The 72,089-nt window shown below is 47.3% G+C and overlaps 1 protein-coding gene across 1 annotated transcript; it reads left to right on the top strand.

The window, feature by feature from the left end:
- Positions 1 to 30,771: 30,771 nt before the first annotated feature.
- RND3 (Rho family GTPase 3) lies at positions 30,772 to 62,613 on the top strand. The gene is made up of 5 exons (XM_066575198.1): positions 30,772 to 31,075; positions 31,468 to 31,555; positions 54,946 to 55,055; positions 58,766 to 58,900; positions 60,802 to 62,613. Exons 1-5 carry the CDS (start codon positions 30,803 to 30,805, stop codon positions 61,051 to 61,053), a joined length of 858 nt encoding a protein of 285 aa, XP_066431295.1. The 5' UTR covers positions 30,772 to 30,802; the 3' UTR covers positions 61,054 to 62,613.
- The last annotated feature ends 9,476 nt before the right edge of the window (positions 62,614 to 72,089 follow it).

Raw genomic sequence — 72,089 nt, 5'->3', positions numbered from 1 at the left:
ACGTAAACTTGTGATTTTTTGATCGCTTATACAGTATACTGCAGTACTATAGTATTTCATTATACTGTATGCTATTAAAGGAGTTGTCAGTCCTTTTTTTCTTTTTGCTGGTAAGGCGTCCGTGTGATTGTTTGGCTACGGCACTTCCTACTTCTCTGCCGGTCAGGATGTCACATTCAGTTCTGACCAGGAGAGGAGCAGAAAGTGGAATATTGCAGAGTGGCACTTCCATGGATTTCAATGGGAGTGAAGCCTGCGCCCACACTTCCTCCAATGTCTGCTGATGTCAACATCTGGATCACTGCATTGGATAGCAGGCCGGACGATCAGCTAGTGGATGGGGGTCCTGAGCAGCGGACCACCCTCCATCAACTACTGATGACCCATCCAGAAGATAGGTCAACAATAAAAAAGGCAGACAACCCCTGTAAAGACGCGCCACAGGCCATAGGCACATCTTTAATAGGAAAACCATAGGGCTGTCATGACACCCAGATAGCAACCCCGCAATCTTATCATGGGGGTCTGTTCGGGACATTTAAAACCCTGACAGCAGAATTTTAAGAGTTAACACCCGTGATCAGAGCTATCTCAGATTACAGGTGTTATGGATGGGTGTTGGCTGTCAAAGACAGCCAATACCCACCTTGTATGGACTGAGTTCGGCTCCCAAGCCCACTCCATGCACAGCATGTGTTGTATATGACTATTTATGCCCCAACTGCACAAGGTAAGTGCAATTAGGATGTAAATGGCCGTATGTTTGTAACAAAGGGGTTAAATTTTGATTTGCACAATCAGGAAATTGTATTTGTTTTTATTTGGTATTTCAGGAAGCGGGGATGGAGGGTGTTGGGAGAATACTCCGGTCTGCCACCTGCGCGGCAGCTGTTACGCCGCTGATTAATTCATTAGAAGATCACCACCTCAAATACCAGCTGGACTGATGAATGAGCGCAGGTCTACAGGAAGCCAGCTGAATTCTATTACCATACGTAATGAAAGGTGCTGCTCGCTGGAGATCTCTTGGCAAACGCTGGAGATGCCGGCTGCTTGGCACATCGTATGAAGAATTTTTTGAATGTGGTTTAAAGCGCTTCCCGTAAGCCCGGGTGGCAAACGGCACTGGCAGTAATTAAAATGAGGTTATCACTGATTAAAATGACTACTTCACGGGTTTATGAGGCCAAACATTTACATAGAAGACGGTCAGCGGCGTTCTGGGGATGGCGCATAATTTACTTTTTGGAAAATGTGGTTTGGAATTCTTAAAGGAAACCTGTCAACAAGATGGATGATGCCCAGATAACGAGGAACTAGAGGGCAAAACACGACTAGAGGGCAAAACACGACCCATTTAACAGCTTCCTGCAGTGCTGATCGAGTAATGGAAAACAGTTTGCTACAAACAGTTGTTTAGGACAGAAGTATTAACCCCCCCCCCCCCCCCCCAGACAGGGAATCCCTATACAGGGTGTAGTCAAAAAGAGGGATCTCATACTGGTGTCCTACAGTGAAATAATAATAGGTACTTGAATAGGAAGGCTTGGATACATAATGGTATGGAGCACGGGCCCCTGGGACATGGATTCCAATTTTATGTTGTGGCCCCTGGAATAAATAGAGTAAAACCCAATGAGCAGCATGTGACAAGCAGAAATCTCCTTTCGGTGCCTTTCTAAGGCCGACTTCACATGGGTGAGAAAATTGAAGCCGTGATGGAGGTTTCCTGAATCCCCAAATTGATGGAGGCTGATTTCACATAAAACCGCCTCGCATCTGCGGGGAATTCTAATGGATGGCGAGCGCGATATGGGGGCGGGATTCACGGCAGCATATCGCAGTCGCCTGTGTGAAGTTAGCCGAATACTGTCGTGAAATGTAACCAGTGTGCTTTCATTTAAGGACAGAATGTCTTTGTCTGGATTGTAGAAGAGTTTCCTTTTGGATATCGGCTTGAGTTTCATTCTCGCACATGTGAAGCTAGCCTTGGAGAGATGCGGGAAGCGGATTTCTGCTTCTCACATGCTATTCATTGGGTTTTTCTCTCTTACAGGGGCCACAACACAACATTGAAATCCATGTTCTGGGCCCCCGGGGGTCCATTCACCATACCATCATGTATCCATGTCTTCCTATTCAAGTACGCTATTGATATTTCCATATAGGCCACCAGTAGTGAGATGTAGCGCCGGATCTGGGTTTTTCCCTACACCCTGTATATTTAATTAGCCTGTTACATTGGTTTTCTGGTTATTTAAAGGGATCCTGTCATCAACTCTGATAACCAAAGTAATGGTGCTTATAGTTTGGGTGACGGGGAGTCCAGGGAGTCCAGAGCAAAGGAGCTCTAAGGGACCTGTGGTGCACCGGGGGTTAATACACCAGGCTAGCAGGGGTTGTAGTTCTTATTTCACATAGCAGAGTGGCTTCACTCACCTGAGGGTCCACACTATACCTTTTGTCAAGGGAGCTGCTCCAGTTATATGGAGTGCAGGATGGACTTCTGACATTGAGATTTCATGAAGCAGCATTAAGGCTGGGTTCACACTGGGCGGATTTGCCGCGGTTTTGCCGCGCGGAATTTCGCCGCGGGAAATCCGCCAGGATTCTCAGAAATCTCGTCCACACGGGACGGCTAATCCGCTGCGGTAAGTCCGGCTGGAACCACGGCTGCGGCGGCTGCAGCCGCGGTTTCAGAATATGCAGCATGTCCATTCTTTTTTTCATTCCGCTGCGGCCGCGCTCTCCTCTATGGGAGCGCCGGCCGCAGCGAAAGAGCGAGCGGCCGGGCCGCTTCAAAGCCGCCACGGCTTCTTCCGCGGCGGTCTTCCCGGCGGAAATCTCGCGGTTTTTGCTGAGGCCAAACCGCGAGATTTCCGACGGGAATCCGCCCCGTGTGAACCCAGGCTAAACTTTACTGCGACTGGTTATGCACATTCCAGGTTAAGAACAGTCAATCAAAGCATAACATGAGGTATTACATCGCAGCAGTAGATAAATGATCATTTGGTTATCGTGCCTTTAAAGGTGGCTGCTTTAGCAGAGTTACTGAAGATACAGCCTATAATGCTTTTGGGAATGTCTTTTACTTGGTTGGTAACAGGAATATCTTTGCTAACAGTTATTGACTCGATTATTAACATGCACAGTCCAGTTTAGATTAACCTCTGGTTTGGGGCTCCACTCAAATTGCATTACAATATCCACTTGTTACTCACAATTCAGTTATGTCATGCGGTACCTGAAAGGACCATGCAGGGACAATTCACCAACGTGGTAGCTGACTAGCACTGTTTCCATCGGAGGTTAGAAAGCACAGAGTACGCAGAGGGTCATTGTACAACTTATCTTCTCTGTCTGTAGCTTCAGCTCTGTTCCTTTTCCCCAGAGCTCATGACACAGTAATTCCCTTCACAGTGTGCACTGGCACAAAAATCAGCATTGCACAAATGGCAGGGTGGGTGAAGACTCCAGGGGCTCTTCCTCATGGCTTTTCACTGAGCTGACAGGCTGCACTCTTTCTCTCTAACTCTACATCCCAAAAACTGAACTCTGTCTGGCTCCTCCCACATTCTCAGGGATTGACCTGGAAAACTGATACAATTTGGTTTTGCAAAAACTGATGCAACTCTGCAAAATTTGTTGAGGGATGTGTCTGATAACCAACATCACATTTCCCCTATATCTCTGCATAGTCTGAACTTATGCAAGTTAGGTTTTGCAAATATAAGACACGGTGCAAGGTACAAACAACGTATATTACTATGCATTTGGAAAATATGCTTTATGCAACAACATGACAACTTTGCACTGGGGTGTCACTGGGGCTCTGGTTCTCGGACACTACAGACCATTCACACGGACTGATAAATCCTTCGGATTCTTGCATCCAGCGGGATGGCCGTGTAAACGGGCAGAATCACTTATGAATGGCGGCCTGTATACTGTGAATGGAGGCCGACGGCTGGAACGATCCCCGACCCGCTTCGCCTCTATTCAGTGAGAGATGATCATTCCTGTGTAAAAGCATCAGAACAATCATCACCAGGACGACCGGTTGGGCATCCGTTACCCGCAGATTGTCCCGTGTGAAAGGGTCTTTATAACATCTTATAGAGAATAAGAAATAATGTAAATCCCAGCAAAATCTCTACTTACACAATGATAAATATATAGATTCCAGTGGGTGCAAACAGGGAGACCCCCGACCGGTCACTGACTGCTTCTTCCTTTTCCTGTTCCTTACTCACATATCTATATTATCACTGACGTAGCGCATTAGTCCTCTATTTGTTATTTCGGACATGGAAAAAACAATATACAGCACCAGAATTGCGCATTTTTAGTCACCCTGACTCAAAGAAAAAATTGAATAAAAAGCGATCAAAAAGTCATATGTAACCAAATTAATATCGGCACCATGCATGTGTGACCGCCACTCCATTCAATCACCTCCTCAATGCAATGGGTGCAGCAAGCCCACAGCGATGAGAGGAAGGGAACAGAGGACCCCCAATCAGTGGGGGTCTCAGCAGTGAGTACCTCCCCGGTGAGGCTTATATCACCTATCCCATGGATAGTTAACCTTAAAGGGAATGTGTCACCTATACCCTTTTAATTTAAAGCAGGCAGTGAAGCATTTTTCCTTTTTTCTAATCCTTTTTTTTTATTGTAGATTTTTTAATTCTGTTGTCTGTACACGTCTACGGGGGAGACCATCCTGACTAGGCTGTCAGGAACAGAATTTAGAGATATACTTCACAGCACAATGGAGAGGTGGGGACTCATTGACCTCTCTGGGAGAGTGTTGTGGGCATGCTCGGTGACCTGTGCAGGGAGGGAGAGGAGGTGAGCTGTGACATTGCCTATTGTGAATGGTGGGTCCTGTATTCTCTATATATAGGTGTCACCTCTCAGGGTAATCCTGCCTGTGATGATAATGAGATGATGGCTGAGACGTTTTCTCTACAGAACAGAAGTGTCAGACTATTATTAGGCCTAGTGGTCAGTGTGCAGGGAGGGGGAGGAAGTGAGCTGTGAAACAGGAGTCTTAACACAGGAAGAAAAATATAGTATCATACGCATCACAGAAACTTGGTGGAATGATACACATGATTGGAACACAAGGCTTGAAGGATACAACTTATTTATAAGACACAGATCTAATAAAAGGGGAGGAGGCATTGTGTTGTATGTTAGGAAAACATTCATCTCCACAGAGATTCAAGCTTCAGAGCTGGGAGTTCTGTAGAAACTGTTTGGGTAAGAATACAAGGAGAGAACAACAGAAAGGACACCATTGTAGGCATTTACTACAGGCCGCCTGGACAAGCAGAAGCTATGGAGGAACTCTTTCTACATCCGATGGCCAAACTCACAAAAGAAGCCCAACATAGTGATCATGGGAGATTTTACCGATCCAGACATTTGTTGGGAATCTCAGGTAAAAGTAATGGATCCAACAAATTGTTATCCGCTCTCGCTGACAACTTTATCTTCCAAGAGGTAGAAGATAAAACAAGGGGATCTGCTATCTTGGACCTAATTCTTACCGACAGGGAGGGAATGGTTGCGGAAGTAAGGGTGGCCGGGACATTAGGAGGCAGTAATCATGATTTCCTTGGATGTTGGATAAAAAGGGGAGGAAGACCTGAGAAGACTCAGACCTCAAGGTTGGATTTTAATAAACTCAGAAAGAAGATAGAAAGAATCCAATGGCTGGATGTTCTTAAGGACCGAAATATCCAAGAAGGTTGGGAAATATTATGAAATGAGATTCTCAAAGCACAATCGTTACCAAGAATGGGAAGCATTTAAAGAGACCGGGATGGATGAACACAGAACTTGCACACATGGTAAAAAGGACAGCTAACACAGAATTTTCAATTCAAATCCAGTAGTGTGAGACCAGCCTAAATGCAACATCAGCTGATCTCCCCTGCGCTATTATGGAATAAATGATTGCAGGCTATCTATAAGCAGAGAGTTGGTGAGGGCAAAAACATATGGGGTATGTGGTAATATGCTTGCTGCTATGGCAAGTCCTATCTGTTCTTGCTCATAGTAATAATGCGCTGGAATCACAATAGGGAAAATGAAACGTAATAATGCGGCATAACAGGGCTGAAACACACCCATCTGTTTAAGCCCTTACTTAAATGAATTCAAGTCTCCAGGTTCAGATGAATTACATCCTAGGATACTAAAGGAGCAGCAGAGGTAATTGCTGAACCAGAAGATGGACCCAGGAAACTACAGTCTTGTGAGTCTGACTTCCATACCAGGAAAGATCTTCAAACAAACTTAAACAGCATGCATGCAAGTACTTGGATGAGAATGGAGGAATTAACCAGAGCCGACATGAGTTTGTTACAAACAAGTCTTAATAAAGTAATCTAATTTTCTTCTATGACAGAATCACGGACTGGGTTGATCAGGGAAATGCGGTAGATATAGTATATCTTGGCTTGGTGTCAAGTGGGATACCACAAGGCTCTCTCCTGGGCCCAGTGTTGTTCAACATTTTTATAGATGATCTGTAGGAGAGAATTGAGGGGAAACTGATTAAAATTTGCCAACAACACAAAGCTAGCAGGGATAGCTAACACTAGAGAACAGAGAGAGAGAGAGAGAGACTAACAGAATGGTATTTAACAAGCAGAAATGCATATCCTACATCTGGGCAAGAAAAATGTAAAAAAGCATGTACAGAATGGGAGGAATTGGGCTAAGCAGCAGCACGTGTGAAAAAGACTTGGGTATACTGATAGATCATAGACTGAACATGAGTAAACAATGTGATGCAGCAGCCAAAAAGGCAAACACAGTTCTGGTGTGTATTAAGAGAAGCATAGAGTCTAGATCATTTGAGGTAATTATCCTCCTCTACTCTTCCTTAGTCAGACCTCATCTGGAATACTGGGTCCAGTTCTGGGCACCCAAATTTAAAAAACACATCGACAAACTGGAACAAGTTCAGAGAAGAGTTACCAAGATGGTGAGCGGTCTGCAAATCATGTCCTATGAGGAACGGTTAAAGGATCTGGGAATGTTTAGCTTGCAGAAGAGAAGGCTGAGAGGAGACTTAATAGCTGCCTACAAATATCTGAAGGGCTGTCACAGTGCAGAGGGATCAGCCCTATTCTCATCTGCACAAGGAAAGACTAGAAGCAATAGGATGAAACTGAGAGGGAGGAGACACAGATTAGATATTAGACAGTGAGGGGGATCAATGAGTGGAACAGGTTACCAGGGGAGGTGGGGAGTTCTCCTTTAATATATGTGTTCAAACAAAGGCTGGACAAATATCTGTCTGGGGTGATTTAGTGAATCCTGCACTGAGCAGGGGGCTAGACCAAATGACCCAAATGGTAGAGTGGGAGGTCCCTTCCAACTCTACCATTCTATGACATCATCTATTGTGAATGGTCAATCCTGTGTTACCTATTTATAGGTGCTATCAGTGTAATCCTGCCAGTGATGATAAGAAGATGACTGCTGAGAAGTCTTATCGACAGAACAGGATGTATCAGACTATTTATGTAGTTGTATAAATCTGCACATGCTAAACCTAATTCTTCGTTGATGCACCCTTTGACTTTATGAGAGCATTTAGTCTCTTTGGGTCGGTGTCTATCAGCATGGCACATCTTGGCAATCTTTGCCTACTCTTCTTTGCAAAAACTCTCCAAATCTATCAGATTGCGAGGACATCTCGTGTAGCGCCCTCTACAGGTCACCCACAGATCCTCAATGGAATTTAGATCTGGGCTTTGGCTGGGTCATTCCAAAACTTTTCCTGGTGAAGCAATTCTTTTGCTGATTTGGGTCTCTGTCGTCCTTAAAGGTGAAATTCCTCTTCATCTTCTGCTTTTAACATGTCTTCTGCCAAAGTGGGCTGATATTTGGAACTGTTCATAATCTCCTCCCTATTGACTAAAGTCCCAGCTCCAGCAGCAGAACAGCCCCCCACATAATGCTGCCCCCACCATCATCACTGCGGTCTGGGGGTCTTCTGGTGATGGCAGTGTTGGCTTTACACCAAACATCCCTTCTGGAATTCTGGCCAACAAGTTTCCCCTCGGTCTCCTCAGACAGAACACGTTCCCCACAGACTCCTGGAAGACAGGATGGAGGATTTGGTAAGACACAGTCTGGCTTGGATGGTTTTCTTTGTTAAATAAGTTTTCAATCCCCACCTCCCCCACAGCCCAGACATATGAAGAACACAGAAGATGGTTGTCACATGACTACACAACCAGGGCTGGCCAGAAACTCCTGCAGCTCCTTTAACCCCTTCACGACCAAAGACGTAAGGGTACGTCGTGGAGCGTCGGGGTATATATGAAGAGAGGTCGCGGGGTGACCTCTCTTCATACAGTGTGGGCGTCAGCTGTTTATTACCTTAAATGCTGCTGTCAATTCTGACAGCGGCATTTAAATCATCCGAAAGATGTCCGGGGGTCTCATACAGCCCCCCGTCCGCGGGGAGATTGGGGGGAGCCGTGCTGGTGTCATGGCAGCCAGGGGCCTTCTGAAAGGCCACAGGGCTGCCTTACCAGACTGCCTATCAAGCCATCCCCGTGGGGTGGCTTGATAGACTGCCTGTCAAATGGCAGTATGACGTAATGCTATAGCCAGGGGGGCTTAAAAGAAAAGTAAAAATAAGATCAATAAACTTTTATTAATTGTAAAAAAAAAAAGTTATAAAAGTTCACTCCACTTAGAATTTTTTTAAAAGTTTTTCAGTACATTATACGGTACAGTAAATGGTACCATTTAAAAATACAACTCGTCCCGCAAAAAACAACAAGCCTTCATACAGCGAAGTTGATGGATAAATGAAGGAGTTACGATTTTTTTGAAGAGGGGAAGAAAACAACGAAAATGGAAAAAGAAAAAAGGTCTGCGTCATAAATTGGTCGGCCTCCTAGACCAATTTACTTCTGGACTTTTCATCAAGTTTTGAGGGACGTCCTCTTCTTGGTGATGTCACTGTTGTACCATATTTGATCCCCTTCTTGCTGACTGTCTCCCCTGTGCACCATGGTACATGTAATGCCTTGGACATGTTTTGCCCCCCTTCTCCTGACTGGCACCTTCCAACAATCAGACCCCTATCGATGGGCTGTAAGATCTTTACCGACCAACTAAGAAAATGTCAGGAAAATCCTCCTAGAAGAGCCGAACATTATATGGGGGGGAACCACAATCCCTGTAAGTACTGGCAGCGGAGCGCTGACTACTAGTTACCAGGAGCTTAAATGTGATTGGCTAATTCTGAACACAACCACACCCCCAAATATAACAGGATGTGAAGACTTATGCAACTACAGTGTTTTAGTTTTGTTATTTTTATTTTTCCACCATGCATGACTTCAGTTTGTTTTCAGTGGATTATACAGACAACGGGTCACATGGAAGGGGAAAGAAATCCGAAATGATTCAAAAACCTGGCATTCTAGGGTGTGTAGGCTTATTATATCCACTGTAGGTGTCATCCTGCCTCTGATGCTAGTAAGATGACAGTTGAGAAGCTTTCTATATGGAACAGGATATGTCAGACTATTATTAGGAACATAGTGTGCAGGGTAGGGGAGGAGGTGAGCTGTGACATCATCTATTGTAAATGGTGAATCCTGTGTTAACTATATAGACGTCACCTCTCAGTGTAATCCTGCCTGTGATGATAATGAGATGACAGCTGAGAAGTTTTTCTATAGAACAGGAAGTGTCATACTACTATTAAGCCTAGTGGTCAGTGTGTGAAGTGCAGCATTTTAGGATTTTTTAAAACTACAGTTCATGGCATGGAAAATTGATGAAAAAAATTTCCAAGAATTACCAAAAACTAAACTTAATTTATACATTATCCAATGACACATTCCCTGTCTAGTCAAGGTTTGCACTGGTTAACTATTGAACAGGTTTAGTAGATCTGCCCCGCTATCTACAATTGTCCCGTTTTTTTTTTTTAAAGCTGGGTTTGCGCCACACCTTACAATAAATAGCGCATAATAGACTCTGCCTGCTGAATGGCAGTAGATAAGATGGGTTTTGGGTTGTGCGTTCCTTTCAGTTGCGCCTTCACTGCAGTCAGTGGAGATTGTTTGCCTTGGCAATGTACAAATGGAAGTAAACCCTAAGAAGTGATGTTCACTATCATACAAGATAACACACTTGATTAGAGATTGTTCTGCACAATACAAGGAGCAGCCGGGCGCTTCTATCCACAGCCGGCCAGGTAGTGTTATGGAGAAGTCTGTGTCCACAGTCCTGGGCGGGGCTAACAACCAGGAGGATTTGCAGGGTTTGATACTTGGTTAGGTTTTTAAATAGTTTAGCTTTAGAGGATTCAACTTTATCCCCCCTTCAACTTTATCCCCCCATGCAGGCTGGGTCGAGTCCACTGCGAGAATAAACCAATGCAATCCTATGGCAGCACGGGCGGAAATATCGCCACCAAATTTCCGCTCGTGTGCATTTACCCTCTGTCTATATTCACTGCCCCATCCTATCAGAACAGACCATGCTACCAAAAGTAGTTGGTCATCTGAGCAAGAATCACATGTAGTATTTATGATAATACTTAGTGGGGCTCCTTGGGCCCTAAGGACATCAGATACTCTCCATGGCATACTTTTTATTAATTTCTGATACACTTCAGCTGGTATTTCCCTCCACTCATCCTACAAATGTCTGGCAGTTTTTTTTTTTAAAGAAAATCCATTGGCCCATCTACAATGGTGCAAGCAGCATTGTTATTGGACAATTGAGCAATGGAAGAACATTCTATGGAGTGATGAATCACACTACTTCATCTTCACATCAGATGGATATACCTGGGAGTGGAGGACACTGAGGGACACCTTTTACCACAGTGTGTTGTGCCAACAGGTTACTACAGCGGTGGTTCCGTTACGGTCTGGGGATGTTGTACGTGTTATGGTCTCGGTCCGTTAGTTGTAGTGACAAGAATCATGAACACGCACGGAGGTGATCCTGACCTTGTAGACAATAATGTGCTGCTGACAATGTAGCAATACTCTGGGAAAGGTCGGCCATACTTCCAACAAGACAACGCGCCTTGTCACACATCCAACTCTAGTTTGAGGATATGGATGTTCCACGATTGGACTGGCTGCACAGAGACCCCACTGGAACCCTACTGAACATCTTTGGAACGTTGGGTCAGGAAATATGAACAGCGTCCTTCTTTGAGAGAATTCACCAGATGTTTGCAGTATGAATGGAGGGAAATTCCAGCTGAAGTGTATGAGACGTTAGTAGAAAGTATGAAGAGTATCCAATGTCATTAGGGCCAAAAGAGCCCCAATAGGATTACCGTATGGAAATAAATACTACCTGTGATTCTTGCTCTGGTGTCCAATGGCTTTTGGTAGGATGGTGTAGAGCTGGAGGGTGAAGTCTTGTAGCTCCTAATTTTTTATTTAGTTTTTAAAACATGGCTGTTCTGAACAGTAACATCCAAAATGTAGAAGTGATAGACCCAGCTGGATGAAGTTGATGGACACGAGACAATTTGTAGTACCACCGATAGAACTATCGCCATGCTTTTGAATAGTCTTTCCCCAAAAGACTCTCTATTAAAAAGCCCAACTTCAAACAGATTTTTTGTCTGTTTTTATTTCGTCCACTCCCGCTCCTCAGAGGTGATCCTATAATTGCTTCCCATTTAATGGAAAGCCAAACAAAAGTTCTCAGAAATGCCTGTGGGCATCAGGCGTGGAAAATAGGGATTGCCTAATTTTTCATGCTTCACGGCACACTGTGAGAAAAAAATGACAACAAAAGTCACAAATAAAATGAATAACGATATTTTGTAGATTCGTTTGAATTATTAACAATGAAGGTCAATACAGACATTTACGTTTTTTAAGGGTCTGCACAACATTAGAAATGATTGCTTCCTTTCTGAACATGGAGGTGACCCTGACAATAATGTGCTGCCGACAATGTGACAATACTCTGGAAATGGTCGGCCATACTTCCAACAAGACAACGCACCTTGTCACACATCCAACTCTGGTTTATGGATATGGTTGATCCCCGATTGGACTGAACCCGCACTGAGGCCCGACCTGAACTCTACTGAGCATGTTTGAGAAGAAATGGAACATTGGCTCAGAAAATACGAAGAACCCACATCTTCTTTGAGAGGACTCACCAGACATTTGCAGGATGAATAGAGAGAAATACAAGCTAAAGTGTATGAGATGTTAGTAGTGTGTATTTATGGGGTTAGTTAGGTGGTTAGTCAGGTAGCCCCCTAGATCGGCCCCTTGCCATGTCATGTTGAAAGCCAATCCTTCCCTCCCAACATCTGCCATCTGGGGACAGTCAGAAAATTCCAAATTCCACTGCTGTAGTGGCCCAGAGTGTCCTCCAGAAGAGCCACACATACATAGTCCTGTCACACTTTGCTATGTGCTTCCAGGAGACAAAGAAAGTGCCTTACGTTGGAGAAACCATGTTTCCCTCTTCTTCTTAAGCTTAAAAGCTTGGCAACAGCTGGCTGCTTATTGGCTGTATGACATGCCCTCACTGATTGGTCAAGGGGTATGGTGAGAGCTCAGAGTGGGGAACTGTATAGTGAGCCAGTATGCTGAGGGGGAGAAGAGGAGAGAAAGTGCAGGAACAAGACAGGAAGCGAAGGTGGTGTCAGGGAGAGTCTGCTTAGGGGGTCATCGGAGGAGGGTGTGTAGGAGGAGGTCAGTGGAGTGAGCAGCTACAACACAAGATTTTCCAGCAAGGAAGCTAGGATTTATCAGCTCCCTAGTCTCTCTGCAGTGAGGAGCAGAGGAGCTGGGACCCATTCCCCTAAATAGTGAGTTACACAAAAATCTGGTGAAGTCAAAACCAGGGATAGTCAAAAGGGCCACTAAAAGTCCAACAGATAACTAGGCCTGTGGGAACTTCTGCTGCGTCACCTATAGAGATAAAGAGAGAGCGTTGAAGAAAGAGCTGTGTTTGTTCAGGATACAACTGTATTGCATCGTGTTGTCTACTGCAAAATTCATTGCTCTGCTCAAGACTGTCATTGTTATACTCTGTTATTAATTTAAGAGCTTTAGTAAACTGTGCACTTCCTGTTTACTATTCAAAAGCTACCAGGACTCCTGTCAAGTTATTTCCCGCCATTGACTCTTACAGTCCCAGATAAAGTGCTGGCGTCACATGACAAACCACCGTTCATTATAGAAGGAAATATACCTGTTATTTGTGCCACTGTGCTGCGACTGAGTGGGGCACCTTTTCCGCCATTGTCGGGAGAGATTGCAGAGCCACCCGTGACCTCCATCTAGCAATCCCCGTGGTCTCCCCCACCTTGGTGCGACACACTCAGGCACTGCACTGCCATTAAAATCAACAGGCTTGGACAACATACATCTAGTATGTATGGCCAGTAAAGGCACAATAATAGGCACAGGAGAGGTTGAAGACTGCTCTATGCAACAGCATACATGTTACATGTGTGTGATGGGGGGTGTTTAAAGTGATTTACACTGTGTTTATTGATTAATGGTTGCTGTGCCAATAAGAAGGGATGGGAACAGAGGAGGAGGGCATAGAGGGATTTTGGGCGCTACAGAGAGTGGAGGTGGAGTCAGTGCGGAGAACGGCAACTGGGAGTTGCTCCTATAAGATTTGTGGAGCTGCTTAAGCTGCAACTGGTCCTACAGATCCATGAGCCACCGGCTAAAGCCATCGAGACATCTGCCATTATACCTGGATCCAAATACCCATCAGAACATTGCCCGAATATCACACTGCAGCTTCCTCCTCCACCTTATCTTCTTCCCATACTGCACCCTGGTGCCATCTCTTCCCCCGGTAAGTAACGCATCCGGTCATCTGAATGATGCAAAATAAAACGTGATTCATCCTGTCTTTTGGCGTGCCTTCGCATCGCCCATTGTTCTCAATGAGGCCGGCGGCAGCATCGCACCACGTGCTAGGTGCACATGATGCGAGGTTTTCCCATTGAAAACAATAGGAGAAACTCCACGATCCTTCAACGAAGTGATGCGAGGCAGTTTTGTGATTCACAGCCCGATATTGCACTTGCCTGTGTGAAGTTAGCCTTATAGAAGTTGATGATATGGTTGCTGCCCAGCCGAAGGTTCAGGGATGGGAAACGCACTTGGTGGCTCAATTACTACTAGTAATTGTATATTAGGATATTATAGTACTAGTGTTTATGGTGGCGCAATGCTCCACACAGCTGTGCTACATGGTACATCCATTATGATCCCCACACATACTGCTTTGCTACATCCATCTTGATCCCCACACATTACGCACACAGCTCTACTACATCCATCCTTATTTCCACACATTACACACACAGCTCTACTACATCAATCTTGATTCACACACATTATACACACAGATCTGCTACATGCATGCTGATCCCACACATCACACACACAGACACAGACATTGCAAACACAGCTCTACTACATTGATCCTGACCCTACACATTACACACACAGCACATTACACACATAGCTCTACTACATCCATTTTGACCCCACACATTACACACACAGCTCTGCTACATCCATACTGACCCCACACAGCACATGACACATACAGCTCTGCTACATCCTGATTCACACACACAGCACTGCTACATGATACATCCATTATGATCTCCACACATCACACACAGCTCTACTACATACAACTTTATTCCCACACATTACACACAGCTTTGCTACATCCTGGTTCACACACATACAGCTCTGCTACATCCATATCCATCCTGATTTCCACATATCACCAGACTTTTAAATACAGTGATGAGCACCTGGTCATGTGATCCCTGACTCCCTCTACACAGGTGATCACATGACGGTGATGTCATCACAGGTCCTGGTAGTAGCTGCTGTCGGTTTATGCAGTATCCAGTACTTTCTACAAAACTGCACAATGGCTCCTTCCAATGACGATCGGTCGGTGTCTTCTGTCAGGACCGCTGAGTTGTGTCTGAGATAATAACACTTAGTTGTATTCTCATTTTGTTATTTTTGTCCTCCCCTTCCAAGAGCCCTAACTGTGTTGTTCTGTTGGTCAGGCTCTGTGTTTTATATATGTTGTAGGACCTTCGATGATGTCACCAGGGGGAGCGATGATGTCACCATGGGCGGAGCATCAGAAGCACTCACATACTAACTGACAAGTGGTCGTTAGTAGTTTGATTGGGGCCACTAATGGGGGCACTATTACTGCTGGGCTACTAAAGGGGGAGTAATATTATTGGGGCCAAGAGGCAGGCACTAATATTACTGTGGCCACTAAAGAAGGCAGTAATAATAAAGGCGCGACTAAAGGGGGCACTTATACTGCTGGAGCCACTAAGGGGGCCATATTACTAAAGAGGGTGCTATTACTACTGGGGCCACTAAAGGAGGCACTAATAGTACAGGGTACACTAATACTACAAGGGCCACTATGGGGCCCTATTACTATTGGGGTGACTAAAGCGGGTGCTAATACTACAGAGGCCAGTAAGGGTGACCCTATTACTACTAGGGCCACTAAATGGGGCACTATTACTACCTGAAACTGGAATAATGGAGGTTAAATATACGTTGTGATAAGCCATGCCCCTAACCACATGCTCCCTTTTGCCTTGGCGCCAGAGGGGGCAACTCTAAGCCCCATGCCCAGCGAACAGTGATGCCCGGTGTAATCTGACAACTTTCTATCATCACTAGCAGTAACCTTTTCAGCAATCTGAGCTACAGTAGATCCTCTGTGGGATCGGACCTTCACTCCTCAAGACAAGCGCGGGGCGGGGGCGCCGCGGTGCCCTCCATTCAGCTGATCAGCAGGGTTGTCGGGATCAGCTATTAGTTGCCCAGCCTAAGGATGGGGCACCGACATCACAGTCCCAGAAAACTACAGCGTGAAATGTGTTTTTTACCGCATGCCGTAATTGGTCTGCTGGAGAATGTCAGCCTGTTTAGAGTAGATGTAAAATTACATATTTTTAACATCCCCAATAATATAAAATTATGCTTAAGGGTTTTACATTCGTCTTCAGGACTAAAAGCCTCCTGCACGTAGGCGAGGGGCGCTCTAAAGAGCCCCATTTAACATAAATGACTCCTCCATGCTGAATTGCTATTTAACGAGTAAAATTCTTAAATGAATGTTCCACCTGCCGCTGCGCTCCGCTTTGTGTCGGCAACAACAGATATGGAAATAGGAACTAAAACTGTAATTTAATAAGTGCTGCTGAGGCGGGGGCCGGCCGCGCGGGGTTACAGCCCAACCGGTGACTTTACCTGATGAGTCACAAGAAGCTGGAATGTTGGAACCGGTTCTGCTTCATTGCCGTCATCATATGTCAATGTATTCAACCATGAAAGTCAATAGAAGGAATGGGCACTTTATTAGAGACACCAGCCCTTTATTAGAGCTCTCGGCCCTCTCCTGATTGGTGCTTCCCTGTACGGACATTCTCCCCATGACCCCTCAGATTCAGTGTGAATCCACAATTGATGGGAAAATCCAGTGATCTGAGCGACTACTAACATTCCAAACTATTGCTGACAGCAGGCTGGATGATCAGCTGATCAAGGGGATCCCGAGTGGCAAATTCCAGTTGATGAACTACTGATGACCTGTCTAGAGGATAGAATCAGGATCCGTTGTAAATGCCTGGAATACCCCTTTAGTCGACTTATCACCAGCACTCATGCAAGATGGTGCCCAAATCCCACCATGTACGGGCTAGGGTGCCCCAACACACGTCGCTGCTACCACTGACCACTTCTGACAGGTAGATCAGCCACTTTGGTTTCCACAAGACGACACATAATTAATATACCTAAAGTGTTGAAGGAAACTGACTAATAAAGTTTAAAGTTTTATTCAAAAAATTGTCAGCAGTGCTTAGAAAAAAACATACAAAAGAAGATATTTACAGAAGGGGGAGGAGCTACAAATACAATACCCCCGAAAATAAAAAGGAACACAATAGAGAAAACAGCAGTCTATGAATAGTCCTGGCGGCGAGGAACGTGCGGAACGGGGCGACAGTCCTGCATTTAGGTGCAACTTCTGGGTCTGACAATGAGGGGAAGTTCCTCCTGTAGTTTTATAGTCCATGGGGGTCCCACCTCCACTGCCCCCCCCCCATGACATCACTGAAGGCTGGCTGAGTAGATGGGTAAATCTTACGGATGCAACCATTCAGCCTTGTTTCCCCAGGAGGCCGTCCAATAGGGGAGCTATATTTCATATCAGGAGTTTACCTATAAGTGGATACTAAACATGATGTGCCACAGATGATGAGCTATGCGGGTATACGAATGCATGGGACGGGCATCGCAGAGCGACGGGAGTGAATAGACGGCATCTGTGGTACACTCATGGTTTCGAAAATATAATTGCTGTTGAGCCGGGACCTTCAAATAATCCATAATCCCTGTTATTCATTTTTTCTTTGCCCCATCCAGTGGAGGGAACTCGCAGTCAGCAAGTCTTGGAGATGTGTATTGGAGGGGCAGGGAGACAATAAGATCTTCCTTGCTTCCTTCCTTCCTTAGATTGACACTCAAAGATGGGTGACACTCTACTAGTATCATTTCATCACATCACATGTCAGTTTGGGTCTCAGAGGTGGCTGCGCAGTAGATGCCTATGATGGGAATACCCCTTGACGCGGGGTCCGCTGTAGCCCACCACCCCCCTTTTCACCAATAAAGATGCCACTCCTTCTTCTTTGGCTAAAATGGCCACAGCAGCCAGTTTATTAACAAAACAGTACATAAAATGACCAACAAACGAAGGGGAGTCCTTGGAGTCACGAAAATCTGGTGCAACCATAACAGGAACCGAAAGAACTGCCCCCCACCAGACCGACAGGCTCAGGGGCCAACACGCCGCCCAAAGGGTGGCAACAACTATTGCGACTTATAGCCAGAGGGAGTCTACTGCCGCCCCCTCACCAGCCAAGTCACCTGCACCAGATCACATAAAATTTAACACGGAGGGATTCCCCCCACACAATTTCCACCGACTCCAAGGACCCCCCACCCGCGAAGCTGCCATGACAAAACAGAATATTCCCACAATTCCACTCCAAACTCTCAGGCGGGCGGGACTCTCTCGTGTTCCCTGCAAAAGATGGCGCTGCCACTCCCCCCTTCCTTAAAGGGGTTGTCCCGCGGCAGCAAGTGGGTCTATACACTTCTGTATGGCCATAATAATGCACTTTGTAATGTACATTGTGCATTAATTATGAGCCATACAGAAGTTATAAAAAGTTTTATACTTACCTGCTCCGTTGCTGGCGTCCTCGTCTCCATGGTGCCGACTAATTTTCGCCCTCCGATGGCCAAATTAGCCGCGCTTGCGCAGTCCGGGTCTTCTTCTTTTCTGAATGGGGCTCCGTGTAGCTCCGCCCCGTCACGTGCCGATTCCAGCCAATCAGGAGGCTGGAATCGGCAATGGACCGCACAGAAGCCCTGCGGTCCATGGAGACAGAGGATCCCGGCGGCCATCTTCAGCAGGTGAGTATGAAGACGCCGGACCGCCGGGATTCAGGTAAGCGCTGTGCGGGTTGTTTTTTTAACCCCTGCATCGGGGTTGTCTCGCGCCGAACGGGGGGGGGGGGTTAAAAAAAAAAAAAAAACCCGTTTCGGCGCGGGACAACCCCTTTAAATATTCCCCCACCCCCTTCTTTATCCACCAGTCCCCGCTGCTATCCCCTTAATTCTAGAAAATTCCCCCCGCAACTGAAAAATTTAACCCCATACTCCGCAGAATACTTTAACTACGGCTACCCCCCCCCCCCCCACGTGTCATGACGGGCTTCCATTTTTAGGGGGCCTTGCCCTCCCCACATTCCAGCCCTATCCTTTTTAGGAACAGTTCAGGCACAACTGATATACTGTGTTATGCCTCGTGCAAGGTCCGACAGGGTGGCGAATGACACCGGACTACGAAGAACCCCATAGATGAAACCCCTCTAGGCACAGCATAGCGTATCGGTTTTGCGTGCAGTGCCCCTTTAAGAGGGCATGATGAGAACACATTAGCTGCTTCTAGAATGCAGACGCTGCTAATTATTCCGCAGATCACCTGATCCTAAATAAGAGGTTCTGCATCTCATTTCCATCTTGTCTTTCAGTAAGGATCTATCAGTAATATAAATAGCGGTAATTACGCGGCGAGCGCCGCTCCCCTCATTGTGCCAGCGCTACCGATAGTCTCACTTACCGCCGCGTCACCGGCTATAAAAGTTTATTAGCGGGTATTTGCACTCTCTCTAGAAGCGCTCATGAAAGTCTGTGTCAGCGGGTGGAGCGAGCGGCTCAGGAATGTGCAGGCGTGAGGAGTGCGATGGGCTGAGGGCAGTTAAGCCCATTCACAAAATAACTCCATTTGTATCCACTAACATTCCGGTTTTCCGTATGGTAATGAGGTCGTCGCTCTCCTCGCTGTGTGGAAATTAGCCGGTGACTCAGTTCCTGACTACTAGGATCTGATCCAAGCAAAACCAGCTCTCCTCGTAGCGCACATTGTACGGGCCTTCACTCGCTCGTAGCGCACATTGTACGGGCCTTCACTCGCGACACGGCGCAGACTGATCCGCAGAGTTATACACCAACGTCCGCAGGTCTGAGAGCCGCTTCACACGCCGCGTTTGTGCAGATACTGAGTTCGTTCTCATAAGCGCAATAAAAAAAAAAAGGCCCTGCTCTACGTACGTGCGTTTTGCGCAGTGAAACTGCCATAAAAGTCTATGGGAGGTGCAAAATTACGCAGGAGGAAGGGTGCGTCACTGCGCAAAATGCAGGAAAAGAAGGCAGCTGGACCTTATTAGGCTTTAAATAGTCATTAAATTCCACGGAAAGGGAGTGTCACGCACGTGTGAAATGGCGCTGCACACGCAAAAATTACAGTAATATTCGCAGATACGGGTCAATAGGCTCATTGCTCTTCAAACCTTGTTCGTGTGCCTATACCCCGCGCTGCACGTGTCTCCGCCCCGAGGACTCCGGCAGACAGACAGAATTGCTTGCACAATCCGCAGACCGTAGAACCCGTTGGTTTTAATGGAGTCGCTCGCAATACTCGTTTTCGCATGCGCATTTTCATCAGGCAAAAAAGTATGCGACGTGCTCTATTTTTGTGCATATTTGCGCACAAACGAACGTACAAAAATGCATGGAAAACGACGTAATTACGCAGCCACTTGTCAGGGCGCTATAAAGTTTGCAGCTAAGTGCGGGGAAGGCGCGGCAGCCATTTTGGATATTGTTTAGGATCATCCCACTTTGGAAGCTCAACCGAGTGAAGATGCTCATCCTTTAATAGATCAGAGGCGGCACGCGGCGACACCAGAGGATGAGGCCCGGACCGCCGACTCCTCCTTCTAGGAACATCCTCCGCCGTCTCAAGTGACGACCAAATCTACGCGACGGCAACCAGCGCAAAACAAGATCCTCGTCATCAGAAGACGTCTCCAACCTCAGCTCCCCCCCCTCACCCAGAAAGTACCAGAAGCCCCGCAGGATGGTGGATAAAGGGATCTATGGAGTCACCGTAGCGGCGCACATAACTGTGAGGCCTCCTTCACACGACCGTTTTTACGTTCGTCTGCACGCCGCGTTTATTTGCATGAATTCATATTTGACCCGATCTTCATTCGCGTATTCCTTGTCACTCCCACTGGGGGCGCTGCTGCATAAATGCTATACAATGCTTGGAATGCCAATTAGTGCTTCATTAGGGCGAGCGGTGCTCTTTCCCAGCGCCGTACGCAGGTGACTCCCTCCTCCTCCCTTCTTTCCAGTTTCCATAGAAGTCTATGTGAGCTGCGTACTTTGGCACAAGATACGGCAAGACCCATCATTTCACGCGGCGTGTAAAATAACACGGTCGCGTACGGCCTATTTTTCCAGGCGCGGTTTTTTCTACAGCCACAAATCATTCCTCTGAATGAACCCAATGGGATCTCATGTTTTGCGCACGTTTGCGCACTTCAGCTGACAGCCTGCGTAAATAGGGTCGTGTGAATAAGCCTCAAGGCTGCGCTCACACGGGACTGTTCGTAGTGGGCATCCTGAGGCAGATCACCCGCGGGCAGCCTGCCTCCAAACTCGTACTGACTCGTGCGGAATTTCACCCCCTCATCGAGGACACGTGAATTCCGCATCGGAAACGGCGCTACAATTAACATTTTTCGGAATTGAATTCCGCACCGCAAATCGATTTCCGCGTGAGTTTTGTGCGGATTATTTCCGCCAGTTGAGGATGAGATTTTCAAAATACCGCAGATTTTCCGTGCAGAGGGTCCACGCGGAAATTCTGCGGCAAATCTGCCCCGTGTGAAGCCCACCTAACCTGCTGGTATCACTAAGATTAGGTGACTCACTTTCTGTTACAGCTGCAATCCATGTGAGCGCCGATCGCTGCTGCTGCCGCCGGTGTAAGCGATCCAAGACATCCGTCACCGCCATGTATGGAGCGGGATCGGCTCCCGAACCGCGCGGTACAAACCCTGCGGCCGGATGACCATTAGGGTGAAGGGGTTACGGTCATGAAGCTGCGCCGGTCTCTCTAGGGGGGCGGCTCCTTGCTTGTGTAGAGGTCATTCCGACTTAAATGTCAGTAGACAACAATGGGCTACAGAAATAACGTAAGCGCCAAACGAACATTCTGCGCCTTAAACAAACAGATGTAATACGCCGAGTTTGGCGCTGCTGCATCAGTACGTGAATAGGGATATTGTTTTGTGCTGCTTCACCTAATATGCATCTGGGGAATAGAATCCCCTCGGGGACCGTTCATCCGGGACGGAATCAGTCCCTGCGGACCGCGTCACAATGTTTCCCCTTGGGACTTGAATTCCGCAACTTTTAAAATTTGCGCGTCTTTACTTCAAAATCGCAAGATTAAATTCCACAGCGTAAAAGCTTCCTGCTGCAGATTTAGGCCTCCCTCACGCAGGGCGTTTGCAGAAACGCAGCTACTGCAGATTCCACCCCGTTTCAGCAGCGCTGGCATACTTTATACCAGCATTTTGGCTGCGTTTTCAGCTCGGATGAAAACGCAGCCAAGAATGCTGAAAAGAAAAAAAAAAGTAAATACTCACCTGGCCGCTGCAGTCCGGGTCGCGGCCGCTGGACTCTGCCGCTGATCCGGGCTTCCTCGGCACTCCCAAGTCTATTGCCGGAGGCGAACCTGGCCTCCAGCAGTAGAGTGCTGTGATTGGTTGTCAATGCTTGCTCGATGCCCAATCACAGCCCTTCATTGACTGTCTCAGCCAATCAGAGCTTGCCGTCGCTGATTGGCTGAGACAGTCAATGAAGGGCTGTGATTGGACATCGAGCATGCCGATAACCAATCACAGCACTCTATTGCCGGAGCCTGGGTTCTCAAACCTGGCCTATGGCAATAGACCTGTGAATGCAGGGGAAGCCCGGATCAGCGTCAGACACCAGCGGCCGCGACCCGGACTGCAGCGGCTAGGTGAGTATGACTTTCTTTTCTTTCTCTACCTAGCTGGGACTGATTTTCGGGGTGGGGCTTCTATTGCAAGCCCTCACCCCGAAAATCGGCGAGCGGTTAACGCTGCCAAAAACGCGGCACCAAGTGTTGCCACGTTTTCAGCAGTGCTAAAACCGCTGCCCATTCATTTCAATGGGCGACGCAGGGCTGAAAACGGCCAAAAATAGAACATGCATCGCTGTCAAAGCGCAGTGTTGGAAGGTGCTGCGTTTTCAGCCCTGTGCAACAAAATCTGCATCAGCGCTGCGTCCTGCGGACAATTCCGTCCCGTGTGACAGGCCTCTCAATCATCACAAACAGCCGCACCCCCCCAACAATAAACGCGGGCGCGTTCCGCTTTAGTGGGTGATGGTGGAAACCGCAGTGGCCACATTCACGTCTGCGCTGTTCGCCCCGTTCATCATCTCCAGCGCAGATCCGGCTCACAACTCCAGAAAAGGAGGGCGGCTCACTGACGCAGTCGGACAGTAACGCTCGGAACGCTACTTTTACGGCCCTTTCACACAAACCTAGATGTTTGGCATTTTTTACGCGTGCCAGGGCGGCTCACACGAACGTAATTTCACCGCGGTGAATGGAGTCCATGAAAGTACATTGATTTTTGCTGTTAGGGCTTCCTCTGACGAGGTGTTTCGCAATACGCTCGCTCCTGCGCAATTTTTTTGCACAGAGAACAAGTGTATTTTGCGAACGCGCCTACGTAAATACTGTGCGTATTTGTGCCCGTTCACAAGGGTGGGGGAATCCCCCATCCTGAGCTACGTGGCCAATTATCCTAACGCAGGTGTTCGCGCACCTCCCATAGATCTCTCTGGCGCTCTTTGGTGCGCAAATACGCACAGAATAGAGCAGGTTGAATTTTTTTTGCGCCTGCGACAACCGCAATGTGAATGAATCCGTTGACATCCGTAGGTGTTATTCTCCACACTTTGCGCTAAACCAACCTCGTTCACATTGCGCCGCAGCGAGCGTATCCGCGCATCGATCATCGGAAGACGCTTGCTGCGACTATTTATGTACATGCATAAGGGCGGAGTCGCACGGCGTGTTTGTGCGGCAAAATCAGCGCTCGCAATACGCAGAGAATACAACCCATTGTTAAAAAAAACGTGAGACGCTCTATTTTTGTGCGCATTTGTTCACCAAAGGTCCCTACAGCGAGCGCAAATGTACGCAGGGATGAGCGCAAAACACTGCGCATACCGCGAACAGCGGCTTGAACAGCATTTATTCCCTCGCACAGCAAGCCGTGCCTGCGCATATGCGAACAAGATTTCCGCAAACGCCCTCAAAAAAGCCTCCTATACTGTGAAAATACGTTGCGCGGGAGCTAACGGTTTTGCGCCTGCGCTAATCTGCAGGAACCCTATAAAACGCATCTCTGAGTACACCCGTGGAGATAATGGTGGTGTACGCTGTCCGTAAACAATACGGACAGGAAATACGCCCGTGCGAATGGGCCTTAAAGAGCGCGGTCCTCGGTCCACCCGAGCGAATGGGCCTTAAGTGCCCGATGTTTTTGCACGTCCCCCGCGGTCTAACGCGAACGTCGTGAAGTCCTGCGGTTACACCTAATTAACCGAACACGCCGCCTGAAGTAGGTGCGCCCGCCACACCGTCACCTCACCGCTCCCCCCCAGTCAGGAGCAGAAACTGATGACCTGGGATGGAAGCCAAGACAGAAAATGTCATCTCTCTTCACGGCTCCGTTACAGCCATCGCCATGGCAACCACAAGGCACTAAGCCCCAAGGCCGAGCAGCGGAGGCCATATCAGCGCGGCTCATCTGTGCTGCCGGGGATACATATATTACATCTATTCTGTGGAGAGCGGACGGATTACGTGATATGTAATATTAGAATAATCCGCGCTCTGGTGTTTCATTATGTTACACGGCCGCCATGTCCAAATCAGAGGAAACGGCGTACAAGGGTCATGTGACAATATGGGGGTCAGTAAGGAAGAGGCCGCAGGCAGGCGGAGAGAACCGCTGCGGGGGAAAACAGCTATAACGTGCCCGCAGCAACCAATCACAACGCAGCTTTATTTTACTACACCCACATGTTGCCTATAGCAACCAATCACAGCACAGCTTTCATTTAAAGCAGTTCAGGAAATGAAAGCTGCGCTGTGATTGGCTGCTCCGGGCAATGTTCTTCAGCAGATCCGCAGCGGACAGTCTACATCGACCCCCAATTGATGCTGTTTTTAATGCGGATTTTGGGACAGAATTGACCCCTTTATTGAGAACAGGTGGATTCCGCAAGCGTAAACGGCAATTAGGGGCGGAGCGGCCCTGCGGCGGCAGTAGCAGCTGGCATCTTGCTCTAGTTTCACATGGGCGATCGCGATAACCCGGCAAAATCGCATATATTTTCCTGCAGTTTTTGGAGCGCCAGCGCTGCTTTTTCTTGCAAAAACATGGCCGCCGCTTGCGATTTTCTCGCTGGATTTTGCTGCGATTTTTTTAGCACGGAAGTCGATTGGACTTTCTAATGTTAAAAACGCCCCGCATGAAAATCGCAAGTTCGCGTTTTGCGATGTGATAAAAAGGGAAACGTAGGAGATAATAAAAAAATTAAGAAAAAAAATCGCAGAAAGATAGGGAATGGCGCAATTTTTTTTTCTCGCATGAGTGAAAACATCGCAAATGTGAAGGAAACCATTAAAAATCATTGGTCTCAGAGTTCTGCATTTCTACCCCCTCCCGCATTGCGCAATTCTATCGTCCGTGTGAAGCAGGCCTTCAAGGGGTTTTTCCGCCACAGCTGCTCACGGCCAAGATGGGGACACCCGTCCCTCCGAGCGCTTCAGTGCAGCGCGGCACCTGTAGCTCCCGTGAACGAGAGCGATGGAGACGGCGGCGCCTGCCGTGTTACGCTCCTTCCGTAGAACCCCCTCACTTCAATCAGCGCTGAAGCATTCGACTGTTTCCGTAGGCCGGGCGGCCGTTAACCATATGGCAGCGGATTCCCAGCTCTGCTATGAAAGGCCAAGAGGGGAATCCCCATAACATGGCAGTGCACTGATAGGGCAGCCCGGCAATATCCCTCTACCATCACTGCAGAAGGACCTGTGGAGACATCCAGGTCACATGACACGGGGTCCTTCACCCTGGAGGTTGTCTACAGTCTGCAGGGTAGGTGTGAGGCCTTCCCGGACTCTGGAACTTCTGCACCGGGGTCAAACTCAGCATTATCGTTACCTCCGGAGGGTCATTTATTACGGCTCATTCACACGGGCGTATTTGCGCTCCGTACTGCGCACAAAATACGGACGGCTTAACCGCCATTGATTTGCATTATGGGAATTCAGACATAATTCACAGCATGTGCCACAGACTGGGGGCTGCTGCGGACGAGCACAGGCGTGTATACACTCGTGAGAGCGTGACGTAATTGCGCTGTGTGCGGAGCGCTAAAATGCGCTTTTGTGTGCACAGCCGTGCTGTTCACTGTACTTTGCTACGCTGCCCGCTTATATCGGCGCGGGGCACACCTGCGGCGTGATTGGAGCGTCTGGGCAGCCTAGTTAGATTAATGCCCGCAAACATCACGCAGTTCAGTTTGCGATTTCATGCGGACGGGGAGCCTTGGTGCGCGCAAAAATATTGCATCTTGTATCTGTATTCGTGTGCGAAAATTGAGCGCAAAAACGCAGCATGCGAGGGAACCCTTTGAAATCAGTGGCTTGTATTATCTGCGGTTTGCGTGACGAATTTTGCGTTGGCGAAAACGTGCACAAAAACGCTTGTATTTTGGACGGCCGTGTTTTAGAACGGAGAGTGATATCCATTGATTTCAGTGTTCATTCTCTTTTTGCGCAGGCGATTCTTGCGGGCGCAAATAATTAGGACCTGCTCTATTTTTTGGGCTTTCACTCACCACAATGCCCCATAGAGGTCGGCGCACGCGTGTACGAGCAGGCGTGCGCAAAACCCTGCACTGGCAGCTTGTTTCACTTAATAGGCATATAAACCATGTGAACTAGCGGCGCCCGCGCGAATACGCTCAGTACTGCAAAATACTCATCTGCTCAAAAACGCTTTGAAGGAGGGAGCGCACGTTTGTAAGATGCTCGTTTGAAGCCGCCCTAAAATTGACCATTAACCCTTTCCAGTCCAATGTCGGGCCTGCCCCGACCTCATAATTTCCCTCCACAGCTCCGATGTTGGGACAGGCCCGACACTGCAGTGCAGGAGTGGATCTGCACCCGATCGCCAAACACATCGGGTGCAGATGCACTCCTGCACTGATCCTCATCAAGGACCCCCGAGGAGAAGGCAGAAAGGGTTTAGCGTTTTTGAGCGCGCATCGGCGTATTTTGCAGCATTTTTCCGCATGTAGGGGCGTGTTCATTCCTGCAGAGGGGAAAAAACTCACCGATTGAAATGGCTAATTAGTCTAATGAGTTCCAGATCCGTTATGTGGGGTTTCACTCATCCTTCAGTGCATTTTGACCTCTACGGGGACTCTTGGTGCGCAGGAAAGTAGAGCACGCTGCGTTGGTTTTCTTTTTGCACAACCGAAACGTGCAAAAAGAAAATGTTTTTTTGAACTAACCCATTTTTATTAATGTGTTCTATTCACTGCATATTGCATGTGCAAATACACCCATGTGACAGCAATGCGGTTAACCCTTTAGTCTCACTTCTAGCTGTTGTGCAGCAGGAAGCAGACAGCACCATACACTGCACAGTGGCCCAGGTTGGTACTGCTGGCTGAGTCCTATTCACTTCAACTCAGCCTGCAGTACCAACCTGGGCCACTGCACCATTTATGGAGATGTCTGCTTCCTGTAGGCAAACTGCTGATAGTGGGCAACCCCTTTAAATTTCGGGGCAAGGAGGTTAAACTGATTCTTTGCCATGGTGCCAAGGGTGAAGGAAAGCCTTGCTATACCTCTGGCCTAGATAACGCTGCTCAAACAATAAGCTAGGGATTAAAGTTGCATCCTGTCCACCCAGCTTTCCAGAAGTAGTGAGTAACAAGAGCTTTATAAGTCCCGCCCCGTTCCACCCAGGAGCACCCTAATATACCACTTTATGTAAATTAGAATAAGCCCCACCTCTTGAACAGGACTAATAGGGTACAGATGACTGTTTTTTACATGGTAAATAGTTACTATCTGAATAAATGTTGAACATCTTGACAAGAGGAATCAACTCAAGAACTGGAGATTGTTTTGGTTTTAAGGTGGTATGGCAGCACTTAAGGTGGTCTGGAACATTAAGCACTCTAATGGTTGTCTTAGCGCTTCCTTGAGGGCTTCTTTTAATCGTTAATAAAACTAAAATGTCATAGGAGAAATGAATGTTCAATCGATGCCTCTAAACCCGACTCGGTCTTCTTCATTTGTGCGTATCGATGTTCTGTTTAATTGTATTTAGGATGAGGCTGACGATTGATTTTTGTATCTGATGATTTCTGACTCGCAGGGAGTTGCAATGATTGTCCGTTTTTGCTGGGGACTAAATATTTTTATAATTCTGATAATCCCAAAACTCTGGTAATCAAACATTTTTTTTGGCAGTGGATAACGTGGTGGTCTGGAACCTCATAGACAAAATGCAGAAGTCTGAGCTATCATAACCAATGACAAGACTCCTCTGGTTAAAAAAAACTAAGTGATATTAAAGGGGCAAACCTCTTACCCAGACCTGTGGCGTTAGAAGCCCAACTTCCGACATTGGCCCTTCTCTATGTGCCCATCAGGTCATCACAGGGTCTGGCTTTTAATCTCTATCCGACCTGGATCTCCATCATGACTTCTCCTGGCCACAACTTGTCTCTGCAGAACATCCAGAGATCTTTAACTCCTGACTCTTCCAGCACCCACCCAACCCTCTACTCAAACATCCCATCGATAGCGCTTTCCCATATATGTGATAGATTGTAACAGTGGCCCCTTTGTGCCACACAATGTAATAGTGGCTCCTTTTCTGCTTCGTATAGACCTCAAACAGTAAGTACAGTTTTTTAACACTTGCACCACGGTCATAGATCTCCAGATAATAATAGTTGCCATTTTGTGCCGCACATAGTAATACTGGCCCTTTGTGTGTCCCCTATAGGCCCCGTGGAGTAAGTACAGTTTTTAATGCTCTACATGTAGTAATTATGCCAACTTTAGGTCTTAGACACTAATAGTTGCACTTTTAGTGCCCCCACAGGAGGATATCCCCATTTAGATCCTCACTCAGAAGTAGTTCCCCCTTTGTCCCCTCACTCAGTGAGAATACCCCCTACGCAGTAGTGCCTTTCTTTGTGCCCCCAACACACACAGCAGTACGGTCTCTTTTTTTTATCAAACCCCACACACTAACAATGCTCTCTTTAAGCTCAAACTCAGAAATAATGCAGCTCTTATGACCTCTACACAGCAATACTTCCCATTATGGGTACTGTTGTACCTTGTCTCTACCAGAAGAATGGGTGGAGACAAGATGCACGCCCACAACCAACGCCCACAACTTGATTGGCTGGACCGGATAATCAGCTCTTCCTATTTTGGTGGTGTCTGTTCCCCTCCCCCCTCCACTACATTCCCCTGCTGTCAAGCTCCCAGGGCAGCAAACACCCTGAAGGCAGCACCGCTGTGGGCTCGTAGCTCCGCAGTGCCCGGAGATCTTCTCCCCTGCCAGTGTCGGCCCTGTCATTCCCCACCCCCACTGTCAAACCCCTGACGCTGTGGGCTTGTAGCTCTGCAGTGGCTACAGAGCTTCTTCCCTGCTGGCGTCGGCGCCTTTTATTTCCACCCCTGCTGTCACTGCCACTGGCGCTCTGCCGTCTCCCGTCCCTGGTCCGCCGAATTTGGTTACCCACTGTCTCTCTCCTCACCGCTGTCGCATAATGCTTGCAATATGTGATGCAGCGAGGAAACTGACAGAGCAGGATCCGTGCAGGGAAAGAGGGAGAGCAGCGGAGTATCGCTGGCCCCTGACACTCTGCTTTCTTTGGGCCCTGCTCTGGCGCAGACGATCACCCACTGTCAGTCTCCTCGCTGGCCGTGCATAATTCTTGCAATATGTGAAGCCAGCGAGGACACTGACTGTGCAGAAGCCTTAAGGGAACAAGGGAAAGCGGTGAGCACAGCCAATCAAGTTGTGTGCATGCATCTTGTCTCCACCCATTCTTCTGGTGGAGACAAGATACAACAGTACCCCATTTATGCACCCACACATTAGTAATGTCTCTTTGTGCAATAGCGCCCCTCAGTCCATGTACATTAATAGTGTTGCTTTTAGGGTTTCCACACAGTAATAGGCCTCTTTTTATTCACCCTACTAAGCAATGCCTTTGTGCCCCCTACACAGCAGTAGTGTCTCTTTTGTGCACAGATCCCCTGATAGGAACAATATAACCACTTGCACTAACCTATTCCAACTAAGGGTCTCTTCCTTGTCTGCGCCATCAATAGCCCAACAGATGCGGCACGCAGGCAAGCGGAACTAAGTGCCAAGTGATGTGTCAACAAGCCACTAGGCCTCGGCAAGAGTATTTAGATAGAATTGTATTTATGTTATGAACTCGGTTCTGTTGCTGTATTTATGCACTGAGCTTGGTTCCAGTGCTGTATCTATGTTATGAACCTGGTTCTGGTATTGTATCTATGTCTGGGCTTGGTTCTGGTGCAGCATTCATTCCTTGAATTGTTCTGGTGTGGGTATGCTGCTCTCTCGCTGCTTTCTGGACAAGCGAAATACAGGCAGACTGCAATATATTGTTTTTATGACTAGGGGAACGCAAAAAATAAATTCCGTCTAACCTAAGGCCGGCACAATTTACTTTCCCACTCCTACACAAGGTTGGGCTCTAAGCCACATCTGACGAGGGAGAAAGATGGTATCCGCTTTGGATAAATTGCCCCCTATTTCAACTGTTACATGAAATCTCCCTCCCAGGCTGCATTGTTCCCGGAGCGTTACTATAACCACTCCATGCTCCACTCTCTTTCATCGATTTCTACTCCTTTTGGTTTATTCTCTCGCCCATTGCAGTAAAGCTCAATGCAATTTAGCAAGAGCTGCAAGAAAATAAACCATCCAGGAGAAATGATTGCAGCAGCCAGAATCCAGTGATTTCAGCCACTAGATGGCGCACTGGACACAAGCAGCAGAGGAGGCTGCAGCATGGGCTTCCTACAATGGAAGAGGGAGGATCTGTGACATAAGGATAGTGCAGGAGGCTGGACACAGAAAAGCAGCCAGGAGTAGTGAAACAAAGCTCAGTCACCTCTCTATTGGATGTGTTATTACAGCTCTGCGCTGGGAGGATACAACAGCTGGAGGGGATTGCTGGGAACAAGCTGCCCCTTCTTTCTCTGCACAACTTCTATTGTATCTGCAAAGGGGAATAAGTTCACCTCAATGAAGGAGAGAAGAAGCAGCCAGAAACTGTCTAGCAAATCGATGATGGATCCCAACCAAAATGTGAAATGCAAAATTGTGGTGGTTGGAGACAGCCAGTGCGGGAAGACCGCTTTATTGCACGTCTTTGCAAAGGACTCCTTCCCAGAGGTAAGTCGCTGTGCAAGGCTTATCCAGCTACTCGGGGGTTAACGAGCCCCCATTGAGCACTAATCTCTCACCCCCATCTGTTCTCAGGGGGATATTATTACTGCAGAGCTCCCACGGTAATATTAGTTACAGGTTTTGCTTACTGTAATCATTGCCCGTAGATCCCAAGCTCGGTGGATACATTGTTGCAAGTTTAACTTTTCTGTTTACATTTACCGATATTATGTATCATTATAGTTTACAAAGCTCCAATGTTTCATTTTTTTTTTCGGTTTTCCTCCCTTTTTTTAAATATAATTTTGTTTTAAGTTAGTTCGGGCGTCACGTTCGATAACGTTATGCCATTTACATGCGACCGTAGCGATAACCTGATTTTTGTCTTTCCCGTTCAGAATTACGTTCCCACCGTATTTGAGAATTACACGGCCAGTTTTGAAATTGACACCCAGAGGATAGAACTGAGTCTGTGGGATACGTCTGGTAAGAAAGCCTTCGTTTATTCAGTGTGCGGTTTTATACAGTGTTTCACGGTGGTTGCTATAGAATAGAGGGGCGGCGGGACTTGATTTCATGTCACTATGCAGTTCGGAGGGAATCCTTTCACTCCCACCCTGTTGGATACATAGGACCATATGTTCTAGGAGCGGAGGGGGTTTGTTCGCTATCCACAGGGCTGTCTGCCACATGGGGGATGCAAATCGTAAGGCCCAACTTGGGGTCCCATCCTGCAAGAACAAGAGCAGACCCTCCTGGGGAAGTGCTGTGATTGCCCGTCTTAGCTCTGCAGTACTCCTCGATGACAGAAGAGCCTCCCCTACTAAGGTCATAGTCACAACTCCGCCGGGGACAATTGCCTGTAAGAGTCACACCGCTCTGTCTTCATCCCGCTGTCAGGTTCTCTGTTGCCAGGCGGGCATTTTTCCAAATCTACTGATGCAGAGCTAGCTTTATGCCCATGCCATACACCAAGACTGATCAGCGGTGGTCTTTCGTGTAAAATCTCTGGAGGTCGCCGGTGATTGTATAAGGTCCGACCAGCTATTCTGCTCCGATATAACATATAATATTATAAGCCTACTCCGGGGATGTCATACTGGACTCTTATGAAATGCATGCTTCATGTTTGTGCTCACGCCAACAGGGTGGCATGTGGTATGCTCTGACATCCGGCCTCAAATATTTCGCCCCAGCTCGTCTTTCCTGTAATACGGTTACTGGAAAACGCCTGTGTGTTTTAAAGTTTCCCCAGTAGCTGCTGGCTTTAAAGGTGACATTGAGTTCTAATGGGCCTGTAATTTGATTATCGAGGTGTCTGAGCAGGTTCGTCAGACCGTCTTAAAGTGCCATCGAGGCAGCTGAGCCTCCGCTGCCGGACACATCAGACTAATGACCATTGTCATAGCCATTCATCACGCCCGCTGCGGCATCATAAAGTTATCAGTGCAGCCTTATTTTACGTTCCACTGAGCAGCACTGCAGAATACTGGGGGCTTTATACCCCCATGTCATTATTGGGGTGGGGGGGTAGTTTGCTATTCCGTAGTTTTTATGGATTTCATCTTCCTCCGTTGTTCTGTATTCGCTCTTGTGATCTCTATTTGATATCCAGCCGAATGATTTATGACTCTCCTTTAGGAAGCGTAAATATATTCCTCAGCGCTTTCTTCTAAGGAAGATAAATGGAGCCCATCCTGGTGCTGGAACAGGAAGATACGGTACAATGGAGACCGGAATAGATAGGGAAGCGCTCAGTCCTTATATAGCATCGAGAATTACGACAAGCGCTGAGGAAACCCGTAACGTATCTCGTCAGGAACCTATGTGCGTGTGCAGGCAGGCGTCTTCTTGCATTCTTTAAGGGCGCCCACACAAGTTGCTATTTTGGTGTTTGTACCGGCGGTTTATTGTATATATTGGTTGATGATGGTCTCCAGTTCCAATTAACATCTGATGTCAGATGTTGGTCAAGGCAGATGGTAGAGTCATTGGGACAACTGATGCATCTGATAATGGGTGCAAATATTGTTCTACTCGGTCATGGATGGGCAGATGTCTAATGCTGATACCCGTCCATCCAATGGATGATGGAGAATGAGCAATGTCCACCATACCGTACAAAAGAGATGGACTGGGTTCATCACATGATTGGGTTGTTGAACTTCTCATGATCTCCTCCAAGATTCATAGATGATATCATTCTTTGAAGTCCTCTTCTGTCCTGCAGACCTGCCATATGAGTCCAGGATGCCCAATGGGACCCAATAGGTACTAGAGATACAGTACATGCTCTGCACCTGATTTGCGTGTGGTTGACACCGTCAACCAGTGCTATGGCCTCCAAAGGTCAATTCTATTTACATTATGGGTTTTTCCATATTGCTTCCTTCAATGTAAAATGGATCATGCCAAGAGTACAATGCCTGTTCATATGTCCTATTGGGGTATACGAATGTCGTACAGCGAGGTCTCCTGCTCATGGTCCCCCGCAAGGATGCTGAACCAAGAGCTGCCCCTGTTCTGGTGGACCCTCTTGTGTCCTGGCATTACAGTATGCCCATTTGTGTGAATGGCCGCCCGTGGCTGCTGTAGGGGAAATTTGTATCTGGCTGCGCTTCTCATAGCAAAATTGGCCAATTGTCAGTGGTGCTTTGAGCAGGACCCGGGGTGATCAGTTATTTGCCCCACATTATGGGAGGGGTTATGCATGTTGGTGCAACCCCTTTAAAGGGGTTGTTCCACAATTGCAAGTTATCCCCTATCCACAGGATAGAGGTAACTTACTGATTGGCGTGGGTCTCACCACTGAGATCCGTGCCGATCTCGAGAACGGTGGTCCACCCCCATAGTTCATCCCATACTTGGTTGTCCAATTCTAGCCGGTTGTAGGTAGACGGAACATATCGGCTCCTATGGAAATAGTTGAGATTCCTTAGATTTCAGGCTTTGGCCTGCTGACTTTGAGGCTGGAGATAAGCCGTAGAGGGAGACCTGATGTTTGCCATTTGATTTCAGTGTTGAGTGATTATTCCCACATCTGGTTGTGTTTTTTTTTTTTTTAATTTTAACCCTTTACTATCAGTTATTCTATAGCAAATACTTGTGAAGAAGCGTTTGACCCGGAGTGTTGGGGGCTCAGGCTTGTGTCAATCATCGTTAATTTATATCCTGGGAAAGTCATTAATTGTAACCTATGAGGTGGAATTTCCCTTGAAGGAACATTCCTGGAGGAATTACTTCCTAGGAAAATGCACTGAAATGCAGATGGGTCACAAGAAGAAGGATGATGACAAATGGGGGGTGACCTGTGATGACCTGCGGGGTGGAGGGGGGATCCGTGTCCTGTAGCATCAAGGACATCCTGGTTTTATGTAAGCCGATCTCAGGGGGACGGAGGGCGGGGAAGATCCTGAGTCTCCATCCAGGCTCCTGAAAGCTGATCCCAGGCAAAAGGCGAGGCGGAGGGAATGGGGAACCCCTCCTGTTCTGACTTGTGGCTCCTCGCCTCCTCCTGCTTTTTGTCTTTGCTCTGTTATTCCCAGCGCTCTATTCTAATGTATACATACAGCCTTTACTCTGGAAACAATGAGGCCAAGTAGGTTCTCTTATCCACAGTTAGAAATGTCTCTAAAACTCCCAAGTAAAGATCGAAAACCTTCAGCAAAAGAGCAATGAAAGGATTGTAGAAAAAATCTGGGGGAACTTTTTTTTTTTTTTTTTTTGCTAAATCTTTGGCATCCGGAGAAATTCCCGATTCGCCTCCGTTCAGATGTGCGCCGGAGGCTCTCTGGAAATAAGACGTGATCTTCACTCACACTAGAATCATATGTACCGAGATGCAAAATGCAGTCCACTTTCATTAAAAATCACATTTTGAAGCAATTTATTTTCACTTTTTCGTTCGCACTCGTGGATACAAATTGCAGATTCCCTGAGCGGAAGAAAAATTGCAGCATGCTCTATTCTGCCGCGGAATCCATGCGGACGACCTCCATTGATGTCGGTGGAGGCCGTCCTACCCTCAGTCCTTACACAATTAACATTGCCTATGGGCCGCAAAAATACAGATAAACGCAATAAAACCCCTGTACTGCGCATGACCGCCGGCCGGGCTCACAGCCGCATGGGGAATCCAATCCGCCTGTGTGAGCCCGGATGTAACGGATACCTTTTTTTGCGCACATATTTTTTTCTAGGTCCCTTCCGACCCGCGCAGCAGAGCTGACCAAATAACGGAAGACTTTCCATTTGCTTCCGTTTCCATAGAGAATGTTGTAACAATGTTACTTTCCATCAGGTTTCTGTTTTCGTGAATAGAATAAATAGCGCGGCGATCTGTGCTATTATTTCCGGGCCAAAAAATAAAGGGAACCCGGTGTAATGAACACAAACTGAAAGCGCTAGAAACACCGCAATGAGGAAATGAACAGATACGTTTGTTTCCGTTTTTCTCTCCCTATGATAGAATAGAATAATGGAAATCCCGAACGCAAATGCGTAGGAAGTAGAGATGAGCGAACGTGCTCGGCCCCGCCCCTTTTTCGCCCGAATACCGCGATTTTCGAGTACTTCCGTACTCGGGCGAAAAAATTCGGGGGTCGCCGTGGCGGCACGGGGGGTTGCAGCGGGGAGTGGGGGGGAGAGGGAGAGAGAGAGGGCTCCCCCCTGTTCCCCGCTGCTACCCCCCACGCCGCCACGCCTCTCCCCGCCCCCCGGCGCACCCGAGTACTTTTCACCCGAGTAGTGAAGTACTCGAAAATCGCGGTATTCGGGCGAAAAAGGGGCGGGCCGAGCACGTTCGCTCATCTCTAGTAGGAAGCTTTAAATTGCAGTTCTGTGCCGGATTACCAGACTTTCCAGATTACCAGATGTTTCTATGTGAAAGGCATTTCACTCTATATAGAAAAGGAATATTACTGAAAAAGCAGGAATTCCAAAAGTTTCCTGCCAGTCGTCCCCTTGAGAGTCTTCTGACAACATGGCGGTTGGACGCCAACCTTCCACCAGAAAGGGGTGTTGCGTATACCCGGTATGTGGCAGTGCCAATGTAGATCTGTACTGGAGCGCACTGTGCCACGCAACGTTCCCATATAGCTTTTAGGCTGTATTTACAAGTCCGATCATCCATGTTCTTGGCGTTGCGAGACGCATGGAAATAAAGACCATTATTTGCGTGTAATTCCCTCGCACGTTTTTTTAGTGCGTGTAAAGTCCGAACGTACAGAGACGCAACACACTTCTCTTGCAGAAAATATAGCATCTTTGCCAACACGCTATTGGTCCCCGTTTGTCAGACCGATATGGCGCCGCCCGTGTAGCTGCCGCCTCGCGCTCTCATGCCTGGCTCGCTCCGGTATATCCGTGCTTTCCGGATTTCTCGTGTGGTTACTGTGCATTTATCCTCCTGCCAAGGATTGTGTTAACAATTATCCAAGTATGGCGCTGATTAGCCGTCTACTTAGAAGTTAAGATCTTCCGGATGAGTTTATTCTTTTAATTTGGAGCGCCTCGTCTTAAATTTACTAAACCACATTTAAAGCGCCTTTCTTGGCACCGCTTCCTCGTTAAAAGCTGTTTCCACCCAGAAATGTGGATTCAATTGGCTGTATAGACTACAATAACAGTATTAGTTAGTTTTATTTCCTCCACTTCTCTATTCTGATGCACTTTTTCATTAAGGGGCGGGGATTATTCTGTCTGGGGGTGTGGCCGTGACTACCTAGAAAATGCATTGCTGGTAGAAATCCAATTCCAGGGAAGAGGCGCTTGTAGGATCCTGGAGATCTTGTCTTTTTGCAGACAGCCCCATTTATGGGTTGAAATGTTTCTTAAAGGGCTTGTCCATGGAGACAAAATCCCTCCCTGAACCTGCAGTCTTGGAAGTTCCTCTTCCACCACTGGGTCACGTGGTATGGACCCCCTCTGTGTCCATCATGTCTTTGCCAGGGATTGGCTGCTCAGGTCATCTTATTAATTAATTTGACCCTCTTCTGTGTCTTTGCATTGGCTGTAACAGAGAAGGGGGCTGGCTAATCAGATGAGCCGAACAGCTTGCCCCTTGCCATGATGTGACGGGCACAGAGAGGGGCCATACCATGGCCATTTCCCTGCATGGGAAATGGAGGTCTGGATAAAGATTCTGCCTCTCTGGATAATTGCTCTAAAATCAAGACTTAGGACGTGTTAAAGGGGTCTTCCGGCACTAAAACATCAATGACCTGTCCTTAGTAGTTCATTGGCAGGAGTCCGCCGCTGGAGATCTTCACTGATCAGCTGACTGAAGTGATAGCGGCACTCGGGTGAGCACTGCTATCACTACAGCCTTTACTGCGCACAGTGCCGTTCATTGTGTAGTGGCTGTGCTTGGTATTGCAGCTCAGTCTTATACACTTAAATGCATATTACATAGATCGCTCATTGGGTTTAATGGCTGCTGTGTAATTCTTAAGTGGTGGCGCTGTAGAGAAATTGAATGCCTGGGTGTTCCCCAGTGTTGCAGTCGATCGCTGAGGGTCCCAGCGGTGGGATTCCCTGTAATCGACTTATCAAACGCAAAGTGGAGAACACCCTTTAAATGCATTTCTCTTTGGCCCAGAATGTGTAAATTAGTGTAATACAAGTGTTTCAGATGTTTTCCAAAAATAATTCACCTCCTCCCTTCATGGCCGTTCCCATCATCATCCTATCTATCATCAGGCTTCCTGATCTTGCAAAGGTAAACTCCCATGATTCCTAGCGCTGGCGTCAAAGCCAGCGCTTGACCCTTGCCCCGTCCCACATGCCACTGATACATTATCAAAGTACCTCTTGTGCTACCATATTAAAGGGGTTGTCTGAGTTATGAAGGGACAGCCTTTTGGGTCCTCCGGGGTGTAAGATAACAAAACGGCCGATACTCGCCGCTCTCCCTTTCTTCTTTCTGGTTTCTACTATGTTGTTGTTTACAGGCTGTAATCAAACCTGCCGCTGCAGCCAGTGTCCCTAATAATCAATGAGGGCTGCCATTGGCTGCAGCAGCTTGCTTGTAGACGGTTCAGGCTGACATCAGCAGGGAGACTAGTGGCGGGGAACAAATGGGGGAGCCATGGAGCACCCCTCAGGCTGCCCTTTTATACTCGGACAACCCATTTACCAGACCCAGCGCCTCTGGAGGTCACATTATTCAGTTCTTGGACTGCGCACGCTTTAGGGACTGCGCACGCTTTAGGGACTGCGCACGGGCCGGAGCACTGAATAGAGCATCCGGCGGGGCAGTAAATGCAGTCACTAGTGATGTGGTCTACATGGCCCCAGGCCTGAACTGATGAACGCTGCTGATGTACCGGACGTAGCAGCAAGTCCTGGAATCACACGTGTTGGTTATCAAGGGCTTCAAATGGGCTAGTAGTAGACGAAAGCCATTCATACACGGGCGATAAAATCAGGCGATGCCGCGCTCCCCACCATATGAAAGCCCCGTGGATGGGTTGAACTTGGGTAAAGTGGGACGGTCCCTTTAAGTAGTCCTTTTTCTGGATGCGCAGTGTGACCGTCCCTTTAAGTAGTCCTTTTTCTGGATGCGCAGTGTGACCGTCCCTTTAAGTAGTCCTTTTTCTGATGCGCAGTGTGACCGGTCTGGCTGTAATTCTCAGTATCGATCGTCCGCTTGTATATTTCGTGCAGTTCCTATCAATCTGTTCTTACAGAGTTGCCCCTGACAGTCGGGTCATGAGAAGCAGGGGTCACTGTGACCAGCGGGCAAGTTCCTGGCATCTGCAGCCTCCACCCCTGTGCCAGCACCAAGGCCCGAGCAAGAAAGTTTACACGCCTGCATGCGGCTCATCGCTATCCTCAGCCGCTGCTGCCGCACTTTCTTGGAGCCGTGGATAACGAAAAAGACGTGCAATAACAATTACTGCGGCTTATTACTACCGTAGCCACTGCCATGGGTACATGTGCCAGCTGATAAGGATGGCATTATTTTCATAGTGAGGATTTACTCAACATGATTACCATACAGAAGGGCAGCCATCTCCAGCCTCCGCTGCTCTAACGTCTGCACAACTACAACTCCCAGCATGCCAGCTAAGGAAGCCGACGTCCGTTTTGTGTAACTACTTCCATTCCCCATAAATGATTCTAGAACTTTTTTTTTTTCCTTAAAACTCTGTTCTGCCATTCCTCTGTTATTCTTCCTGAAAATATATGAACACATTAACACTTGGGTGTTGCCATTCCCCTTCACTATAGAGTTTGTCCTACACAATCTGACATTAGTCACCACTGATTGGACAGTATCAGTGTGTATAAGGACGCACCCCATCAACAGGAGGAATAGTAACACCTAGTTCTTCAATGTGTTTACGCATTTCCAGGAGGAATAACAGAGGAACATCACAACGGAGAGTTCTAAGAAAAAATGCAGAACATTCTTATTAATAGGGAATGCAAATACTGTACTTGTAGGACGGCCATCAACCCCTCTTTAATGAATAGCTCGTTTCTATCACCAGATGTTTTCTTCTATGTGTATTTTTATGTTTGTGTTATGTACATAAGAAATACGACTTCTTGCCATGAAAATTCCAACTAAATTGGTGAAAACACAAGAGAACGAACTAAACGCAGGTAAAATAGCATTATCACCATATAATGTGAAACAGGAAGAGTGCCGCTTTAGCGGAGCCTTCCGGACATTGGGAACCCTCGGCACCACCCAGTGCTTCAGGGGGCTCTGAGAGGAAGCCTCTTAGTACAACTTGTCTCCACCTGGTACTCTGGAGCGTTGTCCAGCAGGTACAACTACACCCATCATTTGCCCTGAAGAACCCACCCATAGCAGCCACTGACTGCAGCTCTTGTGGCCATCAGCAGCCCGGGATGGGGGGTGTTTTGAACCCAAGGGGGTTACCGAGCCTAATGGTTCATGTAACAGTCAGCAATGTGCAGGGCCCGTATCCACATCCCCTGCAGCCTCTTAGGACTCTCGCATGCAGACCTGAAGTGAGTCCATTTACCAAGATGTCTGATAGCAATCTACACCATTCCCGGGTTCTTATCGAGCATTAGTGCGGCGGTATTAAGCACAGGCGTGTCGGTGTGTAATCTGTGCCATCTTATACAGAAGGCTCATGTCCGAATTAACTGTTAAAGCAGGAGTGCCCGGGTCCAAGAAGAAGCGGCACCCTAATCACATGGGTCATCGTACGTATTGTATGGGGGTGCGGCGCCCATCCGTGTCTCCTATATTGTGATATCCATCCTGGTTGCAATAATATCGGTACCCTAATGTCTCTACAAAGCTTTACCCTCTCCGAATTAGTGAATGAGTTCTCACTGTGGTCATTAAACACAACTCGATGGTCCCCAAAAGCTCAACAGCTTGCAGTTCCTTAGGATGAAGGTGTGGAACCAATCCAATCAGTCTCCATCTAGGAGTCCTTTTACACGAGCCGATCCTTGGCCCAATGCACAGGGCGCCGATTGACACAAGTTGATTGGTGCTCGTTTACACGGAACAAGAGTTGTTGGTATGAGGATGAAAGATCGTTCTTCCCAATCTCATCTCAACATTCCCATGAGGAAACGGACCGCTGTGGGCAGATTTAAAGGGCTTGTGCCAAGTTATAAAGTAAATTAGACTGATCTGGTTCCGACTACTTGGACCCTCACTTTTCCGCTGCCCAGCGAGTGAGTGTCCAGGTCTTTGTGTGAACGTTCACACCCGATGATTGGGCCATGTAAACGGGCCTTAAAGCTGAGGTATGTTCCCTTCTACGGATGACGGACTGTTGACACCTGGTACAATGATAAAGCTATCTCCATCTGGAGGTTGGTCCTCTGCGGTCCTCTTCTAGGCTACGGCTTAGCCCTGACTTGGCTGATGACGTCACCGTTCCCGGTTCTACAGTCCCTTCCAGCACTGCATTTGTAACGTATTCGAAGGTGAATCCATTCCTGTAACCAATCGATGTAACTGAATTGGGATTGTACTAGCTATTCATCTTCACTGCTGTGTGGGGGAAGGGAAGTGACAACTACTGCGGGTGCCAATCAGGGTCCTAGGTTGGCTTGGTAGTAAGCGGATCATCTGAGGAGGCGTTTCCCATTATTTCCTACTGAAGCTACCCGGCAGGTCCTCCTGAGAGTCCCGGACTTTGTGTGAAGCGTTGGCAATTATCATCAACCAAGCACCATCCGTGTGAACTGCCGGATCCCATACTTGTGTTCTCGCTCTTGTTTGAGAAGTCTTCTCCTTCAAAGGCTCAGTAAACATTTGATTATTCGCCTTCCAATTTCGGGCGGGGCGTTAGGCGAGGCTTTGTACTTTCCAATTTTAGTGTAAAGAATCCGATGCCGTTTCTACGTGGAAGGATATTCGGTTTTAATTAGAAGTGTTTGCTATCTCCCGCTTGGGCTCGGGATCCTTTTGTGTTCGGGATGGAAGTTTCGAGCAAAGCATGAAAATGATTAAAAAGATCTGCCAAAAATGTGAGGCTCCCAGTATATCTGGCCGGACTCCAGCTCTCGATTGTGTAACCTTCCCCCCCTTGCTGGGACATGTTATGGGCCTCAGTCAGAGGGGTGTGCTAATGATCAGCAGCGATATACGATGTATATCCTACCCGGTGTTTATGGGACATTCCAGACAAATGGCTTTCGGACGGGTAAATAAGCCCTGCAGTTTGTGTGGCCCGGACTATTCTCTCACAGCCTCTTCTCGGACTAGGGGGGTTATGTTTCTCCTTGTGGAGAGCCCCACCAGGGTGTAGGGAGTCTTATATAGGTCATGCAATGCTTCCTGGGAAAAAGCCATCCCTCATTTGCATAACCACTTCTCAGAAATCTGATCTTGTTTTTCGTTAAACTCTGCATTATGGCATTTATCGATTTGTCATTTGTCGGCGCTCTGAAAGGACAGACTCTTCCGGAATGTGAATGAGCTCCACGCCTTTCTGGTCCGCAGTTTAAAATGTGTGTCTGTTTTGAGCAGGACCATCGATATGGCCGCCATTACGGCCCCCGCAGCGGGTTGGGTTGCCACAAAAAAATACTGGCCAAGGTAAAAAGGAGTGTGGATTTGGGGTGTATTCAGGGCCTTGGCTTATCACAACATTTGTTTTTGCCTCCGTTATTCTAGTGGCCACAACCAATATTTGAGTCCCCCCTCATTAGCCCTAATAGTAACAGTGCCCCCTGTAGTGGGCCTAGTACTAATAGTGCCTGCAGTAGCGGCCCCGATGATAATAGTGCCCCAAGTAGCAGCCCAAATAGTAATAGAGCTGCCAGTCACTGGCGTAACTATATGGGATGCAGGGTATGCGGTTGCACCCGGGCCCAGAAGCATTAGGGGCCCATAAGGCCTCTCTTCTCCATATAGAGAGCCCAGTACTATGAATAAAGCATTATAGTTGGGGGCCCTGTTACAGGTTTTGTATTGGGGCCCAGAAGCTTCAAGTTACACCTCTTTGTTAAGGGGTTAAGAGAAGTTGGGAGGCCCCAAGATAAACTTTTGCACCCAGGACCATGAGCCTTTGCCTGCGCCCCTGCCACCAGTAGTGGCCCCAATAGTAATAGTGCCCCCAGTAGTGGCCCAAATAGAAATAGTGGCTCCAGTATCCACAGTGCCGCTAGTAATGGCCCCAGTATTAATTCTGTCACAATAATGGCCCCAATGGTGCAGCCAGAAGTGGCCTCAGTAGTAATAGTGACTCCAGTAGCAACAGTGCCGCCCAGGGGCGTAACTAAAGGCTCAGGGGCCCTGATGCAAAAGGTGAGCTGGGCCCCCCCTCTATCTGTACCTGTACCCGTACCCATACCTAAACCATGCTGCACAGAGGCATAACCTGAAGCTTCTGGGCCCCAATGCAAAACCTGTAACAGGGCCCCCAACTATAATGCTTTATTCATAGTACTGGGCTCCATATATGGAGAAGAGAGGCCTTATGGGCCCCCTAAGGCTTCTGGGCCCGGGTGCGACCGCATCCCCTGCACCCTCTATAGTTACGCCCCTGGTGCCGCCAGTAATGCCCCAATAGTGATGGTGCAGCCAGAAGTGGCCCCAGTAGTAGTAGCAGTCCCAGTAGTACCAGTGTTTCTAGTAGGGGCCCAGTATTAATTCTGCCACATTAATGGCCCCAATAGTGCAGCCAGAAGTGGCCTCAGTAGTAATAGTGACTCCAGTAGCAGTCCCAGTAGTAACAGTGTTTCTAGTGGGGGCCCCAGTAGTAATAGTTCCCCGCCAATAGAGGGCCCCAGCAGCGACCCCCAATAGTAAGGGTGCCCATAGTAATAGCCCAAATAATGATTCCATTGATGTCTCCCCCATTTTCTGGATTTTAGTGTTTTTAGTGTCCCTTAAACCGTTTCATAAATCTGCCCCCAGCGTACGATTTCCAGAAATGTCCGGCGCATCTTTGCTTTTCTCCCCATTGATTTCCACATTGCGTAGAGAGGATGGGAAGAGTAGTACTTCTGTCATCCTGGTGACCCTGGGGGGCGACTCGCCTCTCACTGAAGATTAGAGGGGATATTCGGTGAGGCCGGAGAGAAGACAGATGTCACATTCTGCGAGTGGAAATACGTTTATCGTCACCGCTCCGTGGAAACTCTAGACGCCGAGTGCCGCTATCTACGGGCGCCTCACTCGCCAGTAATCGGGGGCATCTGCCCTTCTACATCAAAGCCCTGCGCTCCTGCCTGTTACTGATATTAGCCACTCAGGGGGGACATGGCCCAAAAATTCCACTTCTAAAGATTCTCTTACACAATGGCTGCAATCCAGGAGGCCGTTCCCACGTAAGCCAGTAACAATGCGCTGTATGGAACATAGGCGCTGCGTCTATAGCGGCAGGAATGCGGGGGATATAGAGTTTGTATGGAGACTGCAGCGCTCTCAGAGATTCCTTCAGAATAGACTGTAATGTGGGAATTCAGGGCCGTGCGGCATAAAGAAGTCCGTAAATACAAGTCAACAGGAATGTGTGCCTCACAAAAGAAGCTAACTCAGTTTAGCTTCTGGTAATGTGCTTGTACAGTAAGCTCGGTTCTGGTACTGTATCTACCCAGTAATCCTGGTTCTGCTATCGTGTCAATGTAATTAGCTCGGTTCTGCTATTGCATCTATGTACTATTCTTGTTTCTTCTACCATATCTATCGAGTAAGCTCTATTCTGTTAATGTATCAATGTAGTAGTTGTGGTTCTGGTACCGTATCTATATAGTGAGCTTAGTTTTGTTGCTGTATCTTTGTAGTAAGCTAGGTTCTTTTATTGTATCTGTGTAGTAATCTTAATTCTGTACTAAACTTGGCTCTGTTACCATATCTATCTAGTAGGCTTGGTTCTGCTATTGTATCTGTGTGCTAAGTTTGTTTATGTTGTATCTATCGAGTAAGCTTGATTCTGTTAATGTATCAATGTAGTAGTTGTGGTTCTGGTACCGTATCTATGTAGTGAGCTTAGTTTTGTTGCTGTATCTGTGTAGTAAGCTAGGTTCTTTTATTGTATCTGTGTCGTAATCTTGATTCTGATACCGTATCTGTGTACTAAACTTGGCTCTGTTACCATATCTATCTAGTAGGCTTGGTTCTGCTATTGTACCTGTGTGCTAAGTTTGTTTATGTTGTATCTCTCTAGTAAGCTTGGGTCTTGTACAGTATCTATATAGTAAGCTCAGTTTTGCTGTCAATACTATGTAGTAAGCTTGGTTCTTTTATTGTATCTATGCAGCAATCTTGGTTCTGGTACAATATCTACGCAGTAAGCTCAGTTCTGTTGTTGTTCCTGTGCAGTAAGCTCAGTTCTGTTCTCATACCGTATGTAGTAAGCTTGGTTTTGGTACCGTAGCTATGTTGTAAGCTTGGTTCTGGTATCATATCTATGCAGTAGGGCTGGTTCTGTTGCTATATCTATGTTTCTGTCGGATATAAGCCACTGCCAGAGGTATCTGACACCCCCTTTTGGGATTTCCTTGTATTTCACATAAGGACATCTCCCTGGAGGAGGCGGCTATGAGATCTGGACATTGTGACCGAATAACTGGAATTGTATTCTTATTAATAAGCGGTAGACCTGGAGCTCGTTAAGGGGGGCTTCTAGAAGCTGGGGCACCGTGAAGCTGACACGAGGTAGCAGACTGACCCCCATGCTGAGATCTCTGGGACCCCCGCTGTAGGATCGCGCTGTGCTCTTTTCAACTGGCGCATCCTCCCAGCAGCCTCTATTGATGCGCCGTGTACATTCACTCCTGTATTCCTTGTGTAATAGCCATGTGAAGGGGGAAGGGATTCAGTTTTATCTCGTCTTCAAAGAAGTTGAAAAGAAACTGGTTTTCTTAAGTACCACTTCGTTTCAAGTTACTTTTTGTGTTTCTATTCTTTATTTCAAAGACTACAGGGAGCAAAAAGAAAGACCAAAAACACCCAAAATAAGGGCTAAAAAAACAGAGCGAAAAATCTGCACTGCTCTGCCGCACCGAGATTCATAAATCCCTATTCACCCGCACACGCAAGGCCTCTTAATACGGGCCAGTGATTGGGATAGTGTGCCCCATATGGAGCATTTGTAGGGTTCATCCTTGTTGAGGGCCCTCGTGTGGTGCAGAGTGTTAATTCAGCAGAAATGCAGTCCTAAGCTCTCGCTCACGGCCTGAAGGTTGTGGTTTCAATCCCCGCTTGGTTCAGGTAGCCGACTCAAGGTTGACTCAGCCTTCTATCCTTTCGAGGTCGGTAAAATGAGTACCCAGCTTATTGGGGGAGGGGGTAAAAGAGGACTAGGGAAGGCAATGGCAAACCACCCTGGGGAAAAAAACTGCAGTGCGAAAGTAACATAAACCTCTTGAACGTCTATTTCCCATCAACAGAATTCTTGCTCCATTCGCAACATCAATCGTCATTGTGCAAGTCAACAGTGCTAAACGCTGAGCCACTGTGCCGCGCAGTTCTAAAATGATGGGATATCCCAGTGTTATCCCAGTCACTTTATAAGATGCAGAAACCCCCTCTATGTTTACAAGTATCCTAAATATCATGCAGCCATTTCCACGTCTGGGTGGTCCTGGCGGTCTGGCGCTGTAGCTGGGTCCTATAAGAATCGCTAATTCCTTACTTGTTTACTGCAATATTTGTAAACTGTTGTAAGAACATTTTTTTCATTGCCTCTGGAAAGCTGCCATCAGAATGGAATCTGCTTGTATGCAGACATGGAAGCCGTCTTCCTATTTATCCCAGTAATATTGTGCAATCCTGCTTGTTTTTCCTCGTAGACGCCAGCGGCAGATGGCTCCTGAAAGTTGTTTTTGTGGTCAGTCAGAATACTATTAGCGTTCCTGGGCTCTATGGGGTTTAACATATTAAATCATTTTTGTCCTTGGCGATCGCTGGGACTGGAGCTGTATGGGCTGCACTTAGGGTTGCCACTCGGCCAGTGGACCACCGGATGGTAATCTGTCCAGAAAGCTGGTGCCGGTATTTGTATTTTTTACCGGTGCTGTTAAAGGCCGAAAAAAAGGAATACTTGCATTGTGCCGCTCCGGCTGGGTAACAAACATTTTTTTGGCACCGCCAACTGTACTCACAAAGGACCCTGGACTCGTCTCCCCGGCATTTGTGTTCTGGAGACCTCCTGCTCACACAGGCCCTGGACTTCTCTCCCCGCTTTTGTGTACATTACATTTACTAACGCGGATGCCAGGGGGAAGAGTCCAGGGTCTGTGTGAGCGGGCGGTATCTAGCGCGCTAACACCAAGAGGAGGAGTCCAGGGTCTGTGTGAGTGGGTGGTATCTAGCGCGCTAACACCAAGAGGAGGAGTCCACAGTCTGTGTGAGCGGGCGGTATCTAGCGCGCTAACACCAAGAGGAGGAGTCCACGGTCTGTGTGAGCGGGCGGTATCTAGTGCGCTAACACCAAGAGGAGGAGTCCAGGGTCTGTGTGAGCGGGCGGTATCTAGCGCGCTAACACAAAGAGGAGGAGTCCAGGGTCTGTGTGAGTGGGTGGTATCTAGCGCGCTAACACCAAGAGGAGGAGTCCAGGGTCTGTGTGAGCGGGCGGTATCTAGCGCGCTAACACCAAGAGGAGGAGTCCAGGGTCTGTGTGAGCGGGCGGTATCTAGCGCGCTAACACAAAGAGGAGGAGTCCAGGGTCTGTGTGAGTGGGTGGTATCTAGCGCGCTAACACCAAGAGGAGGAGTCCAGGGTCTGTGTGAGCGGGCGGTATCTAGCGCGCTAACACCAAGAGGAGGAGTCCAGGGTCTGTGTGAGCGGGCGGTATCTAGCGCGCTAACACAAAGAGGAGGAGTCCAGGGTCTGTGTGAGCGGGCGGTATCTAGCGTGCTAGCACAAAGAGGAGGAGTCCAGGGTCTGTGTGAGCGGGCGGTATCTAGCACGCTAACGCCAAGAGGAGGAGTCCAGGGTCTGTGTGAGTGGGCGGTATCTAGCGCGCTAACACCAAGAGGAAGAGTCCAGGGTCTGTGTGAGCGGGCGGTATCTAGCGCGCTAACACCAAGAGGAGGAGTCCAGGGTCTGTGTGAGCGGGCGGTATCTAGCGTGCTAGCACAAAGAGGAGGAGTCCAGGGTCTGTGTGAGCGGGCGGTATCTAGCGCGCTAACACCAAGAGGAGGAGTCCAGGGTCTGTGTGAGCGGGCGGTATCTAGCGCGCTAACACAAAGAGGAGGAGTCCAGGGTCTGTGTGAGCGGGCGGTATCTAGCGCGCTAACACCAAGAGGAGGAGTCCAGGGTCTGTGTGAGCGGGCGGTATCTAGCGCGCTAACACAAAGAGGAGGAGTCCAGGGTCTGTGTGAGCGGGCGGTATCTAGCGCGCTAACACAAAGAGGAGGAGTCCAGGGTCTGTGTGAGTGGGTGGTATCTAGCGCGCTAACACCAAGAGGAGGAGTCCAGGGTCTGTGTGAGCGGGCGGTATCTAGCGCGCTAACACCAAGAGGAGGAGTCCAGGGTCTGTGTGAGCGGGCGGTATCTAGCGCGCTAACACCAAGAGGAGGAGTCCAGCGTCTGTGTGAGCGGGCGGTATCTAGCGCGCTAACACCAAGAGGAGGAGTCCAGGGTCCTTGTGAGCGGGCGGTATCTAGCGCGCTAACACCAAGAGGAGGAGTCCAGGGTCTGTGTGAGCGGGCGGTATCTAGCGCGCTAACACCAAGAGGAGGAGTCCAGGGTCCTTGTGAGCGGGCGGTATCTAGCGCGCTAACACCAAGAGGAGGAGTCCAGGGTCTGTGTGAGCGTGCGGTATCTAGCGCGCTAACACCGAGAGGAGGAGTCCAGGGTCTGTGTGAGCGGGCGGTATCTAGCGTGCTAACACAAAGAGGAGGAGTCCAGGGTCTGTGTGAGCGGGCGGTATCTAGCGTGCTAACACAAAGAGGAGAAGTCCAGGGTCTGTGTGAGCGGGCGGTATCTAGCGTGCTAACACAAAGAGAAGTCCAGGGTCTGTGTGAGCGGGCGGTATCTAGCGTGCTAACACAAAGAGGAGGAGTCCAGGGTCTGTGTGAGCGGGCAGTATCTAGCGCGCTAACACCAAGAGGAGGAGTCCAGGGTTCTCTGTGACTTGACAGCAGGTGGCATCTGGAACAGCTGCTTCCTGGCCGTGGCTTACACTGTTACTACTGGGGCCACTACGGAGATTATTATTACTGTTGGGGCCAATAAGGCCATGTTTAAAGGGCCAGTAGCGAGTTGCGCCCAAAACACTGCACATTGCCAGTCCTATTTTCTGAAATAGGACTCGCTTCAGATTTTCCGTCTCGCACGATCGGTATGAGAGAAAAACTACTTGTGAAAATGAACTCACTGGGTGATTACAAGGTGCGTGTTCTGTGATGGGGGAGAACCTGCTGATCGGTGGGGATCTCCGCCTGTCACTGTGAGGATAAGTTCTCCCCCTGCTGGCTGACCCTGATTGCGCTCCTGTGCTGTTTGGGGGGCACTTTAGGTGACTATAGATTTTAGAGGTATTTATGGCACTCAAAAGTGGCATATAGAAATCGCAAAACTTGGCGCAAGTGCTGCTGGTGCAAACATTTTGAAACTTTTTGTTGCCTGCACCATCCATACCTTTTTTAAAAGGGGGTGTGACTTGTTGGGTGGGGGCATGGCAACCCGTCCCCATACAATTATGTGGCATTTACACCAGATTCTATGTAAATTATATCAGAAATCTCTGTGGAGGCGCACGGATGTGATGAAATGCGCCGCAGTGACGGGGATCATATCAAGGGGGTATTCTTGTCTATTTTAACTGATGACCCTGTAAAGGTCATCAGTAGTTGATGGACGGGGGTTTGTCATCGGGTTGGCGTCATCCTAAATAGATAGAGGAGGCTTCCCAACATTGAAATCAGTATGAGGACTATGCTGCCCCTACACTTCCTGCTCAGGACAGAACGTGACACCTTGACCATGAGAGGAGCAGGAAATGGTGTGGCGCCCCCATTGATTTCTATGGGTGGTAAGCTGGCATTGCCCTTACTTCCTCTGACTATTGATGACAACATCCGGCCTGCTGCAGAGTGCAACTACTGATTACCTATCTCGGGGATAGGTCATCAGTTAAAACAGACCGGAATACCCCTTTAACACAGGTGTTCGGAACGCAGGTCTTAATAAAATCCTCCTTTATCTCCTTATTTGACACCATCCCAAGGCTTGCAGTAACTGGCGCGTTAAGTTGGATTCGGCTGGACACTTGCAATTTTGGCCACATTAGTCAAAAAATTTCCAACATGACTGATGAGATTTTTGGCGGGTAGAAGTCAGTATTGTGGACGATCATTCGCGTTAGTCTACTGTAACGATGCTTGAAGAACCACCACAGGTCAGCGTGGGCGTCGCACCTCCTCCCTATAAACCGTTGTATATGACCTGTCATAAGAGGAATTTAGGAGCTCCGTAAATGCCTAGAGATCAGCGTTGCAGAGCGCTTCCTACCGCCGCTGGTGCAGCTTATGGACATATATGGTGTAGAAGCTGCGGTGACTTCACAGGGCAGGTATGTGAGGTGCTGCCTATGGGCGAGGTTTGAGAAACTTGCACATGGCATTCATTTCCATTCACCGTTGAATCACATCATATTTCAAGGATGAGCTTGTTGTGCGCGGCCGGCGAGGTGAGCCGCCGCTCCGCATCGCTCTCTTTGAAGTCTAAGCCAGGATTAACTTTGATTACCAGTAAATAGAGATTGAGATTTCACTGCCTTTTCATTGCCGAGCTTTTCACATGGCCGTATCTGAAGGTCTGTTCATATGATAACCATTACATAAAAGAGCGGCTCCATCCCTGTAAACGAGGCCGACGCCATGACCCTTACAAATCACCGGTGTGGGTACTTACCTCACTTTGTGCTACCAAGTTCCAGGACCAGAGCACTTTTTATCTTTCAGCCAACAGAGCTTTACAAGGGCTTTTTTTTTCCGAAGGGACATCTTGTAGTTTTTATTGTTACCATTTATGGTATATACAATTTTTTGTAATTATTTTTCGTTCCTGTTTTGGGGAAGTGAGATGTTTAGAAAACTGCTACTTCAGCATTTTTTTTTTTTTTTTTTACTGAATCTACCATGCTGGATAAATCCTGTAATGTTTTGTAGTACAAGTTGTTACAGATGTAGCGATACCAATTATATGTAGTTTTCTTTTTATTTCTTCATATTTAAAGCCTTGTGTAAGGCCCAATGTCCACGGTCGGATCTGAGTTGCAGAATCCACATGGGTCAACCACACGGAAGATCTGCAAATCAAGCCGCCCATAGGGATACATGGGCGTACGCAAATGAAATGAAGCATGCGGATTTGATTTGCAGACCTTCTGGTCCAGAAAAAAAAATCACAGCATGCTCCATTTCAGTGCGAATCCTGCACGGACAACTTCCATTGAAGTCAGTGGAAGCTGTCCAATCCGCAGCCTGTCCGCAAAACAGTTGTGGATGGGAGGCGGATTCTGCGGGAAAGTAGGAGTTTAAAAAAAACAACTCCACTGCGCATGTACGGCGGCGTGCCGGTCAGCCGACGCTTCCACACACATCCGCAGGGGGAAAAAAATGAAGACCCAGATGGGTAAGTAGAAGACCTGCAGAGTCCTCTGTCATGGGCAGGGTCTAATTCCGCTGCAGGGTCCTATCTGCAGCGTTAAATACCATAGAGAGAGCAGTGATCAGATGAGGAAATGCTCCTTGTTTCTCTCCATTTCTGGGAAAAACCCTATATATGACAATCAGAGAGCAAATCTGCACTCGGTTTGATTGGTGGGGTGGTGAGTAATAGCATGAACAAAAATTCATGCCACCCCTTCCCTTGGACAGCGAGATATACTAGAGAACCACAGAGCTTCTCTGCTGTTGGCTTGTCTCCCCTTCCTCTCCTTTTCCACACACTGACTGAAATGACAGCTGTAACTTGAGTATTCCCGACCCTACTTTAAACGGCTGTAGCTCTGGTTCTGTAAGGAATATCAACATGCATTTGGTGTCGTTTTAAAGCCACAAATCTTAGCTTTGACACCAAATGCATGCCAGTAGCACTGAAAGACCTGGAGCTGCAGTTTTTTTAAATTAGAACAAACTCTACTCGTCTTGTAATGTCCTCTTTCTGCAAAATGAACAGAGCTCATCCAGAACTACTGGGGGATTAAAGGAACAGGTAGCCTAAGATATTTTTGATCAATCCCCAGCACATAAAACATGTTACAAGGCTACATGCCTCTTCCTCAGATACAGCTGGTATGTGTATATCAATGCTGGGAGCTATTACTTAGCCATACACACATGGAGATGAGAAGTTAAGAGGCCAGCTGTATCTGAGGAAGAGTCATGTAGCCTCGAAACATGTTATATATGCTGGGTGTTTTAATAAACGGAGGAGTCAGGTTCACTCTATGACTCTGGGTTTCCAAGGTTAAGGCAGTAGCAAAGGGAACAAGGTAGGTACCCTTAGAGCGAATGCCGGGCATGACACGGAGGGGCAGGTCACCTAGAAAGGGGGGAGGTTGGAAAGGGTTAACAAGAGTTAGGGGAGTGTAGAGAATTTTCTGGAATAAGGGTGGTATGGCAGGGATTGGTAGGAAAATTAGGAGGCGGGGGATATATAAGGTAAGGGGTGTGAGGCAGCGCCATCTTAGAGCTTTTAAAAGGTCGCACCTAGCCCTTGTTTTCTTCAATCTTCTCCAGACAACTTTGGATATTATGGTTGTGTTCCTCGAAGACAATCTTCCCCAACTTTTGACTCTCCAAATGTGAATCCTCAACATAGTTACAGTTGGAGACAACTGTTCTACAGCTCGGCCAACATAATGACTTGAACCACGTGTCTACCCTTGGCGAGCCACTCCAGCCCGTATGATATCATGGCCAGATTCTCATTCAATAGCCCGACTCTTTAAAAAGTTGTAGCTAAATAAATGACCCATGAAAAAGTTTAATTCCCCAAAAACATACCGTAACATTGCCGGTAGACCGTGCTCAGTTGGGTATTTCTCCAACAGCTGGAGAGCTGCAACGTCCAAGTCTTTGATATATAAAATTACAGAATAATCGCAAAGCTCTGTGTAATATCATCGAGGGGGTGCAGAATGTATATAGTGCAGTGCTGGGAAGAGGGTGTAGGACAGTTTTTAAAATAATTGGTACAGTTCCAAAATAATCTTTTGCCGCCACTTGTTTAATGTAATTCGAAGCCTAGAAGAAGAACAGAGCAAATACGTGTGGAATGTCCCGGGGTGAGATCACTAGAATCTTCTCTCCACACTTTCTTGAGGCGGCTTCACGGTTCGCATCTGTCTACACAAAGTAGTATTTGAAGGGCAGACGGATTACATGTGCTTGTACCTATGCCCCGCTTCATTATACGCTCCTCTGAGAACTCCAACCCACCCATATTGTTGGCTCAGCTGGCGTTTGGCTGCATTTTTGTGACATTTTTACACACTAAATCTTTTAGGGAATTTTTGACCAAAATTAAAAAAAAAATTCAGCCCTCTAGTTTTCAAAAAGCATTCCTATTTAAGAAGAACCGAAAACCAAAATGAGTTGTTCCAGCTGAGTGCTGGGAGGTGGGGTATCTGCATGGAGAACACGGAGAGTTTATCCAGCCATTCTAAATTGGCTTCAACTTTCCTGTTTTTTCAACATCCACTTCTTAAGACCCAAAGAAAATGTAACCAAACATATTCAGGCGTTGGAATTTTCCGGACTTGTTGGTATTTTGCAATAATTTGATATGTTTGGGGTTCCAGTTAATAAATACCCATTGAGTATACTTCGGGGGGCCATAAATAATAGGGTCCTCGGCAACAGGAAGGTTTCATTTTTTTTTTTTTTTCTTCAATTTGCTCGTTTTAGTCTTGGATCTTGGAAAAAAACCATTGCAGATGCAAAAAAAATTAGTTTCCAGTAGTGTTTGTCACTTTGGACGCAGTTCGGGGTAGACGTGTTTAAATCGGTGGAGCCGTGCTGTGTGCCAGAAGTGTAGTACTTTCTATGTAGTCTATGCATTTGGGACATTCTTTCATACTTTTCTGGGACACTAGGGGTGAAGTAAAGCCAATCCACCTGAGACTATTCATGCCTGTCTTCCATTGTACCCCAGCTAACAGGGTATACACACATAGGCCGTGTTTACATGGTGCGGATATGCCGCAGATCTTGTGCAGATTTTCTGTGTGGCTACTTTAGTGGAGGAGGTGCATTTTTTTGGTGCAAATTTGACTTAATTTTCATGCAGATTTTGGACTCTCCATTGACGTCTATTGGCCGAAATCCGCAGCACATTCAGTGCTATAATTGACATGCCTGGGATTTAACTCCTCCACTGCATGTTAATTCTCTGCACGGGGTTTGTGCGGATTTTTTTCGCAACACGTGGACAAGATTTAGAAAATCTCATCCGCTTCGCTGCTAATGGAAAATCCGCAGAAAATGCGCCCTGTGTGAACATTGCCTTAAAGGGGTTGTCCGTGAATGGTATAATAGCTGTCAGTGCAACTGGGGGAAACCAACCCTAGGGAAAGAGAGTTTGTGTGCAGACTGAAAGGGGACAGTGCCAGGGCAGAGCTTTCATGTGTTGCCCAAAGGGGACTGAGCTGGGCCTTAAAGGGGTATTCCCATCTTGGGAATCCTATTTCAATGTGTTCAAAATTGAAAAAACAATGGAATCCCCCATTGGAGTTTTTTTCCAAAATGCCCCGTTTTCCAGATATTGTATACTGCATAATGTCAGAGAGACATGCCACCTCTCTATGGGTACGTTCACACAGGGCGAAAATGCTGCAAAATACTTTTGGACCGGCCTCCAGCTACTGCTATGCTCTGCTATTTCTTACCATAGAAGAGGTAGTCTGTTTCCGTGGCAACGAGTGGGAATACCACTTTTAGGGCCCTTTTACACGGGACGACTAGACGGGTGCAGATGCCTGTTTACACGGGCCAATCTGTCCTTCTGTTTTCTGCAGAAATTGAACAACAAATTCTTGTTCGTCGATCAGTAGGGGAATGCCTTTACATTCCCGGATGCAGGAATCTGAACGATTTATTGGCCCATGTAAAAGGGCCCTAAAAGCAATAGGGCATTGGGCTCCGCTCATGCCCCTTTTCCCCGTCCTAGATGGGGTTTCCACAGGCTGCACCAACAGCAGACATCTTATGCCATGCCTATACAACCCCTTTAAAAGGCATCCGGCCAGCATAGAGGAGGGTATAGACTTTTTACCTTTCGGGTTCCGGTTAGAATCGTCATGGGTTGGGAATTCGCACCAGTTTTCCTCTGTAATTTCTTGGAATAAATGAAGGTTGTGTTTTACAATAATTTGCCATTTTCGGCCTCTTGTAATATAAGTGAATCACTCTGGATCTTCGTCTCTTCATTTCCTTCTACAGTAACGTGAATATTCTTCTCCTCTCAGGTTCTCCCTATTATGACAACGTCCGTCCTCTCTCGTATCCCGATTCCGATGCCGTCTTAATATGTTTTGACATCAGCCGCCCTGAGACACTCGACAGCGTTCTGAAGAAGGTAAGCGGGCCTTTTTGCTGACTATGTGGTCTGTTGGTAGAATCAAAGAACCTTCATTTGCAAGTCATAATATTATGATACGTTTATTGGCCGTTTTCATGCAGTAAAATGAGTGCGCCGAATCCTGAGGCGAGGGATCGCGATTAGAGATGAGCGAACGTACTCGTTTAGGGCATTTTTGCACTCGAGCACCGCTTTTTCCGAGTAACTGACTACTCGGACGAAAGGATTCGGCGGGCGGCGTGGTGGAGCGGGGGGTAGCAGTGTGGAACAGTGGGGAGCGCTCTCTCTCTCCTCTCCTCTCTCTCCTCTCCTCTCTCTCCTCTCCTCTCTCTTCTCTCCTCTCTCTCCTCTCCTCTCTCTCCTCTCCTCTCTCTCCTCTCCTCTCCTCTCCTCTCTCTCCTCTCCTCTCCTCTCCTCTCTCTCCTCTCCTCTCCTCTCCTTTCTTTTCCTCTCTCTCCTCTCCTCTCCTCTCTCTCCTCTCCTCTCTCTCCTCTCCTCTCTCTCCTCTCCTCTCTCTCCTCTCCTCTCTCTCCTCTCCTCTCTCTCCTCTCCTCTCTCTCTCCTCTCCTCTCTCTCCTCTCCTCTCCTCTCTCTCCTCTCCTCTCTCTCCTCTCCTCTCTCTCCTCTCCTCTCTCTCCTCTCCTCTCTCTCCTCTCCTCTCCTCTCTCTCCTCTCCTCTCTCTCCTCTCCTCTCTCTCCTCTCCTCTCTCTCCTCTCCTCTCTCTCCTCTCCTCTCTCTCTCCTCTCCTCTCTCTCTCCTCTCCTCTCTCTCCTCTCCTCTCTCTCTCCTCTCCTCTCTCTCTCCTCTCCTCTCTCTCTCCTCTCTCTCTCCTCTCTCTCTCCTCTCTCTCTCCTCTCCTCTCCTCTCTCTCCTCTCCTCTCCTCTCCTCTCTCTCTCTCCTCTCTCTCCTCTCCTCTCTCTCTCTCTCCTCTCCTCTCTCTCTCTCTCTCCTCTCCTCTCTCTCTCTCTCCTCTCTCTCTCTCTCTCTCCTCTCCTCTCTCTCTCTCTCCTCTCCTCTCTCTCTCCTCTCTCTCCTTTTCGTCCGAGTAGTCAGTTGCTCGGAAAGAGCGGTGCTCGAGTGCAAAAACGCCCTAAACGAGTACGCTCGCTCATCTCTAATCGAGATTCTTTTTTTGCTAATTGGTTAAATGGGTTGCGCCAAGATGGCATCCTGTGTTCACATGCCTGCTTAGTAAAGAGGGGCTCCTGTCTTGGTGGACCCCCTGTTATTACATTCATGTGAACGGCCGTCCACTGCAGGGCAAATGTGCAGCAAAATCAGCTTTTTGCAGAGGGTGCCGAGAGCGGGACTTGGGCATTCCGGTAATCGCCTCGAGCCCCTCAAACTCCTTTAATACGCTAGTCTACCAAAAGTATTTGGACGCCTCAGATACTCCCCGTGGATACTTTCTACCAATGTCTGATACACTTCAGCTGGTATTTCCTTCCAGTCATCCTGCAAACATGTGATGAGTTCTCTCAAAGGCAATGCATCTGCCCGTCTACAATAGTGCAAGGAGCATCATCATTGGACAGATGAGCAATAGAAGGACCTTCGATGGAGTTACAAATCGTGTTACTCCATCTGTACATTAGTTGGAAGTACCCGGGCGTGGAGGAGCCTGGGGAACGCCATTTGCCTGAGTGTGTTGTGCCAACAGTTAATTAAGCATGGCTGAGGTTCTGTTATGGTCTAAGGATGCTTTACATGACACAGTCCCAGTCTGTTGGTTGTGGTGACAAGAACCACGAACACGGAGGTGACCCAGACATTCTAGACAGTAATGTGCTGCCGACAATGTGGCAATACTCTGGGAATGGTCGGCCATACTTCCGACAATACTCTGGGAATGGTTGGCCATACTTCCAACAAGACAACGCGCCTTGTCACACATACAACGCTGCTTTGCATTGGTTTGAGGATATGGACATTCCATGATTAGACCGGCTGCTCAGAGTCCCAACCTGAACCCTACTGAACATCTTTGGGCTGACCTGGAAAGTTGGGTCAGTAAATATGAAAAGTATCCATCTTTGGGAGAACTCGCCAGAGAGAAGACACTCAGTAGTACTACTATCGCCATGCTTTTGAATAGTCTTTCCCAAAACGTCTTTTGACAGTGCGTTCTGTTCTTGACGTAATCTGCGATTCCCCTTTTAATCAGCTTGTCGTTGTCGAGGCTCCATGAACATTATTCTTGGTCCTTCATGTAACTGCACTTCCTCAGAACTTACCTCCAACCCGATTCCTGTATGTTCTATAGGGGATTGACCTATTATCGCTGGGACAGTTCAGCCAGTATCTACTCAGCCAAGTTCAATTTTTTGTATTTATTTTTGCAGAATTTTACATTTTTCCCAAATTTTTTGGTCATTTTACAATATAGGAGTTCTTCTTACTAAAAAGTAATTCTAACTATTATTAAGAAGCTTTAGCACTTATTGACTCCCACAACCAAAGACTGGCAGCTGTCTTGCCAACAAAGCGCCACCTGAACCTTCCCCCCATAAACTGTGTCTGGTGATCTGGAGAGCGGGCATTCCTTAAAATAACTTCCACTGTAAGGGTGTTTTCGGGGGCTAAACCGTTGATGACATTGATAAATAGCTAATAGGTGGGGGTCCGCCAACTCTGGATTACTGATGATCAGCTGATTAAAGTGAGGTGCACAGGCGAGCACCGCTGTCACTTCAGTCCTTACTAGGCACAGCACTGTACATTGTACCTGGTATTGAAGTTGAGTGCCATTCACTTGAATGAGACTGAGCTGCTCTCAGACCATGTGATCGAGGAACATGACGTCACAAGCCCGAGAAGAGGCCATAGCACTCAATCAAGTGCCGCAGCCTCTTCAATCAAGTGATCGCGAGGATCCTGAGCGGCAGACACCTGCCAATTGGTTATTGGTGACCTCTCCCGAAGATATGTCATCTGTAGTCCCAGAAAACTCCTTTAGGCTATGTTCACATGGCAAATTCCACAGCAAGAACTGCGTTAAAATCCACAGTATTGGTGTGGATTTTGCCGTGGATCCACAGCTGACTTCACCCCTTTAATTGAAAGGGTGAAATCTGCTGTGAACCCAGTTATAATGCGGATTTTGGGGCAAATATTCTGCTGTGGAAAATTAGTATCTTTTTCATCTACATGTGAATGTACCCTTAAAGGAGTTTTCCAGGCATCACCCGTTGTCAGAGCCAGGATACACCGGGGTAGGAGCGGAAGCCATTGCTCTGACCCCTGTGTAGTGGCCAGCACTTGTAACTGCAGGCTGAGGCCTCATTGAAATCAATGAGTATTGAAGACATTAAGGTTACTGGGAGCTTTGCCTGTAATACCAAGCCTGGCCACTACAGTGGAAACGGAGCTGTCTGCTTCCTGCACACAACAGCTCTGTGCACAAGCACCCCAGATCGGCACATGGCTGATCAGCAGGGTCCCAGGTGGTGGACCGCCATCAATCTACCATTTAGATTTACTATTACAGTAAAATTCTTTTAATCCAGCATCCATTAGCTTGGAAATTTTTAAAGACCCTTCTATTAATCCTGAACATTTTATGGGACCTTAGAAAACATAATTTTAGAAATTTTTGTATTTATGTAAATAGAAAAGACAAATTATAAATCGCTTTCCTTTAGAACGGCCTTTTACGTACAAACACAGGACATTTATATTCATTTTTTATATGTCATCTTCTTGCAGTGGAAAGGTGAAATTCAGGAATTTTGTCCCAACACCAAAATGCTGCTGGTCGGGTGTAAATCTGATCTGCGCACGGACCTCACAACGCTGGTGGAGCTGTCCAATCACAGGCAGACGCCGGTATCTTACGATCAGGTACGCTGCATACAGTTACCGTTGTGAAATGATGACTTGCTGGTATTTTTTAATGAGTTTTTTTCCTTTTCTGTTCCTGTCTTGTGGTTTTCGATGACATTTTTCCAGCCTGGATTCCCTGTTCCCACGAGATAGCTAATTATAGATAATACAATCTCAACTAATTACATGCTTGCTGCCTTCTGCATATAGTAGTTAAGATCTATGGCAGTATGTTATCTAAATCCATCAGGCCTTCCCGTAAGTCAGGCCTGATGAAGGTCTTACAGCGTGTAATTATCATCTGGATGGATTCTCGGCTTTATCGGTGTACAATTCAAGAAGGAATCCTGGAATGTGACTCGGGAGCGCGGCCTCCGCTCATGAGCATGCTCCAGGAGTACCGGCATGACTAAGGGCGACTCGGTGCTCCTCCTTGTTCTGTTCCTTCCTTGGAGTTTACTCAGAAAACATTTCTTACTAATATGATATCTTCATGAACCAAAGGGGAGGAGATATTTTATAGCCTATATCAAGTCATGTGACTTAAAGGGATTGCCCGCCCTCTTTTCAACTGATGGTCAATCTTCTGGATAGGTTTGTAGTTGATGAATGGGGATCCACCACTTATGACCCTTTTCATCAGCTGATTGTCCGGCCGGCTATATAGTGCAGCAGGCCGGATGTTATCATCAGTGGTCGGCACAGGAAGTAGGAGCGTCTGCTCTACATCCATTGATATCAGTAGGAATGCTACTCCACTTCCTGCTTCTCTCCTGGTCAAGGCTCGATGTGACATTCTGACCAGAAGACAAGCAGGAGGAGGAGTAGCAGCATGGCGCTCCCATTGATTTCAGTGGGAGCGAAGCCACTGCGACGATTTCCTCTTCTGACAGCTGATGACAACATCTGGCCTGCTGCAATGGACAGTGGGCCTACGATTCGCTGATGGATGGGGGTCTTGAGTGGCGGACCCTATCAACTACTGAAGACCTGACAACTCTTTGACTTGATGTATTCTGTAAGATATCCTCTCCCTTTTAGTGTGTGACATATTTATATGTCATATGAACGAAGAGGCAGGCGGTCACATGCCATTCATTGTGCACATGACCGCTCAGCCACTTAGAGGTTTCAGAGGTGATTCTTCTTTGGCTGCTAAAGCCTGTGACTTTATTTTAAGCCCTTTTTAACTATTTTTTTTTAATGTCATGTTTCATCAATGGGTGCTAGTTACAGCAGGTCAATTCTTGGCCCATGTAAATGGGCATTTACTCTATAAATTAGCTCCTTCTTCTATTGTCTGTACATTAAGAAGAAGAATCTTGATTGTCAGATAGCCATGTGACCATTCTCAGACCTCCCCGTGTACTTCCAATACATGAGGGACCCAGCGTAGAAAACTTTTCCATAAACCATATCCAAAATTGCTCAAAAACTGGTAAACTGGTCAAAATCTTTTGCTGTAAATCAACTTCATCAATTGGTTGATGTTTCTTTTTAGTCTTAGACTGGGTTCCCATCTGTCAATTGTGTCTGATCAGGGTTTCACGCTGAAGCCGGGCTCAACTATTTTGATTTTTTGGTGCACTTTTTGCACTGACCAGTGTCTATAGCCCGTCGAAAAAATGGTGCATGCGGTATTTTTCTATGTGGTGCTAGGAGGCAACCACCATTAAAACCATCCTATAGAAAATTATGGGATCGTTCATGGCCTCCAACAATTAACCACAACACCAGAGGGGACAAACCTTGGACTGCCAGATATATGGGACCTGGCCTTAGAAGAAGCTAGGTTGACTAATCTGTATCTGATAACAATGGAATCCCTCTTGAAATGTTTCCAGCTCCATGACTCCCTAACTGCTTGAACACCTATTTGGTGGTCCTCTTTCCTCACTTTTTGTTTTTTGTTTTTACAGGGTGCTAATATGGCCAAGCAAATCGGAGCAGCCACTTATATAGAATGTTCATCCCTGCAGTCTGAGAACAGCGTGAGGGACATTTTCCACGTTGCCACCCTGGCATGTGTAAATAAATCGAACAAAAATCTCAAAAGGAATAAAACACAGAGAACCACAAAAAGAATTTCACACATGCCTAGCAGACCGGAACTGACCGCAGTTTCCACGGACTTGAGAAAGGACAAAGCCAAGAGCTGCAGTATAATGTGAGGGGTCTCAGCGATGGAATGAAATGAAGATTTGGTTGAATACTCAACGAAGGTCACTGCCAAAGTGCTAGAAACTGTTGGTAAACCAGAGCCGTTAAGGATTTTCTTACAATTCGATTTGGTACTTAAGGACGCAGCATGTTGACCGCACGGAGGAGGAGAGTTGGATTCTTTGGAAAGAAGTTACACCAAAAACATAAAATAAATATGAAACGCTTGAAATGTGTTGATGGAGGAGGAAGGGAAACTCGTCTTCATATCTAGAAAAACGAAATCCGTCTCAAATTTCAGTTCCCTTTTATCGATTCACTTTCTTGAGCCAAAAAAGTTCAAAAGTTCTCTTAAGTTTTTTCACGTTGACTTCAGTGCCGCCGTTTACACTCTTGAAGAATGATCCTTTTGATCAACCGATTCTAAGAGCTCTAGACAAGAGGGACCTGTAGACGAATGCCGCAAGGATGGATTGTGAAGTTCTACAGAATAAGAGTCTTTTGGAAAGTTTTTTTTGTTTTTCTTAGTTTTCCAAAATTCTATAATCTTCTTGCACAGCTATGTATCCAGTCCTAGGTAGTTCATGGTACTTTTTTATGACCTAGCCTTTTAAAATAATAGTTTTTTTTTCCTTAAAAAAAAAGATATGAATAGCTGTTTAAACTAGGGGATGATGAACCAGGCAATGAAACGCGTCAATTCCATTATGTAAAAACTGAAACTTAAAGGTGCTTAGATATTCTTATCAGTTAGTCGGTGACTTGAAGTGTCACAGGCTCCGAAAGTTAACATATGAGCAGTTGGCTTCCAAAAACATCGACAGTAGTGTGGTTTATTAACATATGAGCCGTTGACTTCTGACATCATCGCCTATGGTCTACATAGGAAAATATACATATACTATATAAATATCCCAGAAGCTTTCCTTAGATTCTTGCCATCCATGATGTTTGAGCATTCTGCTAAATTGAAGTTCCTTCACTTATTCGGGATGCAGATGAAAATATAGAGACAGCCGTTTTGGAATTTAGTCTTCAAAGCTTTTCCTGGGAGGTCTGGTCATATAGACATCAACTTCAGCTATTCCATATCTTGCCGACTGTTGCTTGCTGGATGCAAGCATTTTCTCCATTAATGGCTTCATTATTTGAAGCACATATCTGTGTTACGACCATTAGGCACTCTTGTTTCATGTGTAGACAAGCACTGTCCACATCTGAGGTTCCAGGCGTATTATCCGAGGTGAGGCCTCTACTGGAACGTCCAATGATGGATCCTACTCCTGTCCTTCTGCACAAGGGTCCAGTATTACACACTGCAGTACGCTTACAATAACTCCACTACGCGCTTTGGGCAGTATTACAACAAACTAGCTAGCAAGTGCTTACTCTGTATCTAAATATCGTAACAGCCAAGATAAATTATAACGGTCTGAAAACTGGACAACATCAATTTTTTTTTTTTTTTTTTGTTCAATGTCCGTCACTTTGTATGTTTGATTTGTAAATGTTTCTGCCGTATTTATTACGTTTCTTTTTCCTTTATGTAATTAAAGGCTTCATTAAGGTTACTTCATTTCTGGTTGTCCGTTCTTATTAAAGGAGATGTCCCGCGCCGAAACGGGTTTTTTTTTTTTTTAAACCCCCCCCCCCCCCGTTCGGCGCGAGACAACCCCGATGCAGGGGTTAAAAAAACCACCCGCACAGCGCTTACCTGAATCCCGGCGGTCCGGCGTCTTCATACTCACCTGCTGAAGATGGCCGCCGGGATCCTCTGTCTTCGTGGACCGCAGCTCTTCTGTGCGGTCCACTGCCGATTCCAGCCTCCTGATTGGCTGGAATCGGCACGTGACGGGGCGGAGCTACACGGAGCCGCTCTCTGGCACGAGCGGCTCCATAGAAGACTGCTGAAGACCCGGACTGCGCAAGCGCGGCTAATTTGGCCATCGGAGGCCAAAAATTAGTCGGCACCATGGAGACGAGGACGCTAGCAACGGAGCAGGTAAGTAAAAAACTTTTTATAACTTCTGTATGGCTCATAATTAATGCACAATGTATATTACAAAGTGCATTATTATGGCCATACAGAAGTGTATAGACCCACTTGCTGCCTCGGGACAACCCCTTTAAGCCCTTAGGGACCACCCATAGACCTGGGTGTCTGGGCTTTAAGCCGCAGGGCCGTAAAAACACGACGGCTCTGTGGACTAAAGCCGTGGGATCTGTGCGGGTGACAGCCCCCTGCCGGAGGTAGCAGAGAGCCTGAAGCTGTCATGGGGCGTAGCGGTGAGCGAACCCCGCTCACGCGACCGCCGTTATCCAATTAACAAAGTTAAATAAAATTAAAGTTTCATCTCCCCTCATGGATGCGATCTGTGAGGGGAGATAAAACTACTCACCTCCATCCTCTGCAATGTCCTGCGGTGTTCTGGTCCTGCCAGGACCTGATGCTGTCTTCTGCACATGCATGCCAGACGTAAAATGTCAGGCACATGGGCAGAAGGCTGGGGAACCTGGGAGATTTAAAATCTGCCTGCTCCTGGCTAGCCTGAGTAGCCGAGAGCAGGAAGATGTCACCGAGGGGCCATGGTATGCAGTCTCAGGTCATGTGATTGCCGTTATCCAATGGATAGTGGTGATCATGTAAAGTAAAAGGTAAAAGAAAAAGTTTAAAAAGTTTGCTTCATCTTCCCTCACGGATCATATCCATGAGGGGAAATTAAATTACGTACCTAAGGCCCCCTGGATTTATCCCCAGGCCTTACCCTGGCTTCTGCGCATGTGTCCGTCAGCAAAATGGCGGGCGCATGCGCAAACGCCAAAGATTGCCAGGGAAATTTAAAATCTACCTGCTCCTGGCTACCAAACATAGCCGAGAGCCTGGAGCAGTGACTGGTGGCCTCGTTGAGCGGACCTCGGTCACGTGATAAATAGGTAGCGATCTACCTTGGGCCGGTCACGCACAACCCGATAGGAATTGTGGATTCCGAATACGTTTGGCCCTGGTGTTGTTCTGATCGATAACTGTTATGCCTAAGTAATTTACAAGAAGCCCGGGAACGCTCGCCTTCCTGCAGTTCCAGGAGCTGCTTGTTGAGCGCCTTCTGTGTGAGACCGCCGCACCTCAGCAAGCTTACGAAGACTCACGGAACGCCACTTTGTACACTCCATCCCTGCCACTGGGGTCAAGAAATATCCCCAAAAAAGCATGGGAGGAGGGGGAATACCCGGTTTTATTGCCCCATGTGCCCATCCCAACCAGCCTCCATAACTACCCCTGTTTCCAAACATACCACACAGTTTGCATTATTACTTTTATCTAAGATTTAGGGAATGTCAAAAGGGCGCGGAGGGGGGATTCTTTTTAGGGAGTCAATTTTTTTTTCTGCACAAGTGAGCAATGGGGCCTGGAATTTATTCAGTTGTGCCCTGTAATCCAACGGGTGTTCCCTCCATTGCAGGCCTAGCCATGTGTCCAGTAAGTAGATTAGGGCCACAATTCGTATGTTTTGAATACGTGACAAACAAGGGGATCCATTTTGGGGTGCAAATCCTCATTTTCATGTGCAGTATAGAAAAAAACTGTCTTTAAAATGACATACTTGCAAAAAGTAAATTCTAAAAGAAACTGTGGGGTGAAAATACTCCTGACCCCCTCAGTGAACACATTAAGATGAGTATTTTATAAAATGGGGCCATTTTGGGGGGGGGGGGGGGGGGGTCTATCATTCTGACACCTATGAGCCTTTGCTATCTTGGTTTGCTGCAGGAAAACAAAGTGTTCCTCAAAATGTCACTAGGGAACAGAAAAAACACGATTTTTGTGTCTAAGACAAGTTTACTTGTTCCTGTTAGCTTAGTGTAAGATATAATGGAAAATAACTTAAATTTCAAAAAAAGTTTGCTCTTGTGGTCATTCCACATTCAAAATCCTATATTTTTAACTATCGATGTCCTGACCACAAAAGTAAACTTTTTTCGTAATGAAAGTTATTTTCTATTATATTTTACAATAAGCGAACAGGAACTAATAAACTTTTCTTGGACACAAACATCGCGTTGTCTAGTGATCAATGTTAAATTTGTACATCTCTCCTAAATGGTTAAAAAGAACTAAAGTTTTTCCAGCGGATTGCCCCTCAGGATCCCCACCGATCAGCTGATTCTCAGTGAAGGTGTCAGTGCTGGAAGCAGATAGTGCTGTCAACAATGCAGTGGCCTGGTTTTATACTGGAGGCACAGCTCCATTGAATTAAGTGGGTGCTGTGCCTGCAGTACTAACCTGGGCCTCTGCACTATGTACAGCACAATTTGCTTCCTGCACTGTTCGTACTGACAGCGGCACTGAAAATCAGCTGATCGCGGTGATCCAGAGCGGCGGATCCCCGCTGATCATACATTGATGACCTATCTTGAGGATAGATCATCATTACAAAAAAATGCCCAAGGTCCTGGACTATTCCTTTTATGTAGATGAGATTAAAGGGGTTGTCCCGCGCCGAAACGGGTTATTTATTTTTTTTACCCCCCCCCCCCCCCCCCCGTTCGGCGCGAGACAACCACGATGCAGGGGTTAAAAAAACAACCCGCACAGCGCTTACCTGAATCCCGGCGGTCCGGCGTCTTCATACTTACCTGCTGAAGATGGCCGCCGGGATCCTCTGTCTCCGTGGACCGCAGGGCTTCTGTGCGGTCCATTGCTGATTCCAGCCTCCTGATTGGCTGGAATCGGCACGTGACGGGGCGGAGCTACACGGAGACGGCATTCTACACGAGCGGCCCCATAGAAGACTGCAGAAGACCCGGACTGCGCAAGCGCGGCTAATTTGGCCATCGGAGGGCGAAAATTAGTCGGCTCCATGGGAACGAGGACGCCAGCAACGGAGCAGGTAAGTATAAAACTTTTTATAACTTCTGTATGGCTCATAATTAATGCACAATGTACATTACAAAGTGCATTAATATGGCCATACAGAAGTGTATAGACCCACTTGCTGCCGCGGGACAACCCCTTTAACTTAATGGTACTATAATGATGCTAATCAGAGATATGGCTATATCAAGGAATCTTTATACAGTGTATATATAGTTTACACAAAGTGAAGTTATCATATATAGATATATATATGGTGAATCATGTTGCCTGTTAGCCAGAGGAGCCAAGATATACTCTGTTGACAAAAGTATTGGGTCCCCTACCAATCCTGTGCTGTAAGACAAAGAGGATATGCAAATGGGATGTGTGAGTATTAGATATAAAGTAGAGGATCCCACAGGAGATCCCAGTACAGAAACCATCAGATGCGACCAGGTGTAGAGCTGACAACAGGGTCTGGTGGTGGGATGTCACCAGCTGTAGAGCTGACAATGGGGTCTGGTGATGGGATGCCACCAGGTGTAGAGCTGACAACGGGGTCTGCAGGTGGGATGTCACCAGGTGTAGAGCTGACAACGGGGTCTGGTGGTGGGATGTCACCAGGTGTAGAGCTGAAACGGGGTATGGTGGTGGGATGTCACCAGCTGTAGAGCTGACAATGGGGTCTGGTGATGGGATGCCACCAGGTGTAGAACAGACAACGGGGTCTGCAGGTGGGATGTCACCAGGTGTAGAACAGACAACGGGGTCTGCAGGTGGGATGTCACCAGGTTTAGAGCTGACAACGGGGTCTGGTGGTGGGATGTCACCAGGTGTAGAGCTGACAACGGGGTCTGATGGAGGGATGTCACCAGGTGTAGAGCTGACAACAGGATCTGGTGGGGGGATGTCACCAGGTGTAGAGCTGACAACGGGGTCTGGTGGTGGGATGTCACCAGGTGTAGAGCTGACAACGAGGTCTAGCGGGGGAATGTCACCAGGTGTAGAGCTGACAACGGGGTCTGGTGGAGGGATGTCACCAGGTGTAGAGCTGACAACGGGGTCTGGTAGGGGGATATCACTGGGTGTAGAGCTGACAATGGAGTCTAGTGGTGGGGGGATGTCACCAGGTGTGGAGCTGACAACTGGGTCTGGTGGGGGGATGTCACCAGGTGTAGAGCTGACAACGGGGTCTGGTGGGGGGTTGTCACCAGGTGTAGAGCTGACAACGGGGTCTGGTGGGGGGATGTCACCAGGTGTAGAGCTGACAACGGGGTCTGGTGGGGGGTTGTCACCAGGTGTAGAGCTGACAACGGGGTCTGGTGGGGGGTTGTCACCAGGTGTAGAGCTGACAACAGGGTCTGGTGGAGGAATGTTACCAGGTGTAGAGCTGACAACGGGATCTGGTAGGGGGATATCACTGGGTGTAGAGCTGACAATGGAGTCTAGTGGTGGGGGGATGTCACCAGGTGTGGAGCTGACAACTGGGTCTGGTGGGGGGATGTCACCAGCTCTAGAGCTGACAACGGGGTCTGGTGGTGGGATGCCACCAGGTGTAGAGCTGACAACGGGGTCTGGTAGGGGGATGCCACCAGGTGTAGACCTGACAACGGGGTCTGGTGGGGGGATGCCACCAACCAATCAGTACGAGACATCGCAGCACTTTTAGACCTTTCAAAGTCCACGCTTGGCAATATCATTGGGAAATGGAAAACATCTGGTATGTGCAGTGCAGCCATGTTCATGGAGACCTCGTAAACTGAAAGAATGTAGACAACAAAGCCTTGTACAAGCTGTGAAGGCATCACACACATTGTCTATAGAAAGATTCGCTTAGGAGGTCTCCCAGGCCATTGACCCTGATGTTAATGAATGTTCCATTTGTAGGGAACTGTATGTGAAGGGTTACCATGAACGAGCAGCTGTACGCAATCCCAACATCACCACAGTGAATACACCAAGGTGCCTGCGATGGGGCTTGGGGTATCATTTTTGGACTCTAAGTAAATGAGTGGAAACAAGTGTTGTAGACAGCTGATTCCCAGTACACCATCTTCCGATCAGATGGCCGCACTTGGGTATGGCGGTTGCCACATTACTGCATTGTCCCAACAGTGAAGTTTGGAGGAGGTTCTGTTATGGTGTGTGTGTGGGGGGGTGTTTCTGTTGGAAAGGACTAGGGCTATTACTTATAGTGAAGACCACCCTCAACGCCAATGGATACAGAGACATACCGGACAATGTTGCATCATCTACCCTGTGGTAATACTCTGGTACAGCTCCGTGTCTTTACCAACATGACTGAGCACCATGTCATACGCCATGCAGTATTGAGGCTTGGTTTGAGGAGCAGAACATCTGTAAATTTCACTGGCCCAATGTTCGGATCTCATCTTTTGGATGAACTGGAACGCTGTGTCTATACATGACCAACATGCCCATTATCCCTCCTCGTCACGATCTGAAGCTCTGCTTGAGGAATGGAGGCAAATCCCTCCACACATCTATGGGAATATGGTGAAAAGCGTGTCTATGAGGGGTTACTGCAGTTATTGAGATCAAAGGCAGCCAACGTCGTATTGAAAAATGTGAAAATAAAATCAGATTGCATCACCTTCTATGTGCGTCCCAATACTTGTGACAGCATAGTGCAGCTCTTAACCCAAGACTCAAGCTTCACATGAAGATTCTTGGCTATTTGGATGAATATCCTTTCTGTACATTCAGGAACACGAACAAATAAGAGACTCATTTGCATGGTGGAAGTGACTCACTTAGAATACCAGCATATACAAATATTGTACACAGCTAGCAAGGAAGGACATCATAACATCGGTTGCACTAGTCACTTACCAACACCGTAAATCAGAGTAGGACAGGCCCACTTGGTCAAGTGTTTCTTTAAAGTATCCAAACCAAGTGCCCTCTACTTAAATAAGTTACATCCAAGATCACTTAAGGCTGGGATCATAGACTGTGCTCTGCATTAGAATCTTAAGAGACGTGGCATGTAGAGTTGTCATATGGAGAGAACCTAGGCACTAGATAGTACCAGCAGGTCCTCTGGTTGGCCAGAATGACACTATAATACACCATGAGGAGACCCCTATTTGGAGCTGATTTTGGAGCCAATCACTTACCACTGGGGTCTATTTTTTAGCGGTTGAAATAGACTTGTTTCCCCTAGTTAAGGTCCTTTTATACGGGCTGCCTATCGGGCCCAAAACGTTTCTCCAAACTCTCATTCGCCCAACAATCGGGCCGTGTAAAAGAAATAACGATCAGCTGACGAACAAGTGAACACTGATTTGTTGGCTGATTGTTGAGTTTCAGCAAGCATAAAAATACTCACTGTTCAGCGCTAAATCTCCCCATATTACCAGGGCGGCTGCAGGACAAATGTGGTATTATAGGACAGCCGATCTGTGACATAGAGGGGGATCCCAAGTGGAGGTCCCCACCCTGTAAACCTAATATGGTGCTATCTTGGCACACCCCATTTAATCATCATTTTATATTACTTTTCGTTGACATTTCAAGAGCTTTGGAACCAATTACTAGTTTTCCATAGAATTCTGGTTTCAACATACAATGGGCATCAATATTGTATGTTGATAGGCCGCTGTGTATATATATATAATATACTGAACGATCATTCTATTATTAACACCTACTTAATAACGGGTTGGTCCACCTTCTTGGGCGATCACAGCTTTCAGATGTTGGAGAACAGATTCCACAAAGTGGCAATTATTCTCCATACTTGACTCGCCCCATGCCCGCCGCAGCAGATCCATCAGTTGGTGGACATTTTGTAAATTAGTGGGAACAAATCTCGGAGCCCTATCCAGTATATCCCAAACATGTTCAATGGGGTTGCAGTCTAGTGAGTTTGAGGGCCAAGGCAGTGTGGAGAATTCATTGTCGTGTTCCTCCAACCACTTGTTTGGAGATGGATCATTGTCCTGTTGAAAGATGGCACTGTGATCAGGGAAGACTTAAGATATGGGTACAGATGGTCAGCTAACAGGTCCCTGTAGCATTCACCATATAAGGATTTTGGTATAATGACCAATGGTCCTAGGCATGCCAGACTATGACACAGCCACCACCAGCCTGTTGAATTCCAACTGTGTAGCCATGGCTTACTGTTTCAAGCTGTTTACGCCAGATGCGGACTTGGCCATCTGTATGGTTCAGCAGTAAAGTGGACTCGTCACTCCAGATGATATTCTGCCATGTGTCCAAGGTCTGTAATTGTCTTTGTTGAGCCCATGCGAGGCATTATTGGCAATGACATGGGGTCATCAGGTGCACCCTTGTTGGTGCAAGGTATGTCGCATGGTCATTATGGAAATTTGTCAAACTTCCCCACTGTTGTACTTCTAGGTCAGTTGGTCCCTTTAGGCATGTTGTTGCTGTGTCACCCGTCACTCACCTCTAGTATCAACCACACATGGCCTACTACCTGCTGCTATGTGATCTTCTGTTGGATGTCTTTCCATAGTCCAACCAGTCATGGTACATTCTTGATACTGCGGTTCGGAAAACAGCCAACAAGTGCAACTGTTTTTAAAAATACTGGCACCATACCTCCGGGCATCAACAATTTGCCCGCGGTCAAAGTTAGTCAAGTCGTCACGTTTAGCCATGACTGCTAAATGTTGCCTTTTGCTGCACAGAAGAGAAGTCAGAACATTGTCCTACAACAGATCATGATGCGGCCATGATGTGGTACCACGTTACTGATCACAAGCGGTCACGTGCCAACTGTTCCTAATGCAGTGTGTGTATGTACATATGTATATACATATCTAATCACGCTTGGATTTATTTATTCATCACATGCAGGCAATGTTCTCCTGGATACTTAGGTCCTGGCATCATGTGGATGTGACTTGTACCTTCAGTCTAATGTACAGACAAGTCCCCCCCCCCCATTCATGAGAGTAATATTCCCTAGTGGCAGTCGTCTCTTTCAGTCGCCACACTGCAGAAACTGATCAGGAATGGAGGAACGCGGGAAAGAGGTGATCACTTGTCCTCCAGATTCCCCAGATCTCAGTCCAATTGAGAAGTCCAATCCACCAAGACCGCAGCTCACAGCTTAGTAGTTTGAGGATCTGTTGCCAATGTCTTGGTTCCTGATACTTAGATCTATCTGTCTAACCACCCACACGTTCAGAGTTGTCACAGCTCATTGTGATACAGTGTCAAGGGAGGATTTGTCAACTCTGAGTAGAGGAGCACCGAGGACTAATTTATGCAACACCTCCATTAAGACTCCTGGCAGGAACAGATCAATCAGTATTTCTAGCCTGGAATCTCTCTTTAGCATCTGAACAAGATATACAGATCCGGAGAGGAGCAAATATCAGATGACAGTAAAAGATGGCAGCGAACAATAAGCAAGCTGCATAATACGCCAATGATAGAGCCGGTAATATATCACAGACTGGCGGCACTCATTAGATGGACCCTAATTGAGTTATGGAAATCACACAAGTGAACATTGCTCATGAAGCGGATTGGCACATTCAGCAAGATTAACAATGCCCGGGGTCAGCCTAGAGAAACCAGACTGAATATTCATGCTTCATGTCTTCCGCTGAACAAATAGTCATGGAAGAGTCATTCGGCGTGGATAGTGTAACATTTCATATGGTTATTAGTGGCGTGTGGGAGACGCGAAGCTCCTTGGACATTATTCAGCGTCACGTACGCTCCTTGTTTTATGCAGATTGGAAATATTAGTTATAGAGGGAAGCAACGAAATGGAATCTGCAGCTGAGGAAGACAACCCTGAAGAGACGGGATGGGTGCGGAGTGCGGTCTGCTGTCCGACCCTCCTTAACATGGACGGGCTATAACAGCAGATGACCAGCTCCAGCACCATTGTGTCTTTGAGAAACAGAAATATGAGACTTCAGGTGAGACAATTTTTGCAAAACAGCGCAAAAATTTTGTCACTGAGCAGCAGAAAAACATCCCTAGTGAGATGAATCCAGATGTGGGAAGTTCTTGGCTCAGCCTGTGGATGGAAGCCACGATGAATTGCTGTGGTTTTGAAGGCCAAGGGGAGGTCCAATGAGCTACTAGATGGGGGTCTCCAATGAAGTGGACATTGCTTATATGTGGGATACATTGACATTAGCTAGAGTAGATTAATCGGATGCCTTCTTAGGACTGCTG

This window comes from Eleutherodactylus coqui, chromosome 8 (genome assembly GCF_035609145.1).
Source record: "Eleutherodactylus coqui strain aEleCoq1 chromosome 8, aEleCoq1.hap1, whole genome shotgun sequence".
In the NCBI taxonomy this organism is placed as follows: Eukaryota; Metazoa; Chordata; class Amphibia; order Anura; family Eleutherodactylidae; genus Eleutherodactylus; species Eleutherodactylus coqui.
Note: the sequence above shows the minus strand (reverse complement) of the source record. Positions and strands in the feature narration are given on the sequence as shown.

Coding starts and splice junctions, on each gene's coding strand:
- RND3 (XM_066575198.1), top strand. CDS start 30,803: ATGTGTTATTACAGCTCTGCGCTGGGAGGATACAACAGCTGGAGGGGA. Junction 31,076..31,467: donor CAAAGGACTCCTTCCCAGAG/GTAAGTCGCTGT, acceptor TTTCCCGTTCAG/AATTACGTTCCCACCGTATT. Junction 55,056..58,765: donor TCGACAGCGTTCTGAAGAAG/GTAAGCGGGCCT, acceptor ATCTTCTTGCAG/TGGAAAGGTGAAATTCAGGA.